Source organism: Lygodium microphyllum, chromosome 15 (assembly GCF_053477565.2).
Source record: "Lygodium microphyllum isolate KBCC chromosome 15, Lygodium_microphyllum_v1.1.10, whole genome shotgun sequence".
In the NCBI taxonomy this organism is placed as follows: domain Eukaryota; kingdom Viridiplantae; phylum Streptophyta; class Polypodiopsida; order Schizaeales; family Lygodiaceae; genus Lygodium; species Lygodium microphyllum.
In genome coordinates, this window is record NC_141149.1 from 115937016 (window position 1) to 116009104 (window position 72089).

Sequence of the window (72089 nt, forward strand, 5' to 3'; positions counted from 1 at the left end):
GGTTTTTTTTCTTTCATAAAGGAAAAATACATTAAAAATGCTCCCTAAACCTACCACCAAATGCACAATCTTAAGCAATAGTAGGGAGAAGGGGGGGTGCTAAGTGCTTATAATATATTGAATTTTGATATTTTTCTGATTCATGGCATATAGGATACATGTGGTTTAAAATTAAGAGGGTCCAATAGCACAAGAATGCTCGGTGCTGGTCCCAAGCAAAGCACCAATCTCGAGTTAGAGAAAAGGTATGAAAACATGTGTTTTTGCATCTTCAAAATGTTGGTTGCCAATAATGAAATTATTTGAGCACTAAGAATCACACACAATTGCATTACACGCAAAACATGGTATCATCTTGGATGCACAACAATTGTTTTCATGAATGATGACCTACGTTGAGTGTGAAAGGTAACCTAAGCTGTAGGGTTAGTGGTTCATTCTTTGGGGAATATTCAGTGAGAACTATCTATTATTTCTTGGATCAATCAATTAAAAGAGTAGATAATGTTTTGTACATGCTTTATGTGTTCACGATGCATCTTGGGGCCAATCCCCAAGGTGTAGAAGAGCCGTAGTGGGGCCACGGCAATTAGTCAAGAGGAACTCCCTTTGTCTGTGCTTACATGGTGTATTACACTGATATATGTAGGGACTCCCTCTCTGAGGAGTGTGGGAAGGGTTAGCCATTGGAATACTATCCATAAAAATGCAAAGTTCTACATTAGAGGTTAGGGTAGTCTACCCCTTAGACGCTCCTGGCCGCAAGGCTATGATGAGGGGTAGTTTGGGTGTGTAGTGGGCCCAGCTAGTGCCTTAGAGCCAGTGCCCATTTTAGGTCCCAATAGGTGGTGCGTTTGCCAGGAGAGCCGCTAACAAGGGGCAGTATCTAAACCTTTGCCAAAAAGGGACTAAAAATTCATAACCTTGTCTATTAAGGCTACACTAAAGTACTTGTAAAATGGTGCTTACCCAGGGTCTTAAACACTTGGCTTGCTCTATTCAAGATCTCCTTATGGATCTAATCACTTACGTAGAGATTGAATCCTCGACACGAGATTATTTATATAACATGGATAGTAAGCACCTAGTTTTCAGCCTATCCTCTAGTATGATGGCATGGGTCGAGGTTCGCCTCAGTGCAGTCTCTATTCAAGAACCACTATGTGCATCCATCCATCAACCTAGAGGATATGCATCAAGCATGTTGGAACCAGTGGCAATCATGGCATCGACCAATGATCATGCTAAAGCCGTAATGTTGTGGAAAAGAGCAGATATACAATGGAATTTAGTTGTGGCTGAAATGTCCCATGTGGTGGGTCACCATGCTAAAATATTAGACCTCACATGGATGTTGGAACCCTTGGTTGTTAAGGGAAAGCCGTTTCTCAAAAGACCTGATCCTCAATCTCTAAATAATGTTGATATATCTGCTTTAGATGAAGGGCAAAAGCTCTTGCATAAATCCATTACGGAATGGCCTTTGAATGGGCAAGGTATGGAAGATCCTCTGAGGAAGGATCCGAATGATATGCTAAAGGTCATAAGACTCCATAGACCACTCTGTGAGTTTGCAGACATGGAATTCCATGGAGCAAGTAACCTTCCTACACCAATAAAGGTGGAAACAGAAGAGATTAGGGGCCCTGAGATGCTGGAACTAGGTCAAGATGAATATGAAGACCTTGATGGCACAGTGTTGATCCCAAAGAAGAGGACTAAGTGCCCTCGTCTTTATAGGGATCTCCCAATTTTTTATGGGCTACTGGATGAGGATCCAATGCTATACTTGAAAGAATATGGCCTAATTTTCCTTGCAAATGGGTTCGATGATCTACATCGAATGCCTGTGTTCTCGAGCACCCTAAAGGTAGGGGCTAGGAAATGGTATTGGAACCTCCCAAGAGGGCTAGTCAAATCATTTAAAGAATTATGTGATAGAATTTTGGATGAATATGAAAAGACGGTTCCCATGACTTAGGACTTGGGGCAGCTTATGTAGGTTTGGTAAGAGTTATATACCTCCGTCAAAGAGTACAAAAGAGCCTTTGATGGCATTTTAAAGCTTTGGCCAAGGGAAGTCAGTCAATTACCAAAAGATGTGCTTGGTGAACTCTTTGTCAGCAGCTTGGAAATCAATACACAATTCCAAGTTAGGATGAGAAACCCTAAGTCATTGAAGGCGGCGAAGGTTCAAGTCAATGATTATGAGAGATATGTTCAAAAGTGTTGGGAGAGCTATTGGACTTTTCCCCACACCCTTGAAATTCATAAGGATTGGCAACATTTACTGAATGTTAGTCATGTTGGAGGTGTAAATGATAAGTACATTAGGGAGCTTGACATTAACTATAAAGATTTGAAGGACCCTGAACCCTAGCTTCCTAGTGCAGTCAATCCCATGTTCCAAAGCCATGAGCTAGATGGAAATTGATGTAGACCTAATGGGGGAAGCAGGGTGGTTAAGAAAACCCTCAATGGTCTAAGTTTGAAACGAAGTCATGTCAATGAGATGACACCCCACAACATAGTTGATATATGCTACTATGTGAAGGCTATCTCAACTACTAAGAGCCAAGGTGATAGGAAATCTAGGGTTTACAGTGATAAAGATCCACCTAGAGTTGAATCTAGTAAAAGGATCCAATTTGGAGAAAGTGAGAGATAGTAAGCCAGCCGAGATCGAGATAGATTGGTCATCATGAAAGAATGTAAAAATAGAAGGAGCGATGGCGAGTCATGCAAAGATTAAAAGGAGATGGGTTTGAAGGCCCAAAATCTCTAAATGTGTGGCTGGTGTGCTAGACAAGAGGCCAAGAATTCCATGCGGATATCCTATGGTCAATTCCCAAGTGGATGAGACTAGAGGCTATAATGATATATCCAACAATATGCACCGCTCTAGGATGCATTGATGTGATGGGCCTAGGATTGAAGCCCTACCTAGTTTGGGTAGTAACAATGACACATTCAATATTCCAAATAGGGAAGGGTCAAATGAGCCGAAATCCAAGGATCTCTCTGTAGGAGAGGTCTTTGGGAAGCTGGAATGACCAGTCTATTTGGATGATAAGACACTCGAGCCCAAGGAGGTCATTCATTTAGCTAATAGCACACAAAAAAGAATAGCCCATCTTGATATTATATTAGTGGAAAGGCTTGGACTTATGGATATACAAAAAGTCCAAGTTTAAAACTCAATGATGGAATTATAGTGAGTTAGCATGCATATCTGGTATGAGGCTAGCCCTCACATCTTGTGTCACTTTGGTTTAGCTCAGTTAGTCTAATAAAATGCAATTTACATGCCAAGTAGACCATATTTGGCTAGAGCAAAATTATCTATGTTTTTAAGGCCAACATGACCATTTCTTTTGTCGCAATATCATTTATTTTGTTAGGCCAAGAGGACAAGTTATTTGTAGTGAAATGTCCCATTTTGTTAGGCCAAGAGGACCATGTGTCTATTTAGTGCGGTGTCATGATGCTGCGCATCCACTACTGTGAAACCTGAGGGCAGAGTTTTTTGTCGAGAATTTGATCTCATTAGTAAGAGTCATTAGGAATTTGTTTTTCGTTGTGTGTGTCTTTTTGTTTGCATTTTGCATGACGCATGAGCACATGTAGTTAGGCTAGGCACATTTTCTTCAGTGTATTCATAATTTTTGTGGAAGCATCATTTGATTGATTACATTGCATGGATTTTAATTTTCATTTTTCAAATCACATGAATGATTGGGCACACGAAGTTTTGTTTCATAGCATATTCTTGCTAGGGCACATTGTATGATAAACAAGTTCATATGAAGAGAATTTGAAGACTCCAAGGGTGTGTACTTCACAATGGAATTTATGGAAGAAGGTATATGAAGGATTATGGATAAGTGAGAATATACAAGGGATGGCGAGATTCAATAATGGCATAAAATATGAATTAGAGATACTCAGGATGTCAAAATACTATTTGGATCAGAAATTTGAATACATTGAGGAACTTGTGATTAAACTTAATTGGATTTTGAATAATGTTTGTCATTATTCTAGAGGTACCAAACTAGAAAGCATCAACTGGAGCTTCTCCAAAGCTAAAAGATGACATCAGCATTGAGGCATATTTACATGCAGTCTTCTCTGAAGGACTGCAAATGCAATCAAGCAAATACTAAATACACATGCACTGGTGGTAGATTTGAAGCTTTCTGTAATAACTATGCTTCAATCAATGCATGGAACTCTTCAAGAATTGCTTCAAAAGTATTACAAATGGACAGAAAAATTGAACTATCCTGAAACTAAAGAGACAGACTAGCAAAAGTATCAAACCTCATCAACGAATGACAAAAAATTGGAGCATGATGGCAACAAGAGCTCCCAACTACATGATTGGACTTCTTGTGGGGAAGCAAGTGTGGCACATCTCCTATTCAAGTGGTATATCATGATAACTATGGTGTGTACCCAATTGAAGGACCTCGGTTCAAGTCTATGCAAGTCTATGAAGATGCACAACTATTTTTTGTACCTTCCTATGTGAAGTGTGTGCGAATGAGTGGAGGGTTGAATGACAAAGATATCAACCATACAATTGTTCATGTTAGTAGATCTTGCAGTAGATGCCATACTTTAGGTGCTCTGTTGGATGCGATCATATATTTGTTTTTCCAAGTGGAGCTGGTGCTCATTTGTTTAAAGATTGGGCGGTATATACTTGAATCGGTCCATTTTTCTTACACATGAGGGAGACCGAACAGACAAGCGAGGAGCAAGTGCTTTTAATACTATGAAAGATATCATTATCCCTGGAAATGCTGATGAGACAATATCCTTAGTTATATCTGCATCAGATGTTTTGGTCCAACCATCGACTGATTGCAGTGTTATCTAACTGAAGAAGATCGGGAAGAAGAACGCGACGTACAAGAGGAGCATTAGATGAATGCCAAATGGGGTATGTACAAGATAGACCTCGTCAGCTAAGAAGACAACGGTTCATTACTGCATTAAAGCTCTCTGAACCAGCTCAAAGTGCTAATGCTGCTGATGACAGACTCTTGGTCCGAGAAGCTGTCATTGCGCTTGCTGGAGCTTTTGCATGCATGGTCAAAGGACACACTACCAGCACAAGTTGATGCTACGAAGGGAGATATAACAAGAAAACCTGAAAGAGACAACAACATCAGCAAGGTGGTTGTGTGGATTTTCGAGCAAAGCTCAATTAGTCTTTTGGATCCTGTGAATTGTCCCAGCAAGAAGCAGGTCATTGATGATGAACATGGTGGCGATAAAACTATGGAAGAACGTCTTCAACTGAAGAAGAGACATAGATGTCACTACAGTGCCCGAGAGTTGACGTAGGAAATGATGATGGCAATTTGACAGCAAACGCTGTGGTGATGGGTCTGGCACGTAGAAGGGCAACTAATTTTTATGAGGACGACATGACAAAGCACAATGATGATGACTGCTGCTAAGGGTGGCAGGTCGATAATGGCTGATTTGGCAGTTGCTATGGCATAATTCAAGAAAGTAAAATAGCTTTTCTGGAATGCATGATGGCAATTATTGCAGGACTTTCAAAAGGTGCAGTAAAAGGCCTTAAGGGCTTTTATGTTTTGGCCTTAACGACTTAGGCTTTTTCAACCTTAGAGAAAAGCTGAAACTCAAAAATCTTTATGCTTTTTGGAAAGTATGAATATCTTGAAAAATCTTCATTTTTTTATCGATGAGATGAAGACATTATTACAAACTCTTTCTTCAACCATTATGATGCAAAATCAGCAAATACAGTTATCTGTGCAGTAGTAGCAGCAGTTACATCAGTAGCAATTGGATCAACAATGGTTGTTGCATCAAGAACAAGAGCATACGCATGGTGGGACCAAGGCGATTGAGGCTATGGTTAGTGAGCAAAAATTATTTGATGGTCAGAATTTTTCAGACTATATTAAAGCCTTTGAAAGCTAGATGTGCTTCTTTGGAGTTTCGACCAATTGGAGCAATTATTTATTACCACTTGTCACACCTGTTTTGCAAGTTAGAGTGATAGATTTGTTTATGCATGACTCTAACTAGAATGTTTTCAAGAAAGCGCTTAAAGATAAATATTTTTTGGAGGATTATGGTATTGCTACGTGAAAGACATTTAGAGAGTGGGTTTATTAGCCCAACAAAGGACTCGTTGCTTCTGAGGAGTTTGAAGAGCGATATAACCAGTTGAATGCACTAGAGCAAAGAGCTCTAAACTCAGAGAAAGTGGAGTTATTCTTGTAGGCTACTGATCCTGCACTTCACGATGAGTTGAGAGAATTGCAAGAGGACCGTACGTAGCCTATGGGATTGAAGATGCATTGGTAGGATGCTGTCGATGCAGTTTCTAAACTGATAAAGAGGCAGAGATGGAAGGCTTGCTTGCAGAACAGAATGTAGTCACCATCAACGATGTCTTCTCCTACCACGACCTCTCCTACTTCTCTTGTTGCACCATCCACTACTTTTCCTATTTCTCATTTGTGTCTATGTCTATGCCTATTCCTGCTGCAACTATCAAACCATTAGCAAAACCGACTGTCGAAGATATGGTGGAGGAGATTTCAAATAACTTAAAAGACCTGCAAATTAGGATGACTAGAATGGAGCAACATCCACTTAGTCCAGCTCCAATTTCAGCCCCAACTTCTTCTACTCCAGCAAATTCTTCCAGAAATGATCGTGTTCATCATTGCATGTGGTGTGATAGTCTAGACCATGAGCAGAAGGACTGCCAAGATTTTGAAGAGGCAAGAAGACTGAAGTTGGTAATATGGAAGGACAATATGATATGTTTTGGAGATATAGTGCAATCGATTAAACCAAATTTCGGTAAGGATGGTATGAAGAAATTGTTAGAGGAGTCTCTTTTGCGCTCTTCTTATGTGATGTGAGAGGTGGCAAGAGAAGCCGCTACCTATGGCCTTCAGTTAGAGTAGTTGCCGAAGGACAAATCTCCTTTATGGTCTTATGCACTACATGCAGAGAAAAATGGAAAAGCTTCATCATTTGAACTTTCAGCCATAGGTGATGCGATCAGGAAAGGGATTGGATGGGATGGTCGAGTTGATGTCTTTTCCATCTATGCTTATTTGGAAAAATCTCAAGGATTTGAAGCGCTTATTGAGGAGAAGCAAAAAAGAGATAATGATCAGCCTGAAGGTATGAAGAGGATGACTAGGAGGAGTGATCCAATTTCTCAGCCTTCTTCTTGAAGATTGAAGAAGAGTATGGCTGATGTTCAGAAGCTGAAAGTACTAGAAGATCAAAAAGTCCCGAAGACAAAGGATTCGAAGCCAAAAAAGCAATCTAGATTCAAGCTGCTTTCAAACATTGAGACAACTATGGACTTGAAAAAGGTACTTGAGGATCAAATTCTTAAACAGCAAAATTGAATTTACTCTTGGAGAAGTCTTGGGGATTTCCAAAAGAGAATTTTATGATGTTATCATTGACGTCATTAAAAGAAAATGATAGGTTATTGAAGAGCCGACACAAGATATAATCCATTGAGAGGCTTTAGCAGTCTGTTTACTGCAGAATAGAGAAAGTGGAAAAAGAGGCATCAAGAGGAAAAGGTGCCTCACAAGAGAACGGGCTCAAAAAAAAATCTAAAAGCATGGGAACAACCACCAGGAGTCCAAGGTGCAACCATGGAAGCTGCAAAAAAGCCAAAAGCAAGAAGGCGCACCTTTAAATATAAAGGCACAACCAAAATCTTTGTAACCATGGACAGGTAGTAGGACTAAGCTCCCTCCTATTCAATTTGTAACCATGGACATGTAGTAGGACTAAGTTAGAAAGTTAGGGCAAGGGAAAAAGGGCCTAGCCAGCCATGTACAAAGGGGATGGCTGCCCAAGGGAAAGAAGGCATGTATATAAGCCAAAAAGTTAATGGAAACTCTCATTTTTGGCATGTGGCAAAAAGGCTTTTTCTTCTTCGTCTCTTCTCTTGTCTTCTTGCTTGTGCTTGAGTAAGGGAGTGAGGGAGAGAGAGAGAGAGAGAGTGAGGGAGTGAGTGTGTGAGAGTGAGGGATCGAGGAGAAAAATCTTCCCATCTCCTCTCTTCATCTTCTTCTCTTCTCTTCTCTTCTCTTGTCTCACGCGGCTATGGAGGATGGAGCTTGACGGAGAGGGATTGAGGTTGCTTGAGCTTGCCTCAAGGATCGTGGAGCTACCGATGTGTAAGAAAGAGGAGGGTACTCGATCAAGCATCAACATAAGCTCACTACACCCCATAGGTAGGGAGAGTGCGTCAACTATGTGAGAGGTAGCCATGGCCTCTCGGCTTGAAACGCTTGACCAATAAGTGGTCCATAGGTGTCTCGGGAGTTGAGTGAGAGAGCTCCCTTCATTTTGGTTCCATTTCTAAGACCAACAAATTCGAGCCTTGAGCACCGCGCGCTTTGAATCAAGCATGGAAGTAGGGTTTCATCCCTGAATCAGTACTTGAGGTAGATAGGAGATTTAGGAGTGTTAATCTTCGAAACAAGTAAGTATTTTGGGTTTCTAATGTGTAGATGAGTAGGTTGATTCAGCACAAGCTTTGTCTTGTGATTTTTGTTTGCATTAAGGTAGGATAGGACCAAAATATTGTGAGAAAATAGTAGGGTTTTGCTGCTGTAAATAGGGCACAACTAGGAAAAGAGGTGGAAAAAGATAGGCTTGCAGACCTAATAACTAAAGAGGGTGAGTTGGAAGGTAAGGACTGAGTAAGGCAAGACACTAGAACTCCAAGGATAGGGGAAAAGAGCTCATTTTTGCACACTAAGAGTGAAAGAGAGAGAGCTTGAGAGAGAGAGAGAGAGAGAGAGAGAGAGAGAGAGAGAGAGAGAGAGAGAATTGTAGGTCAAAGAACAAATCATGCTCGTTAATTCGGAGTTTTCCGGTCAACCCAGGTATACACAAACTTTTCTTGCTGTGTATTTGCTTGATCTGGAAAGTCTTGTAGGCAGCTGCAACCACTGTGTGGAAAAATCGGCCAAAAAGAATCAACACACCGTCAGGCTCGTAGTCGCGGACCACTGTGTCTTGGTTCGACTCCCAAAATCGGGACCATCCGACTATCGGAGTCGGACCATTCGACTGGTCCAATTGGACCACCCATCAATCAAACCACATGGTCCGATTGGACCCAGACCCCGCGACCAATTAGACATCCACCTCAATCGAACCACCTATCCAGTCAAACACCCAATTTCCAGCCCACCAATCGGACTACACAAAAAATTGGACCAGACTTTGAGTTGGACCCCAACCCGATCTGATTGAATGCTCCAGTCAGACCATTCGACTCTCAGAATCGGACAGGGAATCGGACCAGTTGGGCAAAATACAAAAAACTGGGAATAGGACCACCTCCTAGGTTGGGACCAATTGGGATACACTCCCGAACATCCTTAGATGCCCAATCCGACTCGCCGAAGCCGAAAACTAGAGAAGACCACAACTATATAGTCTAGAAGCGACCTCTAGCAGCCTACTGGCCTGACCTAACTTAGAGCCAAAAATCGACCTTTATATGGTAATCCATCCTTGATAGATGTAGAGGGAGCAGTATAGATCTCTGAAAATCCTTAGGAGTGACTAGAGACCACGCTTAGAGCCATACTAGGTCATAGGGGGTAGCCATACCTATATGATTGTTTTGTTTTGCTTGCACACCCCACAGTGATTTATTTCACACGAGTGTACCAAGACTCACGGAAAGCTTGATTTTGCACCATGCACAATAGAGCACCCAACACTGAGTGTACATAAGTTGAGGATTGTTTTCAATAACAAGGAATACATTCAAACTTAATAACTCAAAGGAACCCACCAATAGGAGGAGATCCCAAAACATAGTTGGGTGCTTCTCAGAGCCCCATTGATAGGACCTTCTTAATGTGAAGACTCGGATCTAGGACATGTCTATGACAAAAGTTACAGAGGATGAAATATGAAGAATGAACTCATGAAGACATTGGCACTGACAAGTCAAATTGTCACACAAGTGAATTAGGTTCCAAGATTGAGACTTGGACTCACAAACACAATCTTGTGTATTGACAGTGACAAGGACACTTTACTAGAAAGAAAAGAGTACTATCATTTTATTAGAAAAGAGTGCAAGTACAATGCTTTATAGGAATTGAATGGTAGCACTTCTCCTATTGTGGATATGGGATTCTGGTCCTGAGCCCTCACTGCTCCTTATAAAGGGATTGAAGTAGGTGTGATTGCAAATATCTCAATACTTAGATGGCAGCAGGACTGAAAGGACATCAAGATTGAGGGCAAAGCACTACCAGAGCTACTCGAACTGATCGCCAACCTCCTGGAGCGAGAAGCAAGAATGATGTCACGAGCAAACGTAGACTAGGGAAACAATTAGCTGGACTTGGGTGAATTCCCCAGTCGCGGTCCAAGACATGGTCAATGAATATGACCTACTAACCAGAACAGTAATCCATGGTTGAGAGCGGAATTTTGATGTCGAGAAGTGCTTAAAAATAGCTAAAAATTACGAATATCAAGGGAAAAATATTCAACGTCGAAGGCGGTGGCTCGATCTAGGACGATTTTAAGCATCAAAGTGCTTTAAAGGCGCCCGAGCGACACTTGGAGATTTTTGATAATTTTTCAGATTGCCGTGCGGGTTGTCAAGAGTTACCGGCCAATGCGGGATGCCAAGTCGAACGCCCAGGATTTTTCAGAGCTCAATTCGAAGTCCAAACGGGGAAATGGCCAAGAAACCGAGCAAGATACGAAAAGGTGGACCAAACTTTGGTCAAGTGGTCATGACCTTTGGGGGGGACATGTAGCATTTTAATCTAGCACAAAGCATGGCATCTTTGAGGAGGCAAAAACCGTGAGGAGGAGGGCGCCATATCTATGCCGAAAAATGCGCTCCATGGCTTGATCATGGATCTCCAGCCTCAATGCAACCTACCCAATGGACATTGGGCAGTGAATCCCCTCTGTCTGCTAGTCATTTCGCCGCCCTTCGCTCGCGCAATGGTGGCCTCAATGGAAATCTCAGAAATCAGTCTTTCTCTCTCCTCCCTCTCTCTCTTCTAGAGGCAGATTCATGTGGGAAGAAGAAGGATCGACGGATGCTTGTCCAACCGAGATGGGATTGCTCCGTGATGCAAGAGGAGGGTAGATTGCTGATTCCGGACTGTCATGGACATTAATGGCTGTTGGAAATCAGTCCCGAAGCATGGCAAATAAAAACCCGCAACCCGCAAAGAACAGTAATTTTATTTTTACAAAGGGAATTGATGTTTTATGCAATTTGCTTCATGAATACTTTGTTCCCATGGGCTGATTATGCATTATGATGTTGTTTGCTATGAGTTTGATCAGTTTATACTCAGAAAATCAGAAAATCATAAGTGTTATTGAAATTAATGGTATAAAACCAGTAAAACATGCATTTTAGAGACAAAATGGGGGGTTTTTTGCAAAATAAAGGGGAAACATGAGATATAACATCAATAAAACCTGAAATTTTGCTGTTAAAGAACCTAAGGGCCACAGCCCATAATCAATTTCAATTTATAGTCATTTTTTATTGAAAATAATACAGGAAAAAAACCAAAAAATGGTGAAAAATGGGTTTTAAATGGGAGAAAATTAGGAAACGATAAAAAGAAAATTCCAGAAAATCACATAAGTGTTTGTGCAATGTATAATGAAGATAGAGCACAAGGTTAGCCTCGGTTTACCCTCATTTCTATGTTTTTGTCTGTATTTATTGCTTTCTCTACAAAGAAATACACATAAAATGACTCTTACACCTATCAACGATTGCAAAACATTAAATGGTAGGTTGGGGGGAAGTTTGAGCATTAAAGTACAATCTTAAATCTAATTTATGTATTGCATCATGGCTATAGAACGTTGTTTTAAAATAAAGGAAAAGGCAGCATGAGCGTAAGGCTCGGTGTCTCTCCTCGTTTCAATACATGAACGTTAGCATGGAAATCATGAAAAGATTGGTTTCGCACGATGCACAATGCTGATTTTCTTTTGTTTGTACACTAAACCATTCACATTATGCACTATGCATGGTTCATGGTATCGAAAGAAAAATCTCCTGGACTGCATAGCAATTGTTTTCTTAGGACTTTGACCCACGATTGAGAGTGTGAGGTTATCCCTTGCCATAGGGTAGAGGGTCGATTTCCTAAGGGACTGTGAAGTGAGGAAGCATGGTATATCTCCTGGAAATACGAGAAATATAAAAGAGAGGAGTTTGTGCTCGTTTGTGTTATATGTTTAGCAGCGCATCAAAGGGCCAATCCCTGCGATGTAGGAGAGCTACAGTGGGGCTCCGACTATTAGTCGGTGGAGTGCCTCCTATATATGTGTAATCGAGGCTTTATGCCTAAGTACTTTGGTATCTCCCTCTGAGGAGTTTAAGGGAAACGTTGGACTATGAACTATAAACACATGAATTAAGCTTTAGGGCAGTTTGTCCTTCAGCATTAGATTGACGCTCCTGGTCCGCGAGGCCATGAGGGTGTTTGTGTGTCATGAGCATGAGGTCCGGCTAGTGCTATAGCCAGTGCCGGCCCATTTCAGGTCCCATCAGTGGTGCGTCTGCCGGGAGCCACTTATAAGTGGTGGTTTTCAGATCTAGGGTTTCTAGGGACCAAAAGTAAGTTGGTTTATGTCCTCTGACAAGGATCGTCAAGCCGAAATCCAGAAAGTAGAACGTGCTGAGAGGGCTAGGCGGCGGTTAGAGATCGTAAGCCGTTATTCTCCTCAAAGGAGTAGCCCAGTACGTATACGAAGCAGTGGTCTTAGTCATTTAACTACTCCACCTATTCCATTAGGTGCAGGAGGAAGTGTAAGATCTTCCTCTCCTCCACCAAGTTTACCCACTTCAAGTGGGGGTGTGAATCCGTCACTTCAAGCTCCTATTGCTAATCCGATTATCACCATGGCACAGCCTATTGCGATTCCTGCAGGGACGCCGGATTTACCAGCCTTAGGAGTTCCCTTGCCCATTTTTAATGGGTTAGTGGAAGAGGATGCAGAATTTCACATTTGTGAATTTCAGAGATTGATGTTCAATTATTGCATCCAAGATGAGGGACATCTCATGATGTTCTTCAATATGACGTTAAAAGGAAGGGCTGCGGTATGGTATAACAGCATAGAGTCTGGAACCATAACCACCATTGATCAATTCTATGCAGCTTTCCAAGCGGAATATGCCCCTGAAAGAGGTGGCCAATATTGGCTGCGGGTCTTGAATGTAACACGTCAAGATCCTCACGAGAATGTGAAAGCATATACTAAGAAGTTGAAGGAAGTATTTCGTAAGTTGCAAACTTACATTCCCATTCCACCAGCTGCCCAATTGCAATATTTTTTGAATGGGTTGGATTTTAATATCCAAGTACAATTGAGCAGTGTGCCCTTGGCAGATATAGACATCGCTATTACGCGGGCAGAGGGAGTAGAAGCACGATTACAAACGGCCTATTCCTCTCCAATGAATGTTAATGGGGGTTTAGTACCTAGTGGCAATCCATCATTGACGAATGGAAGTCAAGGGATGCCTATGACTAACCCTATTGGGAGAGGGAGTACGGTTCAAAATGTACCTTTATTGCCAACTCCTCCCAGTGTGACTATGCTTATGGCAAGTCAATTGGCTCCACCAAATGTTGGAGGCCAAGTTTCAAATTCGAATGTTGTTCCTGTGGGTCAACAGCCAATACCAAATCAGATTGTTAGGCCAATGGAATGACGGGTCGACGATCGAGGCTACGAGTCGAGTGCATCTAATGTCCTTGGCAAAGTTAAGGACATGATGAAGCATTATACCGATATGATCTCCGAGCAATATCGACAAATAGCTGTCGACGTTAATTTCTTGAAGAAGCAACAAAATTTGATAGGGAGTCGACGCCCTGAAGAGGGTGGACCCTCTAGATTCAGTTGTAAATGGTGTGGTGGACAGCACTTCCCAAGAAACTGTCCAAATGTGGAATGTGACATTTGTGGGAAGTCGGGTCATTTAGCCGCTTCCTGTTGGAGTAAGATTAGTTCTCTCCAACAAGGGAGTAAACAACCGGGCCCAGTGAATCATAGAGCGCAAGGAAATAACTTGCAGCAGAATGATGCACCTAGGCAAATATTGTAGAGGGGAAAAACAAATATAGAAGAGTTGCCACAAGGCAACGGAGTCAGCCTTATTGAGGCTGTACGAGTCCATGATGCTGAAACCTCTAACTTAAGAGCTGTGACAAGAGGCTAAAAGGCTAAAGAGATTGACAAAGATAAGGAAAAACTGGTTGAGGCAAACCCTAAACAAGGGGATAAGGGGATGCAAGTCCAGAGTCCTAGCATAGAAGGGGGACCGCTAAAGCCGGTTGACAGAAAAGGCGACCCTAAGAAGCATGAGGAAGTGCCCAGAAAGAAGGCAAGAGGCAAGAAAGAAGCACCAAAATCGGTCCTAAGACCAAAAGAGAGGATGGTTTGGCGAGAAAAGAGAGCTTTGGCTACTTATCATGACTTTGATTTAGCGAGTTCTCTTTGTGAAGTTAAACCAGATGTGAACCTCTTGCAATTGATTAAATTATCTCCAGGAGTACGCAAGGAATTTAAGAAGATCCTGTGTATCGAGTATATTGTAGAACCCTTGGGCATAGCACGAGTAGGGGAAGATTGGTTTGACCATGCTGAAAAGAATTGCCCTAGGGTTCTAGCTTATGTAGATGGAATATTAGTGGAACATGCCATTGTAGACACTGGATCCTCCGTCAATATCATGAGTTCAGAATTGATGGAGAGGTTGGGCCTAGGCATCCAGAAAGACAGCTCCACCCTTCTGAGAATGGCTGATGATAGTCTAAGATAACCAGAAGGTTGCGTTACCAAGGTCCATATTACAGTTGCAAGTGTAGAATGTTTCTTGGACTTTAGGGTGATAAGATTTGCAGGACGTCCTAGCTATCGAGTCTTGCTAGGTAGAACTTGGATCTTACGAACAGACTGTCAAGTCGATATACCCGCTGGTCGAGTGGTTCTAGGTAGAGGTGCTAATCGAGTAATAGTTGATGCTTATCCTGAGTCTCCTCAAAGTGAGAGAGCTCCTTTATCTTCTACTAAATTAGAGACAGCAGATGATCCATCTGGTAGTGAGACATCATCCAGTGATGAATCTAAAGAGGGGTCCACTACAGAGGATATCTATCAGATAACTCTAAATGAGCCGATAGAGCCACAAGATAGGATAAGAGATGCAGATGTGATTGAGTTAGACCTTGGCACGCCGAATGATTCGCAGCCAATTAAATTAGGTTCCATGCTCAGTTCAGCAGAAAGGGAGGACTATGTGTCCTTGATTCAAGAATTCCGCGATATCTTTTCTTGGAGTTATGATGAGCTGAGAGGTATCCCTCCCAGCCTGGCTGTTCATACTATTCCTGTAAAAGAAGGTAGTCGTCTTGTGCGTCAGAAGGTAAGGCGTATGCCTTTTGAATTGAGGGACGGGCTGTTTAAGGAGTTACAGAAGTTAAGGAAAGCCGGTTTGATCTTCCCTGTTCAGCACACAGAATGGTATTCACCCACTGTTGTCAGGAAGAAGAAAAACAACCAGATCCGCTTATGTGTGGATTTTAGAGAGCTGAATAAGCAGACAGTTAAGGATTACTACCCATTGCCATTTATTGACCAGTTTTTGGATCAATTAGCGGGTAGGGAGATATATTCGTTCATGGATTACTTTGTGAGATATAACCAGATGGCAATTGCAGAAGAGGACAAGTTGAAAACAACTTTTATTACTATCTTTGGTACTTTCGCATACCATGTGATGGCCTTTGGTTTATGCAATGCACCTGGATCGTGGCAGCGAACAGCAAACAAGACCTTTGGTGACATTTCCCCAGATGAGTTGAAAGTATTTATTGATGACCTAGGGGCAGCCACTGTAAGGGAAAGGATGTTGATTATTTTAAGAAAATGCTTTGAGCGCTGCAGATAATTTTGTATCGCTCTTAACCCACGGAAGTGTGTTTTTGGAGTACCTTATGGGCTATTGCTAGGCCATGTGGTCAGTTCAGTAGGGATAGCAACTGACCCTAAAAAGATCAAGGTCATAGTTGCTATGAGTCCACCGCGGATTCCGAAAGAGGTTCTTAGCTTTCTGACATCGATAGGGTACTATCGGAGGTTTATAAATGCCTTGGCAGAAAGAACGTTGCCATTAACGAATTTATTATCCTTTAGCTGTTCATTTGAATGGAGCGACCCTTGTAAGGTAGCTTTTGAGGATGTGAAACAGGAGCTAGTAAAAGCACCCGTTTTAAAAGCACCTAAAAGGGGCGAGGTGTTCTATATATTTTCAGCAGCTACCATGTATAGTATTAGCTGCTGTTTAGCCCAGATTTGGGAGGAAAAGTGGTATCATCCGATAGCTTTTGCTAGTCAGAAATTGGGCATTTCAGAGATTAATTATACCTACATGGAGAAGTTGTGTCTTGCGATGGTCTTTGGGACTAAGAAATTCAGGCACTACATTCTCTATGAAAAGGTAGTGTTCTATACGAAGGCGGAAGGGCTTAGATTGCTTATGAACAAGGTGTAGCCGCCTGATCGTTTGGCAAAGTGGTTAATCACTTTGCAGGAGTTCAATTATGAGATTAAGAGTAAGCCACCGAGGTTGCAGGGTATTGTGGAATGCCTTGTGGATTTCGGGGAGCCGAAAGAGGTTTTGGCTGAAGGAAGTGATATTGAAGAAATGTTTAAAATTGATACAGCTTCTATCCCATCTTGGTATGCCTGACGAGGTTCCTTTCATCTTGGAAGAGTGTCATGACTCTGCATGTGGAGGGCACTTTGCTGGACGGTTGACGGCACATAAAGCATTACGAGCTGGATATTGGTGGCCGTCTATCTTCCAAGATTCTTTTGAATATGTAAAGAGATGTGATACCTGTCAAAGACATGATAGTAGAGAGAATAGGAAACGCTCACTTACGCCTATTATGGCTATTCTTCCATTTGAGAAGTGGGGCATTGATTTTGTGGGTCCTATTACTCCGTCGTCTACTACCCAGAAGAGGTACATTATAGTAGCCACTGATTATTTTACAAAATGGTCAGAAGCGTGGGCGACGAGGCAGGACAATGCAAAAGAGACTGCAAGTTTCTTGTTAGAGCAAATAATCTGCCGTTTTGGTCCATTGAAGGAATTAGTATCGGACCGTGGAACCCATTTTTTGAATAAAGTTATCAAAAGCTTGTGACTGAAGCTTGGCAAATCAAGCATAATAAAATGACTCCTTATAATCCGCAAGCAAACGGACAAGTCGAAAGTACTAATAAGTAGCTTGTGGGGATCTTGTCTAAGATCTATTAGCTGATCTACAGGGAGTAGAGTTTAAAAATAAGGTTAATCTTAATAAGATTAAACCTTATTATTTCTGAGTATGCTAATATCGAGAAATGCATTGCAAGTCCATGCTGGGGATAATTTGAGACCTGCAAAAGAGCTTACAAGCTGGTTGATGGGGCGGTTAATCCCTTATTTGGAGCACCCATATTTGGAGCAAAGATACCATCAGGGGAAACTTATCTGGTGGAGCAAAGGATACAAAGTGATTGAGCAAGAAGACAGAACCTTTGTGTGGGAGATCAAAGTTTTCTGCCATCACTGTTTACGACTGTTGACAAGTATCCCTGTTGAGTTCAATGAAGGTGGGATGGAGCCGTCAGTTCATCCTCTCAATATGCTAAACTTTGATTACCATAATTACGAGTAGAGGAGTTCGTGATGGCAGGCTGTGTAAACCCATTGTGGACATATATATTATATTTTGACGGAGCATCCAGGGGCCCTAATAAAAAGGGAGTGTTGGAGTAGTAATCCGAGATCCCCGACATAGAGTTACGATGAAGTTAGCTGCTTATCTCGAGGTAGGATTCACTAACAATATGGCGGAGTATAAAGCCTTGATTATGGGACTGCATATTGCCAAACAAGGTGGTATTCGTTGGTTGTTAGTAAAAGGGGATTCCCAGTTGATCCTGAATTAGCTAGATGGGACATACACAGTGCGGAATCCCATTCTCTGTATGTATCATCGGACTGCGATGACCCTATTAGAGGAGTTTGAGAGAGTGTCTTTTCAGCTGATTCCACGTTATTGGAATCAGTTTGGCAAATCTTGCTTATGAAAAAGACATTTTCTTTAACTGTGGTCCTAGTTTGGATATTGTTATCAATGATGAAACAGGACCCGGTCGCTTGTGGGGAATGTTATCAGAGCATGCAATATATGGCAGACGATGGTTGATATGGGTGATGCAAAGAGTAGCCGAGACCAATCTACCGTTATTATCCTGGACCCATAGGTTAATTAGACAACATGTTATACGTACGCCTCTTGCTATATATGCAGGAGGGATGGGTCATAACCTTATGCATTTAGTTTAGGGCTACAAGCCTGTTTTTCCTCCTTGGGAGGGAGCCTATTATTGTATATCTGTGCTATTCCAGGGAGGGATGTGTAGTGTTATTCTGTTTGATTTCATTAGGCCAAGAGGGCCGATTAAGTGTCGTAGTGAAGTGTTGTATTTCATTAGGCCAAGAGGGCCAGTTTTCTGTTTAGTGCAGGTGCGGTTAATGGTTTTTGTTTTAGTTCTGTGCTAGACAGGTTCGGAAGAAGAGCTTGGAAGGAGCCTTTTGTTGCGCGGAAGCTTCTCGTGGCCCTATCTAGGTGATATCTTTCATTTATGAGTATTGTGGTTTTTATACTATACATGTCTGTGTACTTGTTAAGGGGGTTTTTTGTTTCTTGTTGGGGACCGGCGTCCAAGGCATGAAGTCCCAGGTTTAGGTTAAGTATGTTTGAGGGAGGTCTGAGTGGTCATTGCCTCTTGTAAAGACATTGTCAAGCATTGAAAGACCTGTTTTAGATGGAAGTCCTAGTGACCCTGTTCTGCTAGCCTGCTAGGCAGCTCTTTTAGGAGTTCTTGCTCAGTTGTGAGGCAATTAGAGAAGCCTGCCAAAGAAGGAAAATGATGATGATAAAGGAAAAGAAACCCTGAATATCTTAAAGAAAATAAATATATACAGAGGTGTGTAAAAAGGGGTTCTAACCCCTATCAAAGAAAAGAAAAGAAAGGAAAATTTATAAGCAGTTGATCATTGCCTAGTGAAGGCCTGGTAGGTTCCTGGGGACGAGTCAGACCTGGGGCAGATGCCTTGTCTTCCTAGGGGTGGCATCTTGCTAGAAACGACGAAATTGAGGAAGGTTGGAGCGAAAATAAAAGTGAGCGTCAAAAAAGGATTAAGTGTCACCTTGCGAGGGCTTGGTAGGTTCTTGGGTACTGAGACAGGACCTGAGGCCGATGCCCTGTTCTCCTTGGGTCACTACGCTCAGCTCCCTCCTTTTTACATACCCGAGTATGAAATTTAAAAAAAACCCTAAAAGAAGAAATGTGTTGAAAGAAAATACTTCTTGATCAGGCTATAGGAGTCCTCGCCTAGTAGGAGCTCCTGGTTATGTTGTCCTTAGTCAGGTAGGTAGTTCAGACCACCACTTAGGGCAACCTCTTTGATAGTTCTTTTTAGTTTGGCCGTGTTGGAGCAGTCGGTTAGTGACTAGCTTCGGATCTTCTATCAAATTATGCCAGGCCTACTCCTTGTGGATGTCATGCCTTGGTTCTGTCCGGGGGTAGGGTGAGCATTGTGGTGTGTTTAGTATGTATTTCTTTTGTATCAGCTTGATGCTTCCTTTGGTTGTTTTGTGCAGATCTATTGTGGGATTCGACGGGCTGAATCGCCCTATCCCATGGTCACCAATGAGAGCGGAATTTTGATGTCGAGAAGTGCTTAAAAATAGCTAAAAATTACGAATATCAAGGGAAAAATATTCAACGTCGAAGGCGGCGGCTCGATCTAGGACGATTTTAAGCGTCAAAGTGCTTTAAAGGCGCCCGAGCGACACTTGGAGATTTTTGATAATTTTTCAGAATGCCGTGCGGGTTGTCAAGAGTTACCGGCCAATGTGGGATGCCAAGCCGGACGCCCAGGATTTTTCAGAGCTCAATTCGAAGTTCAAACGGGGAAATGGCCAAGAAACCGAGCAAGATACGAAAAGGTGGACCAAACTTTGGTCAAGTGGTCATGACCTTTGCGGGGGGACATGTAGCATTTTAATCTAGCACAAAGCGTGGCATCTTTGAGGAGGCAAAAAACATGAGGAGGAGGGCACCATATCTGCGCCGAAAAATGCACTCCATGGCTTGATCATGGATCTCCAGCCTCAATGCAACCTACCCAATGGACATTGGTCAGTGAATCCCCTCTATCTACTGGTCATTTTGCCGCCCTTCGCTCGGACAATGGTGGCCTCAATGGAAATCTCAAAAATCAGTCTTTCTCTCTCCTCCCTCTCTTTCTTCTAGAGGCAGATTCATGTGGGAAGAAGAAGGATCAACGGATGCTTGTCCAACCGAGATGGGATTGCTCCGTGATGCAAGAGGAGGGTAGATTACTGATTCGGGACTGTCATGGACATTAATGGCTGTTGGAAATCAGTCCCGAAGCATGGCAAATAAAAACCCGCAACCCGTAAAGAACGGTAATTTTATTTTTACAAAGGGAATTGATGTTTTATGCCATTTGCTTCATGAATACTTGTTCCCATGGGCTGATTATGCGTTATGATGTTGTTTGCTATGAGTTTTATTATTTTATGCTCAGAAAATTAGAAAATCATAAGTGTTATGATTGAAATTAATGGTATAAAACCCGTAAAACATGCATTTTAGAGGCAAAATGGGGGTTTTTTGCAAAATAAAGGGGAGACATGAGATATAACATCAATAAAACCTGAAAATTTGCTGTTAAAGAACCTAAGGGAGACAGCCCATAATCAATTTCAATTTCTAGTCATTTTTTATTGAAAATAATAGAGGAAAAATACCAAAAAATGGTGGAAAATGGGTTTTAAATGGAAGAAAATTAGGAAACGATAAAAAGAAAATTCCAAAAAATTACATAAGTGTTTGTGCAATGTATAATGAAGGTAGAGCACGAGGTTAGCCTTGGTTTACCCTCATTTCTATGTTTTTGTCTATATTTATTGCTTTCTCTACAAAGAAATACACATAAAATGACTCTTACACCTATCAACGATTGTAAAACATTAAACGGTAGGTTGGGGGAAAGTTTGAGCGTTAAAGTACAATCTTAAATCTGATTTATGTATTGCATCATGGCTATAGGACGTTGTTTTAAAATAAAGGAAAAGGCAGCATGAGCGTAAGGCTCGGTGTCTCTCCTCGTTTCAATACATGAACGTTAGCATGGAAATCATGAAAAGATTGGTTTCGCACGATGCACAATGCTGATTTTCTTTTGTTTGTGTACTAAACCATTCACATTATGCACTATGCATGGTTCATGGTATCGAAGGAAAAATCTCGTGGACTGCATAGCAGTTGTTTTCTTAGGACTTTGACCCACGATTGAGAGTGTGAGGTTATCCCTTGCCGTAGGGTAGAGGGTCGGTTTCCTAAGGGATTGTGAAGTGAGGAAGCATGGTATATCTCCTGGAAATACGAGAAATATAAAAGAGAGGAGTTTGTGCTCGTTTGTGTTATATGTTTAGCAGCGCATCAAAGGGCCAAACCCTGCGATGTAGGAGAGCTGCAGTGGGGCTCCGACTATTAGTCGGTGGAGTGCCTCCTATATATGTGTAATCGAGGCTTTATGCCTAAGTACTTTGGTATCTCCCTTTGAGGAGTTTAAGGGAAACGTTGGACTATGAACTATAAACGCATGAATTAAGCTTTAGGGCAGTTTGTCCTTCAGCATTAGATTGACGCTCCTGGTCCGCGAGGCCATGAGGGTGTTTGTGTGTCATGAGCATGAGGTCCGGCTAGTGCTATAGCTAGTGCCGGGCCATTTCAGGTCCCATCAATGGTAGGCCAATAGAGGAGGTAGTGGCAAGCCTAGAGGAAGAGAGGAAAGCAGTTAGGAAAGCGTTGCAAGGCATAGCCACCTACAACCACAAACAGAGAGCTAGGAAGCTGTTACAATACATAGATGTGCATAAAGCTCAACGCATGCTAGCCTTAGCTGGCAAAAGCAAGGTATCGCAACCACATGTCGAACATGCATGGTACCACTTGGGATTTCCATTTATCAACCTGACTCCCGCTACGGGTAACTATTAGAAAGATTAAAAAAAGATATTTGCATGTGTTACCCCATTTGACTTCATGAAGAATCATGTCCCTGGTCGCTCATTTTCACTCACCAATGTGCACAAACAAAATATCAAACTTTGCATCATTTTTAGCACTTAAATGCTTCCACAACCCCTCTTTTCCCCCTACCATTTATGTATTGCATCGTTGCATAGGTGTAGGTTTTGTTTTTTTATTATTTTCAATGTATAAAGCAATAAAAATGCACTATAACATAAAGACAAGGCTGAATTGAGGTTATACCTCATGCTTCAGCCTTATCACACATGCACACACATTAACCATATTTTTTTGCATTTTTTCTATCTCGAAAACCTAATTTTTCTCATTTTTTGCTATTTTTCACAATTTATTTATCCAAAAATTATGGAAATTCAGATTCCTTAGTTTCTTCTAATCAAAACTACTCAGCTCCACTTCCATACCAATTTTTATTTAATGACAAACTCAAAACACCCAACAAAATTCCAAATTTCATCATTTTTTCATGAAAATCGCAGTTTGCAGGTTTTGCGTGTGTTGCTGGAAATTTATGTCATTAAAAATTCTAATTTTCATTATGATTTTAGAGGATATGCAGCATAAGAAACCATGAACAAACATTATCAAGCATTTCACTCAAGCATTTTTCATAAAAACAAAGAGAACGCATACCTACACATAAAAAACCCCTGGATTTGGACCGTAAGCCATGCTCATGAGGCCCCTGATGCTTTTCTTTTGCCATTGATGCACTCCTTTGCTTTAATCTGCGACCTCTACCACTCCATCAGCATCATTGCATCCAATTCATCATCAAAACCCACCCCCTTCCTCTCTTGAATTCATACGCATGAACAAGCATTAAGAGAAGAGAGGAGAGAGGAGAGAGGGGAGAGAAAGACTAATTTTCATTCTTTCTACATAGTACATCATTTCTTGATCAGATTTCGGCAATGGAGAGGGAAGATTAGGTGCATCTCAGGGCCCTCTCCATATCCCTCATCTTTGTCGGGGCTAAGAAACGCCCCAAATCTCCCCAAAAATCAATCGCGCGAAAAAATGCGCCCCCTCCATGTCATTTCATTTTTGAGAGCCAAGCCAATCAAGCTTTAAATCTTAAACTTGAAAATAACTAGTTCATGCTTGTGGTTTCACACTACCGACAAATGGCTATTTTAATTTTGAGGGGGCAAATCAACTCCCAATTGAAATCTGTCTAGAGGGACAAGCGTCTTCATGAGATCGAAATCCATCATCTTGACCTTTGTCGTGCTCTTCCCGGCTCCTAGATCCAATAGCTACTTTATAATGCTAAACCTTGAGGGGATTAAATGGGGGGTCAAATGACCTTTGATCAAAAAACCGAGACTTGTGTTGGATTCCTGACATCAAAATGCATCTAGGAAAACTCCAACTCAACCATCCACTACCATTTAATTTTCCATTAAATTTGGCTCTTTGACATGTCTTGGCCATGTTTTCGCTTCAAAACGGGCTCGAACCGCTTCCAAATTGGCTCAAAAACCGCTCCTAAAATGCATCTCTCATTGGCAACCACAAGACAAGGCGACAGCCCATTAAATCCCACAAACAAATCTACACAAACATAACCACAAAGAGCATCAAGCTAATACAAACATTACACAACAAAACACATCACAGCTCTCACCCTACCCCTTGACAAAACCAAGGCATGAAATCCACAAGGAGGAGGCCTAGCATAATCTCATAGAAAGCCCAAAGCTAGTCACTAACCAAGTGCTCCAATATGGCCAAGCTAAAAATAACTATTAGAGAGGTCATCCTAAGTGGTGGTCTGAACTACCTACCTAACTAAGGACAACTCAACCAAGAGCTCCTACTAATAAGCAAGGACTTCGATAGCCTGATCAATGAATATTATCTTTTAGCACACTCTTCTTTAGCTTTAATTGTTCCATACTCGGGCATGTAAAAAGGAGGGAGCTAAGCGTAGTGACCTAATGAGAACAGGGCATCGGTCTCAAGTCTTGTCTCGGTACCCAAGAACTACCAAGCCCTCGCAAGGCGATACTTAATCCTTTTCTAATGCTCACTTTTATTTTCTCTCCAACCTTCTCTTATTCTTATTTTTTCAGCTAGATGCCACCCCTAGGAAGACAAGGCATCGGCCTCGAGTCTTGTCACGTCCCCAAGAACCTACCAAGCCTTCGCAAGGCAATGCACAACTGCTCAAGGATTTTTCTTTCTCTTTTTATTTCATTTTATATTTTTGTAGGGGTTAGAACCCCTTTTTACACACCTTTGTATATTTTTATTCTTCAACTATTCAAGATTTTACTTCTTTGAATATACTTGTTCGAGTAGGCTTTTCTAATTACCTCACAACTAACAAAAACTCCTAGAACGGCCGCCTAGCAGGTCAGTAGAACAAGGTCACTAGGATTTCCAATGCCTTTATATGAGGCAACAACTACTTAGACCTCCCTCAAACATACCTAACCTAAACCTAGAACTTCATGCCTTGATTGCCGATCCCCAACAAACGAAAAAAAAGTAACCCCTACATACACATATATCATTATCTACTTAAGGGAAAACTCAGAAGGGGGATGAAACCACCTGGAATAGGCACAAGAAGCTCCTCCGCACGGCAAAGGCCCCCTCCAGTGACTTTGTCAATCTATATGATACAATTACTAAAATAGAAAACCATTAAACGTACCCGAACTAAACAGTCATATTGCCCTCTTGGCCTAAAGAAATAACATAGTTCACTCCTAACAAAAGTGGCCTCATGGTCTAAAGAAATAAAACATTAAAATCTAACAAGAATCGGCCCTCTTGGCATAAGGATATCAAACAAAACAGCTCGTATATATTTCCCTTGAAAAATCTTATTAATATACAACAAGATGTTCCATCCTAAGAAGGAAATAGGGCTCTTGTCCTAAACTAGATGCATCAAATTGTGACCCATACCTCTTGCATAAATAGCAAGAGATGTATGCATAACATATCGTCTAACCAACCTATGGGTCCAAGATAACAAAGGCAAATGGGTCTTGGCCACTCTTTGCATCACCCATACTAACCATCGCTTGCCATATAGGGCATGTTTTGATAAAAGCCCCCATATTCGACCGAGTCCTATCTCATCGTCTATAGAGATATCCAAACCAGGACCACAATTGAAGAAAATGTCTTCTTCATAAGCAAAGTTTGCTAATGAATCCGCAAACTGATTCCAATAACGTGGAACCAGCTGAAGGAGACATGCTCTCAAACTCATCGAGCATGGTCATAGCAGTGCAATAATACATAGAGAGAATAGGATTTCGAACTGTGTATGTCCCATTTAGTTGGTTTAATACTACCAACTAGGAATCCCCCTTTACTAACAACTGACAGATACTGCCTTTCTTAGCAATATTTAATCCCATGATTAAAGCTTTGTATTTTGCCATGTTATTGGCAAATCCAACCCCCAAATAAACAACCAATTTCATTACGACTCTATATCGGGGGTCTTTAATAACTACCCTTATACTCCCTATCTTGTTGGGACCCCTGGATGCTCCATCAAAGTACATTGTATACATCCACAATGGATTCACATAGCTATCCATCGTCAACTCCTCTACTCGTAATTATGATAGTCAAACTTTAGCATATTCAAAGGATGTACTGAAGGCTCCATACCACCCTCTTCATTAAATGTAACAGGGATGCTTGTCAAAATTCGTAAGCAGTGATGATAGAAGACTTTGATTTCCCAGACGAATGATCCGTCCTCTTGCTCAATCACTTTATACCCTTTACTCCACCAGATAAGCTACCCCCTAATGATATCTCTGCTCCAAATATGGGTGTTCCAAATAAGGAATCAACCGCCCCATCAACCTCTTTCGTCTCTTGCAGGTTCCTGGATCAGCCCAGTATTGACCTACAAGGCATTGATTTTGTTAGTGCATTTAGAGATAATAAGGTTTAATCTTATTAAGATTAGTCTTATTTTTAAATTCCACTCCCTCAAGATCAGTCAATAATGTCATGGATTTATTCTTCCCTATTCTTACGATCTTGTAGGGACCGTCCCATTTGGGCTTAAGTTTTCTTGGAAATAGCTCTCTCCATGCATCACAATAAAGAACTAATTGCCCCTTCTTAAAGATATACTTCTTTGCTTTTAAATCATGCAGTTGCTTCATCTAATGCTTAGCCACTTCCTAGTGCAACAAATTCTGCAATTTGAGCTCATCCAAGTGGGTCAAAGTCGTAAAACATTTGAAGAGGGCATCCTCATCACCCAAAGAATGATTGATTGGGAATCTTATGGTCAGCAACTCAATCTCTAAGGGCAGGATACACTCCTCCCCATAAACTAATTTGAATGGGGTGCAACCAGTGGATCATTTAAATGTCATGTTATATGCCCACACCACCACATATAGTTTTTTATTCCAGTCATGTTTCTTCTCAGACACTATTTTTGATAGAATACCCACAAGCTGCTTGTTAGTACTTTCAACTTTCCCATTTGCCTACGGGTTATAATGAGTCATATTGTTGTGCTTAATTTGCCATGCCTCAGTCAAGCTTTTAATCACCTTGTTTAGGAAATGGGTTCCACGGTCCGATACTAATTCTTTTGCGGACCAAATCATATTGTTATAAAGAGTCATATTGTTGTGCTTTTAATTTGCCACGCCTCAGTCAAGCTTTTAATCACCTTGTTTAGGAAATGGGTTCCACGATCCGATACTAATTCTTTTGCGGACCAAATCGGCATATAATCTACTCTAATAGGAAACTGGTTGTCTCTTTTGCATTGTCCTTCCTCATTGCTCGTCCTTCTGACCACTTTGTAAAGTAGTCAGTTGCCACAATAATATATCACTTTTGCGCAGTGGTGAATGACAGAGTAATAAAACCCACAAAGTTGATGCCCCACTTTTCAAATGAAATTATAGCCATAATCAAAGTAAGTGGTCACTTCCTATTCTCCCTACTGTCATGCCATTGACAAGTATCACATCTCTTAACATACTCAAATGCATCTTGGAAAATGGACGGCCACCAGTATCTGGCTCTTAAAGCTTTTTGGGTTGCCAGTCGTCTAGCAAAATGCCCTCTACAAGCGGAGTCATGGCACTCTTCCAAAATGAATGGAACCTCGTCAGGCATCACACATTGACGATAGATGTCATCAACCCCCTGCCAATATAATGTTCCTACGACCAAAGAAAACTTCAATGCCTACTATCTGATTTTTCTCTTTTTTGATTTTGATAAATCAGCTCTAGCCTCTCGTGTCGAGAGGTAATACATTATAGCAGCATACCAAGAGGGAATAGACACCATATCAATTTTAAACATTTCCTCGATATCACTTCCTCTAACTAAAGTCTCTTATGGCTCCCCTAAATCCACAAGGCATTCCACAATACCATGCAATTGTGATGGCTTACTCCTGATCTTGTTATCAAACTCTTGCAAAAGATTAATCACTTTCCTAACCGATCAAGTGGCTGTAGCCTTTTCATCAGCAATCTAAGCCCTTCCACCTTCGTATAAAATACAACCTTCTCATAGAGAATGTAGTGCCTGAATTTTTTAGTCACAAATACCATCGCAAGGCACCACTTCTCCATGTAGGTGTAGTTGATTTCTGATATGCCCAACTTTGACTAGCAAAAGCAATCGGATGGTACCATTTTTCCTCCCATATTTGGGATAAGCAGCAGTAAGTAATACTATGCATGGTGGCTCTTGAAAATATATAGAATACTTCACCCATTTTAAGTGCTTTTAAAATTGATGCTTTTACTAGCTCCTGTTTCACATCATTAAAACATACCTTACAAGGGTCACTCCATTCAAATAGACAGCTAAAGGACAATAGATTTGTTAATGGAAACGTTCTTTCTACCAGGGCATTTATGAACCTCTTGCAATACCCTACTGATGACAAAAAGCTATACACTTCTTTCAAAGTGCACGATGGACTCATAGCAACTATGACCTTGATCTTTTCAAGGTCAATCGCAATCCCTACTGAACTGACTACATGACCTAACAATATCCCATAAGGCACCCCAAAGACGCACTTATGTGGGCTAAGAGCTATGCAAAATTGTTTGCACCGCTCAAAACACTTCCACAAAATAATCAATTGCCTTTGTCTTATGGTGGCTGCCCCCAGGTCATCAATGAATACTTTCAACTCCTCTGGGGAAATGTCACCAAAGTTCTTATCTGATATTCGTTACCATGAACGAGGTGCATACTTTGATTATGGCTATACTTCCATTTGAAAAGTGGGGCATCAAATGCCATCACATGGTACACAAATCTACCAAAGACAGTAATAAACGTTGTTTTAAGCTTGTCTTCTTCTGCAAGTTCCATCTAGTTAACCCGCAAAACAATCTATAAACGAATATATTTCCCTACCCACTAGTTGATCCAAAATTTGGTCAATAAAGGGCAACGGGTAGTAATCTTTAACAGTCTACTTATTCAACTCTTCAAAATCTACACAAAGACGGATTTGACTATTCTTCTTCTTCTTGATCACAACTGGTGAACACCATTCAATATGCTAAACACGGAAGATCAAACCCGCTTTTCGTAACTTATGTAGCTCCTCAAATAGCCCGTTCCTTAGTTCAAAAGGCATACACCTTACTTTCTAATGTACTGGACGGCTTTCTTCCTTTAGAGGGATTGTATGCACAGCCAAGCTAGGAGGAATGCCTCTAAGTTTATCATAACTCCAAGCAAAGATATCACAAAACTCTTGAATCAGGGACACATAGTCCTCTCGTTCTTCTAAATTGAGCATGGAACCTAATTTGATTGGCCGCGAATCATTTGGCATACCAAGGTCCATCTCAATAACATATGCATCTCTTATTCGACCTTGCACCTCTATTAGCTCATTTAATGTTATTTGATAGATGTCTTCTGTAGTGGATCCTTCTTTGGATTCATCACTCGATGATGTCTCACTAGCAGATACATCTTCCAATGTCTCTAATTCTATAGAGGATAAAGGAGCTCTCTTTCTTTGAGGAGACTCAAGATAAGCATCAACTACTACGTGTCGAGCACCTCTACCAAATATCAGTCGACCGGCGGGTATATCCACTTGACAGTTTGCTTGCAAGATCCAAGGTCTACCTAGCAACACTTGATAGCTAGGACTCCCTATGAATCTAATCACCCCAAAGTCCAAAAGGCATTCTACATTTGCAATAGTGACATGGACTTTAGTGATGCAACCTTCACGCTGCCTAAGACTATCATCAACCATTCTAAGAATCGTGGAGGTGTCCTTTTGAATTGCGAGACCCAGCCTCTCCATCAATTCTGAACTCATGATGTTTATAGAGGATCCCGTATCTACGATAGCATGATCCACTAGTATTCCATCAATGTAGGTTGCAACCCTTGGGAAATGCTTTTCAGCATGCTCAAATCAATCTTAGATTTTTCCTTCCTCCTTGGCAACTCCCTATCCTTCTTGGCGTTGGCTTTACTTTTTATGGGTTTTAAAGGTCCGCCCTCCCTGTCAAGGTTGACTTGCGTCCCTTTATCATCTTGCTTAGGTTTTTCGTCGTTAGATTGTCCTTGTCATCTTCTCTACCCTTTTGACCTCTTGTGATAGCTCCTAGACTAGAGGCTTTAGTCCCATTGACCCGCACAGCCTCAATAAGGCTGACTCCACTACCACCAAGTAGCTCCTCTACAGTAGCCTTACCTCTTTGAAGGATTTGTTTCAGCTCATCATCTTGCTGAAGATTGTTCCCTTGCACGCGATGGTTAACAAGACCTAGCTATCTGCTACCTTGTTGGAGAGAGCTAATCTTACTCCAACAGGTGGTAGCCAAATGGCCAAACTTCCCTCTAATATCACATTTGACGTTGGGATAATTCCGAGGGTTATGTTGGCCACCACACCATTTACAACTAAATCTCGATGGGCCACCCTCTTCAGGACTCCCTATCAAATTCTGTTGTTTTTTAAGAAAACTAACATCAACGCCTATTTTTCTATATTTCTTAGAAATTGGGTCAGTGTAGTGCTTCATCATGTTCTTAACTTTGCTAAGGACATTCGAGGCACTTGACTCATAGCCTTGATCATCTATCCGTTGCTCCATTGGCCTAACAATTTGATTGGGCATTGGTTGTTGCTGACTCATGAAACAACGTTAGAGCTCGATACTTGGCCTCCAACACTTGATAGAGCCATCGGCATAGTCACACTGGGAGGGGCTGGCAATAAAGGCACACTTTGAACCATGCTTCCTCTCATATTCGGGTTAGTCGTAATTATCCATTGATTTCCATTGCCATATAATTTGGCCAATGCCAAATTATTTCTCGGAACCGAACCCATATAAAGATTGGTTTGAGAGGCATAAGCCACTTGTAGTTGGGATTCTACTTTTTGTGCTCATCTAATGGCAGTGTCTACATCTGGCAAAGTGACACTACTCAATTGCACCCAAATGTTGAAATCTAGACCATGCAAGAAATATTGCAGTTGGGCACCTACCGGGATAGGGATAGAGGGTTGTAATTTGCAAAAGACCTCTTTTAACTTCTTGGCATATGCTCGGATATCCTCATGTGGCTCTTGATATGTCACATTTAATACATGCAGCCAATATTGACCACCCATTTCAAGGGCAAACTCCCTTCAAAAAACTTCAAAAAATAAATCAATGGTAGTTATGGTTCCCGCCTCTAGGCCGTGATACCATATGGTAGCCCTTCCCTTGAGAGTCATATTAAAGAACATCATTAGATGTCCTTCATCCTAGATGCGACAGTTGAACATCAACTTTTGGAACTCGTTAATGTGCAGTTCCGCATCCTCCTCCACTAACCCATTAAAAATGGGTAGGGGAAAACCTAAAGCTGGAAAATCTACTATTCCAGCAGGTATGGCAATAGGTTGTGCTGCCATGGTAACAACCGGATTCACTACTACTATAGTGCTTCAAAGAACCAAAACTAGAGATCCACTTGAAGTGGAGAAACTGATTGGGGGGGGAGCAATAGAGCTTCCTCCCCCTAATGGACTATGTGCCGAGCTAGGGTTATTAAAATCCCGCCCTTGCAAAGTTATCGGGTCGCTCCTTTGCAGAGAGTATCTTTTGTTTATCTCAGCCCATCGTCTAGCTCGTTTAGCCCTCTCTTGCTTTTGGAGCTCCACTTGACAGTCTTGTGAGTCTAGCTCACTAATTTCATGCATACACTAGAGAATAGGTCTCAATCGACCAAGGCACAGAAACCACCACTTGTAGGCAACTCTCAACAAATGCACCACCTGTCAGGACCTAAACCGGGCCCGACACTAGCTCTCTAGCACTATCCGGACCTCTAAGACACAGAAGACACCCCACACGGCCTCACGGCTAGGAGCATCTAAGGGATATACTATACTAAGTTCAAATATCAATCTTGCATTTGTAATAGGACACAATCCAATGTTTGCCTTCCCCTACTCCTCGAAGGGAGATCCCATACACATTGGCATAATATACCACATATCACATACACAGGAGGCAACCTCCCGGCTGAAACACCGCGGCCTCACTACAACTCCCCTACATCTCGGGGATTGGCCCCTCAATGCACTGCTCCAACATAAAGAACAAACGTAAAAGCTCCACTCTTTGATTTATCGAACAATCCAAGAGTTGATATTTCCTCACTAGACTTACCCCAAGGAACTGCTTGTCTATCCTTCAGTAAGGGCTTCCTCACACTTTCAGTGTTGGTCATTTATTTAGGCAATCAAGTGCTATGCATCCAAGTTTTGTACCATGTGGCATGCATGAAGAAGTGTATGACCATTGTGCACAAACATTTTTATTCTAAAAATCAGCAAAGTGGAGTGTAAAATCATCTCTTCAATGATTTTCAATCTATACGTTGTTACTGCGTTGTTATAGACTAGCACCGAACTTAATCATGGTACAAATCTTTTTAACTTAAGTAATCAATCATCCTACATGACGTGCACAAACAAAAGATCAAACTTTGCATCATTTTTAGTACTTAAACTCTTCCATAACCCCACTTTTCCCCCTACCGTTTATGTATTGCTCGTTGCATAGGTTTAGGGTTTTTTTTTTGTCATTTTCAATGTATAAAGCAATAAAAATGCACTATAACATAAAGACAAGGGCTGAACTGAGGTTATACGTCATGCTTCATCCTTGCCACACATGCACACACATTAACTATATTTTTTCACATTTTTTCTATCTCAAAAACCTTTTTTTTTTTCATTTTTGCTATTTTTTGCTATTTATTTGCTCAAAATATTATGGAAATTCAGATTTCTCAGTTTTTACTGATCAAAACTACTCGGCTCTATTTCCATACCAATTTTTGTTTAATGCGAACTCAAAACACCCAACAAAACCCCAAATTTCATCATTTTTCCATGAAAACCGCAATTTGTGGGTTTTGAGTGTGTTGAGAAATTTATGTCATTAAAATTTTTTATTTTCATTATAATTTCAAAGGATATGCAGCATAAGAAACCATGAACAAACATTATCAAGCATTTCACTCAAGCATTTTTCATAAAACAAAGAGAACGCATACCTTCGCATAAAAACACTCGGATTTGGACCGTAAGCTGCGCTCCTGAGGCCCCTGACACTTCTCTTTTGCCGTTGACACACTCTCTTACTCCAATTTATGACCTTACCTCTCCATCAGCATCATTGCATCCAATTCGTCATCAAACTCCACCCCCTTCCTCTCTTGAATTCATACACATGAATGAACAAGCATTAAGAGGAGAGAGGAGAGAGGAGAGAGAAAGACTAGTTTTCATTCTTTCTGCATAGTACATCATTCCCTGATCAAATTTTGGTGATGGAGAGTAAAGATTAGGTGCATCTCAAGACCCTCTCCATATCCCTCATCTCTGTCGATTGAGAAATGCCCCAAATCTCCCCAAAAATCAGTCGCACAAAAAAATGCACCCCCCCTGTCATTTCATTTTTGAGAGATTAGCCAAGCTAATCAAGCTTTAAAGCTCAAACTTGAAAATAACTAAATGATACTTGTGGTTTCACACTGTCAACAAATGGATATTCCAGTTTTAAGGGGGCAAATCAACTCTAAATTGAAATCCGTCTAGATAGGCATCTTCATGAGATCGAAGTTCATCATCTTGACCTCCATCGTGCTCTTCCCGCCTCTTGGATCCAGTAGCTGCTTTATAACGCCAAACCTTGCGGGGATTAAATGGGGGATCAAATGACCTCCGATCGACAAAGCGAGACTTGCGTTGGATTCCTGACATCAAAAAGTATCTAGAAAAACTCCAGCTCAACCATCTGCCACCGTTTAATTTTCCATAAAAATTGTCTCTTTGACATGTCTCGACCATGTTTCCGCTTCAAAACGAGCTCAAATTACTTCCATAATTGGCTCAAAAATTGATTCTAAAATGCAGCTCTCATCATGGCTCTGAGATTAATGTCATAGTGCGTGGATTGTATGATACTGGTAGATGGCAAGTGGATGTGGATCATGGTTGCCGCATGTGTTCTTTTCTTTGTGCAAAATTCTTGTTCATATCCTATTATTTTGGGACAGCCATTCATTGCTGAGTCTCAGATGGAATCTAAGGTTCTAGACAATGGGTCTGTGTAGAATTCTTGTTCATATCCTATTATTTGGGACAGTCATTCATTGCTTAGTCTCGGATGGAGACTAAGGTTCTAGACAATAGGTCTGATGCACAGATCTGAAGCAAGAATGGAAAGAGGGCTATCCAGTTCATGACTGTTTGTGTCAACCATGAGCAATATAAGGATTCTTTGAGGGATTCCCCTCTCCCAGCAGGAGAGCCGGATTTTTGTTAGGTACCACTATCTTGCAAGATGGTGGTGGTATGAGACAGGGAAAGCTCTCGTCTCCTACTGGGACACAGCGACAGTTTTTCCTCATGTGTTTAATGGGACACTCAGATTCATAGAGGACTTACAGCCGAAAAACAGGGTCACTATATGGAATGTTGGTGCAGGACCTATTCTGGATGAGTTTGCAGAGGCCTTTGCTGGACTTGCTATCTATTCACTTGGAGATCTTTATTTCGGCTATGATCTGTTACAGCTTGCCCTTGAGAGTAGAGATTTGACTACGATGAAGACACCTTTAGGCCTTTTCTGGATGTGTACTCCTCCGTAGGGAGCTACTAATTTGATTGCTCATATGATGAATGGGATGAACAAAGTCTTATGGGATTTTATTCCAAAGCTTACCATGCCTTCCATTGATTATCTGCCTATTAAGGGTTGTCTGGAGAAAGAAAAGGATGAGACTTTAGATGATTATGGATGCAAGTACTTTGTGGCCACACATATCAGAGATGTTGAGAGGATTCTTTGCAGGCTAGAGAAAGTGAATTTGACCTTGTCAGGGTTAAAGTCTATTTTTGGTGCCAAAGAGGTTTTGATTGTTGGACATATGTGTGGTTATTATGGCAGGAGGCCTTCTCCTGCGAAGGTTGATGCCATAGAGAAGATCAGAGAGACTTGCTCTTCTACTTTGGAGATTCACAGGTTTCTTGGAGCTTGTGTACTTTATCTTATTTGGATTCCTCATTTTGTTCATATTGCATATGATCTCTACCAACTCTTGAGAAAAGGGCAGCATTTTTCTTAGGACATGAGACACACGCTAAAGCTAAAGAGATTATTTAGAGCTGCTCTGACTCTTTGGAAAGCAGATTATGAGTGTGGGAGACCTATTGTACTTACTATTGATACTAGTCCTATTGGCATTGGATGGGCTGTTGGCCAAGATGATGTAGATGGGAATAGGTATGCTATTCGGTTTGGGGTAAAAGTCCTAAATGAGCAACAGTGCAAGTATCCACAGATTAAAAGGGAGCTCTTGGGAGTTGTCATGGCTCTCAAGAATGATAAAGAGTACTTCATTGGTGCTGCTGTGGTGGTCGAGGACTGACTGCTTGCCTCTTCTAGGTATGATCATGAGTTGTTCTACTCCAAATATTGCCATGCTTAAGTGGATTGGATACATAAAATCCATGAATCCTAAGTTCATGCACATAGCAGGTAAAGACAACCCAGTAGCCGATATGCTTTCACCAGCGAGGTATGATGACATGGATTTTTCTTGCATTGATGATGTTGATGATGGGGCTGATCTTTCAGCCATGCATGCTAATCATATTTGTCATGTATCTGCTTTGGAAAGCTTTGATGAGTCTTTGTATACAGGAGAGTATTTACACATTGTTCATTATTTGAGTACCATGTCTAGATGACAAGATGGATGGACTGATGCGGACTTCAAGAAGATCAAAAGAAAAGCTTATGGTTTCTTCTTGCGAAGTGGACTACTTTGGAAGCATCCACGGAAGTGAGGAGGACAGCCACTGAGAGTTCTATGTGACAAAGCTTCACGTGTGAATCATGAAAGAGTTTCATGAAAGTCTTTAGACTGGACATAGAGCTGTTTGGGCAACCTATGAGAAAATTAAAGAGCGCTACTAGTGGAGAGGCATGTACAGAGATATCTCACAGTTTGTTGAGACATGTACTGATTGTCAATTGTTTTCTTCAGTGAGGCATAGAGATGAGCTTCACCCTACTTACCTGCTATGTATTCACTACAAGTGGGTTCTTGATTTGATTACTATTCATGTTGGATTGTGGTAGATGTGTTACATTCTTTTGGCATGAGAAGATCTCATGAATCAGGTAGAAGGAAGAGCATTGAGGATGAAGACTACTTCAATGGTTTGTACGTTTCTATTGAAGGATATTATTTGCAAGTATGGATGCATTGGGAAAATTATTGTAGATAGAGGTGAGTTAGATGATGATGAGGCTAGGGAGTTTTTCTCTCGCCTTGGCATTAAACTTAATTGACTTCAACATATAATCTTGAAGGCAACAGGAAGAGCAAAAGAAGCCATCTCTCGATTGTGAAAGCCTTGCCAAAGCATGTGGTGGGGACGGGTCACAAAGTGGCCCAGATTGTTGCCTTACGCCTTATGGGCTAATCGCACTACTCATAGTGTGACTACAGGATATATACCAGCTGAGTTGATGTATGGGCAGAAACCAGTCATGCCTACAGAGACTTGCACACTCACTTGGAGTGTTTTACCATGGCAGCAAGATGAGATGACTAGAGAGGATCTTTGGCTCTTCATATTTGTCAGTTGAGGAGATCAGAAGATATTGAGAGAGCTATTCATAAGCTCAAAGAGGCCAAAATTTGTAGCAAAGACCGATTTGATAGCAAATATACAATTTGAGACCTAGAAAGATTGAGGAGGGAGATTGGTGTTGGTCTATGACAGTAGTCTAGACAACCAATATTGTGCTATCCGCAAGGTTTTGAGACAATGGTTTGGGCCTTATTTGGTGCAGCATGTCCATGGCAATGCTATGTATTCCTTAGCAGAGCTTGATGGTATGGCTTTGTGGATTCCAATTGTAGGGAAGAGAATCAAATTTTTCAAGAGAAGAGACTATACAGCCTATGCTGTTGAGGAGTTGGCTGATGAGTTTTATGATGGACTTGAGCCAGGAGATGATGATGATGATGATGTGGATATTGTAGATGATGAGGAGATTGCGTTTACCATTGTTCTTGGCGGTAATGAGGATGGTTAGCTGTGGCCCATCCAGAGGATGTGCAGGTTTGGAGGGGACGGATGTCATGACACTATACATCCACTACTGCAAACCTGAGGGTGGAGTTTTTTGCCAGGAATTTAATCTCATTAGTCAGTGTCATTAGGAATTTATTTTTCGTTTGTTTGCATTTTGCATGATGCACAAGCACATGTAGTTAGGCTATGCACATTTTCTTCAGTGCATTCATAATTTTGTGAAAGCATCATTTAATTGATTGCATTGCATGGATTTTAATTTGCATTTTTCAAATCACATGAATGATTAGGCACGAAGTTCTGTTTCATAGCATATTCTTGCTAGGGCACATTGCATGATAAATAGGTTCATATGAGAGAATTTGAAGACTCCATAATGGAATTTATGGAAGAAGGTATACGAAGGATTATGGATAAGTGAGAATATACAAGGGATGGCGAGATTCAGTAATGGCACAACATAGTGAAGCGGAGATACTCGAGATGTCAGAATACTATTTGGATCAGAAGTTTGAAGACATTAAGGAACTTGTGATTAAACTAAATTGAACTTTGAATAATGTTTGTCATTATTCTAGAGGTACTAAACTAGAAAGCATCCGGAGAGTCTTGGTTGTCGATCGATGTCCGTTTGACCCCCCATTTAATCCCCGCATGGTTTCATTTAGTAAAGCCAGAAAATGTATGATGGAGGAAAATTTTATAGGTTTCAATGCCACAAAGTTGGCTGGCCAATCGGATGTTGAATCCAAGTTTGTTTGCCTTGCCAAAATGCAAAAATCCACTTGTCGGCATAGTGTGAAAACTCAAGCATTGAACTGGTTATTTTGAGTTTTAAGCCTTAAGCCTTGCTTAAGGCTTGGAAAAGTAAAAAACATGAATCATGGGGGGGAGGGGCGGTACCGTTTTTTTCAACGCCCCTTCTTGAATAAAGAAATGGCAATTTATGCTTGTTGGCATTAGGCTGAGGGAACATGGCAGTAATATGAAGAATTTTGATGCTCTCCAATGCTTCAATCCATGCAGGAAATGACTGAGTAAATGAAAAGATCAGTGTTTATTCTTTCTCTCTCCTCTCTCCTCTTGTGTGTTTCCATGGATTAACGTATGAGAGAAGGGGGTGGGCTAAGATGAGAGATTTTGATTGTGGGATGATGCTGGAGCATAAAGGAGCATCGATTGAGGTTGCAAGGATCATCAACGACTATTGGGAAGCATCAGTAGGCCTCCAATCACGAGATATGTAAGACATAAGGCGTGGTTTTATGAGTAAGTGGTAGATTTTATTGTTTTATGATGAATTTTGGTTGGAAATGGTTGAAAATTGTTGCATTTGGTTGTCAATGTTGTGACTGATCAGAAATGTTAGAGAAATCAAGAAAAATTAGTCATTTAACAATTTCCTTATAAACACGTAAAACTCACAATATTGAGGTTTTAAGAGAAATCATGCGGTTTTTTGGGTTTTGTCGTGCATATAGTGTTGTGTTTGTATGGAATGGAATATGCTAGAAAAATAATTCTTAGTAAGATCAAGTAGACTAAATTATTAAATCAAAAAATATTAGTATTTATTAATAAATCAATAGAAAAAATAAAGAAAATTATGTTTTTTGAATCTAAAAAATAGAGAAGGCTGAGACATGAGGTTTAGCCTCAATTCAGTCCTATCTCTATGTTAACGTGTATTTTTACTACTTTCATGAAGAAAAAATACATTAAAAATTCTCTCTAAACCTGCCACGAAATGCACAATCTTAAGCGGTAGGGAGAAGGGGGGTGTTAAGAGCTTATAATACACTAAATTTTGATGTTTTTTGATACATGGCATATAGGATACCTATGGTTTAAAATTAAGATAGTCTAGTAGCACGAGAATGCTTGGTGCTGGCCCCAAGCAATGCAGCAATCTCGGATTAGAGAAAAGGCATGAAAAGACATGTTTTTACACCTTCACAATGCTGGTTACCATAAGAAAATTGTTTGAGCACTAAGAATCACACACAATTGCATTGCACACAAAACATGGTATCATCCTAGATGCACAGCAATTGTTTTCATGAATGATGACCTACATTGAGTGTGAGGTACCCTAAGCTATAGGGTGAGTAGTTCGTTCTTTAGAGAATATTCAGTGAGGACTATCTGTTATCTCTTGGATCAATCAATTTTAAGAGTAGAGAATGTTTCATACGTCCTTTATGTGTTCACGGCACATCTTGGGGCCAATCCTCAAAGTATAGAAGAGCCATAGTAGGGCTATGGCAATCAGCCAAGGGAGACTCCCTTTGTGTGTGCTTATGTGGTGTATTACACCGATATGTGTAGAGACTCTCTCTGAGGAGTGTGGGAAGGGTTAGCTATTGGATTACAATCCATACAAACACAAAGTTCTACATCAAAGGCTAGGATAGTATACCCCTTAGAGGCTCCTGGCCACGAGGGTGTGAGGGGTAGTTTGCGTGTGTAGTAGAGGCCTGGCTAGTGCTTTAGAGCCAATGTAGGGCCCGTTTTAGGTCTCAATAGGTATTATAGTACATATAGATAGATTAGGCTAGTAGCAAGTCAAATAGAAGATCTACTAGAGCATATTCATGTTTTTCTTTAGTAGTACAATAATTATTTGGAGCGACAAAACAATACCAATGATTCCTTTGTCGAGTACAAAATTTGATTGTATAGGTATTGTAATGGTAGCATGTGAGGTGGTATGGCTACGAAAGTTAGTGGATGATTTGGATGTGTAGGAAGATGGCACACTTGTCATTCACTATGACAACATGAGCAATATACAATTAGCTAGGAAACTAGTATCCCATGCCAGGACAAAACACATTGAGGTGTGTTACCATTTTGTGAGAGAGAAGATACTTGCAGGAGAGGTTGACTTGCAACACATAGGATCAAATAGTAGACTTTTTCACAAAGGCATTGGATATAGAGAAGCTTCAAAATTTTTGAAGCTTACATGGAGTTGTAGAGATGCAGTTGAGCTTGATGGGACTATTGAAATGTCAAGCTCAATACACGTAGACATTTATAATGGACCACCTAGTTGGATAGGCCTATACATATAGACTTAGTAGTGAGTGGTCGTTATGATTCTCACATGGCCATTGACTTATCACTTATTATATTTTGTTAGTTACACCTATCTACAACTAGCTTACTTATAACACCAATCAATTAGTATAGTGAGTCATGCAATGTTTGACTTAGTAGGTCACGTTTCTTTATGTTGTATCTTATCTATGCTTTGTGCACATTGCATTGTGTGAGGAAGAAGGAAGAAAAACCAACAAGAAAATGTTTTTAGCCTCCATCTCTCTTCTTGTGTTCTTAAGTGAGCTTTCTCTTATGATTAGTGTGTGTGTTCAACATAGTAGCTAAAGCAAGTCCCCCCACCACACAATTCATGATACTCCATCCATCCTACCTACAATATGTAAATACAAGGAGCAAACCATCAACTTCACTTGCCATTCCCAAGTGATGTTTCGGTATATATATAGGTTTCCTTTTTGGATTTCTATAAGATATTGAGGTATGCTGATGTCAGTGCTTTGCTCCCCACTTTCTCCCCATTGATCAACATCAATATCACTAATGTTCTCATACAAAACTCAACTTAATATCTTGGGGTCTTCACATGATTCAATGTGTTGTAGATGTCTCTCAATATAATTTGTTCAACTCTTTTAACTTACTCTACATAGTATGAAAGCAAGGACGTTGAAGAACAACATCAAACATTTTCTTCCTATAGCATGGAAGCAAGGATACTAAAGAATTTTGTCGAAGATTTTCTCCCAACAAATGGATCCATTCTAATAGTTACTTTCTCAAAGTGCTCTACCATGGATTAACATATCCATTTTCCTTTTGCTCATTCAGCCGCATATTACTACATTCTATCCCAAAGTTGGTCATTGCCTCTCATTGCTTTCGCTTTTGAGAAGCCTAATATTCCCTCTTTGATTTATTGTACTAAAGTTCAACCTCTCTATTCAGTGGAGAGCTCGTGGAGCATTGCAAGGGATTTGCCTACAACATCAATAAGATATATGATTAGTAAACGCTCACTTTTCATCAAAACGTGAAAACATCTTACACTAATTTGCAACAATATTATCTATGCATATAGAAGGCACTTGTATCCATGAAAGAACGTAGAAAAGGAGCCGAGAGAGTGTACCCTAGGGCTACATGAGAGAGAGAGAGAGAGAGAGAGAGAGGGGGGGGGGGGGAAGGGAGGGAGGGAGGGAGGGAGGGAGATGGTAAACTCACATAAGACAAAATTCTAGTAAAGAGAATGCTCAGAGAGAGGAGGAGACCACTTCAACTTGGACACCTATCAGCACAAAGACAAAGAGAAGAAAGGATGAGTGAATGAATGAATGAATGAATGAATGAATGAATGAATGAGAGAGAGAGAGAAAGAGAAAGAATTAATGAAGAAGAGAGTGTGTGTGTGAGCCGATTTTTAGAGCCCGTTTTTTAAGTAAAAAGGTGCTCGAGAAGCATAAAATACCAATTTTTTATGGAAAATAATGAGCTAGAGTTTTCCTAGATAGAGTTTGGTACTAGGAATGCAACACAAGTCTCGATTCATCAATTGAAGTCTGGTTTAACGTCCCATTTAATCCCTACAAGCTTTGGCGCTCTAAAGCAGCTATGTGATCTGGGAGCCGGAAAGTGCACAAAGGGGGCCAGCTTTATAGATTTTAACACCACTGAACCAACTGGCTAATCGGATCTTGAATCTAAGTTCATTTGCCCCGCCAAAATGCACACAAAAAACCACTTGATGCAGTGTGAAAACTCGAAGATGAACTAGTTATTTTAAAAGTTTAAAGCGTTAATGACTTGCTTAAGGCTTAAAAAGGCAAAAAACTGATCAAGGGAGGGGGGGGGGGCTTTTTTTTTGTGCCCCCTTGATTTAAAAAATCATTTTTGGTGGCTCTATTGGCATTAGGGAGAGGCAAGAGGACAGCAAGATGAAGAATTTTGACGCCATCCCAACGCAAAAATCAGATCAAAAAATGATACATTCTATGAAAATATCACTTTTTAGTATTTCTCTCTCCTCTCTCCTCTTATTGTGCATTCCCATGGTTGATTCTATGAGTGAAAACGGTGCGGTGAGATGAGAGATTTTCATCGTGTCGGAGCATAAAGAAGTGTAGATCAAGGTTGGAAGGATCATCAACAGCAGCTGTTGGAAAGTGACAGTGGGCCTCCAACCACGAGAAATATACGTCATAAGATGTGGTTTTACGAATAAGTGGTAGATTTTATTGTTTTATGATAAATTTTGATTGGAAATAGTTGTATTTGGTGTCAATGTTGTGATTCACTAGAAGAGTTAAAGAAATCAAGAAAAATCATTCATCTAATAATTTATTTATAAACATGCAAAACCTGAAATATTACGGTTTTAGGAGAAATCATGCGATTTTTTGGGGTTTTGTTGTGCGTATGATGTTCTGTGAGGTGTCCGCTAGTCTCAATTCACGGTACACCTTTTAGTAGTCCATTAGTAGGTTTTTCGAAAATGATGCCGCCCAGTGCTCCCTTGGAACATCACGAGGTTTGTCACTTAAGCCCTATTGAGTCTACTTCGCAATGAGAGAGTTCTGGCGGATGTAATATTTCCGGGCAATAAAAGTTAGTTGGTTAGTTCAAAAGTTAGTTGGTTAGTTCAAAAGTTAGTTGGTCGATTAATAAGTTAGTAGGGTTACTAACTAAAGTAAAAAAATTAACTAATGTTAATAACTAACTAATATTAAAAATAAATAATATAATAAAATCGAGAGTGGTAACTCGATATTTTTATGAAATAACAAGAACCGTAGCCACCCTTCATGGATTTTACAACGTGAACAAGAGAGATGAGCTATATTAATCACTAATGTTAATGTGTATAGTAAGGATGGTCTAAAAATATTAGAGTTTTGGACAAGACTAGAATATTTTAAATATTTTAGATATTATCATTATTTTTAAAAAAAAGATATGGAGATTTCTAGAAGTGGATGTCATTTAAAAGAAAAGACAAGTGATGTGTTAGTTAGTTTGAAGATTTTATTTTATTTTTTAAGAAAAAAAAAAAGAGAGAGATTGGCGAAATCGCACGCGCCGCAATCGCAGTCTATAGATAGAAAACAACACTTCGAACAAAGAAAAGAAGGAGTGAACTGAGAGCTTTCTAATCAAGTGTCTTGGGGTTTTACCCCCCTTTCGGAGCCAATGGAACCATCAGATTTATAATCTGAACATCAGATCATTGGTCTTTCCAAGATCCCCCTCCACAAAGAGCTCCTCTTCTCAGCCACAACTCTTCTTCTCCAATTCACTATAAATAAGAGGCATGGGGGGCAGTTAGGGAGACATAAGGAGACCCCGAGATACTGTGAGAGAGAGATAGAGAAAGGGAGGTAGAAGGATTTCCCTTCAAGAGGCTGCGAGAAAAAGCTTGAGAGAGAGAGAGAGAGAGAGGAATAGAGGAAGAGAATTAGCTCAATTCCCTTGTCTCAATCTTCAACTAAGCCATATTCTCTTACACTCTCTCATCTCAAATCTATTCCACCTTCCCTATCTCTCCAACCACTCATGGATGATGGCTTCAAAGCAACGAAGTGGAAAAACCATGGGGATCAATGTAATTGGTCAAGCAACGGGTATTGCCAATGATACAGGAGTGCCCGAGGTTGCCGGAGTTGCCACTACCAATGGAACATCGGGTGTGGCTAATGCAAGCGCGAGTAAAGACGAAATTCCTAATGTCATCATGCTGCCAAACTAGGTTATTCATTACTAGATTATTATTTTGCTATATAAGATAATTACATAAGATATTATCTCCCATATTCTTCACTTACACAAATTGATAACTCATCTAGAAAAACATATTAGTACAAGCATAAACAATTAATCGCTCTGATTTGTAGCTAGATTAATTGAGATTCTCAGTCATAGAATCATGTTAGAATTAATTGCCAAATGTTATTGTACATATGTCTTTATGCGCATTCGATATAGCTATGGTCAAATGCGACAAGGTTAAGAGTTGACTAGAGATGGTTATAGAAACTGATTATCTATTTAAGAGTCCTATAGGTCATCTAATTGAGTTATCGGCACAATATATTTCTTTAAGGAATTTCGCTTATGTTGGATAAGTGAGCCCAAATGGGAAATTCATGCCATGCTTAACATGTTATAAGAGATGTACTCAACACTTCTTTATGGGGAGGAATCCTCATTAGAATGTAAGGTTACCTTAGGATATCTACCTTGACTATGTGAAGCTGTGAATTGCATGATGGGGTGATTGTCATTGCATCATTTGATATACATTTGAAAGGATTGTTTGTGTTTGCTAGAATCTAGATCTCTGATTGAAATTATTGTCAAACAGAATAAAAGGAAGGATCGCGCTAGGTGACCCCCAAGCTAGCGGTGAGACCCTACTCCAAGGGGGTCATGATTATCGCTACGAGAGGCCTGGACTGGCTCCGTAGGCGAAAGGTCTATCAGTAGGGATAGTCTCAGACAATAGGAAATGTAGGTGCTAGAGGGGGCTCTAGCTGTAAATCCTACATTGTTTCCAGAATCTGATGAGCCCCTTCATGACCCAAGATGGGATCCTGGAACCCTAAATACTAGTTATGAGGGTGGAATCTTGGTGGACAGAATATCCTTATGGAATTCTATGTATCTTCCGGTGGGACGGAAAGATGGAAATTGTAATAAGCTTCCAATATAATAAAGAAGTTTACTTTACTATTCGAATTGTATGCTTGTCGGTGAGATAAATTATGTGAAGAAACGTGTGACTTAATGGACTAATTAAGGAAGCTGGTTGTATATGTTCCAATAAATGTGTTGTAGCATAGGGTGGTCCCGGTTAGCTGGGAGCTTTTCTAAAGCGGCAATAGAAATAGGAAGACGGTAAATTGACTGGTAAATTGACCAACTAGTCATTAGGTAGAACCGACTTGCATTGTTTTAGGGGGCCGGAGTGGGATTTTGCCTTATGGGCAGGAGGGTTGATGTACTACTGCACTCCCCACCATCTCCCATTCTCTTTGAACCAAGTGCAATGACAAGTCCACTTCAGACCAAGTAATTTTGTAAAAGTGGGACTCAAAATTACTGACGCTAGCTGGTTGCTAGGAGACCCATCCGATTTTAGGAACCCAAAACTTCAGGTCGATCCTAGTGGGTTCAGCCAGAACTCTCCCGTTGCGAAGTAGACTCAGTAAGGCCTAAGTGACAAACCCCGTGATGTTCCAAGGGAGCATCGGGTGGCATCATTTTCGGAAAACCTATTAATGGACTACTAAAAGGTGTGCCGTGGATTGAGACTAGCGGACATCTCACATGTTCGTATGGAATGGAATATGATAAAAAAATAATTCTTAGTGAGATCAATCAGTCTAAATCAGTAAATCAAAAAATAATGGTATTATCAATAATTAATTAATTAAAATAAGGAGAAAATTAAAAAATAGATTTTTTGTATCCATAAAAATATATACATTAGTGTCTGTGAATGTATGATAAGACTAAGGCATAAGGTCATCCCTATCTCTATGTTAAAGTGGATTTTTATTGCTTTTATAAAGGAAAGATACATAAAAATCGCTCTCTAAACCTACCACTGAATGCACAACCTTAAGTTGTAGGGAGAAGGGGAATGTTAAGTGCTTATAATACATTGAATTCTGATATTTTTTTAATGCTTGGCATATAGGATATGTGTGGTTTAAAATTAAGAGGATCTGGTAGCATGAGCATGCTTGATACTAGCCTTAGGTAACGTAGCAACCTTGTTTTAATAAAGGCATGAAAACACATATTTTTGCACCTTCACAATGTTGGTTGTTAATAAGAAAAATATTTGAGCACTATAAATCATACACAATTGCATTGCACGGAAAACGTGGTATCATCCTGGATGCAAAGCAATTGTTTTCATGAAGGATGACCTACGTTGAGGGGATGAGATACCCTAAGCTACAGGGTTAGTGGTTCGTTCTTTGGGAAATATTCAGTGAAGACCATTTATTATCTCCTCGAAGGATCAACAGATTAAAAGAGTTGAGTGTGTGTCATACGTGTGGTTTATGTGTTCCGGTACATCTTGGGGTCAATCCCCAAGGTGTAGCAGAGCCATAGTGAGGCTGCAGCAACAATCAACCGAGGAGGGGTGCTCCCTTTGTCTGTGCTTACGTGGTGTATCACACCGATATGTGTAGGGACTCCCTCTAAGGTGTATGAGAAGGGTTAGCTGTTGGATTACAATCCTTACAAACATTGTAATGTGCCTACCTATCGGTTGTCGAGGCACGTTTTTAGCAGTCCAAAATCTAAGTGACGTTGCCCAGTACTCCCATGGAATGTTATTGGGTTTATCGTGCCTAGGGTTTCTCAAGTCCGCCTCGCAATGGAACATTCGTGGCCCCACTAGGATAGACCTAAAATTTGGATCCCTAGTGATCAAGGTTCCTGAGAGCATTCTAGCATCGAGTCTTGGATATCCTACTTTACGCAGAGATACCCAAGCCGAACTAGATCCATGTTGCACTTGGTTCAAAGAGAATGGAAAATGAGAAGGATGCGTTGCTCAACCTCTATACCCATAGGCCATAGTCCCATTCCAGTCCCCTAAAATGGCATGAATCAGGATTCTAACCTAACAATTTCTAAGAGTCAAAAAACCTTATGAGAAGCCTCCAAGTTCTCTGGGACCACCCTCCCGTAAGGTGAACTCGTTAAGGGTTCCACCCACCCCCTTCCCTCAATAGTCGTTCTCTAGTTATTTAATTAGGTCCTACCACAATTATGTGTGATATTTAAAAATCAGCTTCCTTAATTGAGCCTTTTAGGGAACAAGGTTTGTTCCCATAATTTATAGCATAGACACGAATACAAAGCAAGCAATCATTTTGATAAACAAGTTCAAACCAATTCCTTAACTTATATTCAAGTTAATCTTTGTCTCCTGCCCATATAGGAGAAATTATATGTCCCTTCTACCCTGCAGAAGTAACCGGTCCAAATCTCATGGCACCACAATTTCCATCCTTTATCTAGAATAGGATCTTCCAATGTCACAAATGTTGGGGCCACGGAGGTCTTCAACTCCATTCTAGACTTGGCAAGGGGTGTCCAGAGCTCCCCTAACCCGCAAGCTACCTAGGAGTGAAGCATTAGTCCCGTGGTTGGCCTTTTCACCACTCGACCTTCGGCACGTGAATCGAGTAGTGCCCTTTTCGAGTTAATATGCAGTGCAATCATGGAGGTGATCCACCTATGCAAAATATCCTTCCTTAATTAATCCAGCTAAGAATCAAGCACAATCAAGGCAGTCAATCCTAATATCAACTTCCAAGAAAACATTCTTTTATCCTCATGGCAATTGTCATCACAAACCCCTACAATACATTTCCCTTCAATCGCAAGCATTTAGAATAATCATCCAAATGACAATCCGATAATCAGATGAATGTAAAAGCATTTAGGATATTGTTTGATCAACCAACAAAAACCAATTGCATTTTTCCAAACAATGCAAGAATAGACATGATAACATTTTCATCCGCATGTTCGCTTCATATCTTGATCTAAATCTATCAAGTCTCTAAGTAAGTTTCTGGAATTTATTGTCTCCTGATTTCATGACGGAAATCGTTATGCAATCCTCTTGCCCAACAAGAGCAACTCTATCGAAAATTAGATAAATGTGAAGAATCATGACTTATGCAATGGTGGACATCCATTTCCTATAGGTAATTGCATGTTTTTCTAGGAAGCGATCTTGGAGATTTTCATCTCGATGACCTTTCTAATTTATCATGAAGGTTAAAACCAATGTTCTTATGGAAATTGATCATAGATAATATTTTGATTATCTTAATAGCAACTTTACAACTATCTTCTAGGGTTTATTGTGCCACTTGAGGATGCTTACAATAACCTAGGTGAAATAACCCCATTAACTTAAATTAACCTATCCATCCCATCAAGTACACATGATTCTAATTAATCACATCCAAGTATAAATTTTGCATCACTAATTACACTTAGGTGTAGATGCGTTTATCATACATGGATGAGTGCAAAAAAAAAAATTATAGTTTTAACTCTTGCACTTGAATAGACATCCTACAATTATAAAGATGGAATTATCCCTTTCAATGACCTATTCTCATGCGGCATAGTACGGGACCTAATGTATCTCATGCGAGAATCAAAGCAAGTATCTAAAAATTTGGAAATGTATTACTTATATCTGATACCGTAGTTGGATTAACAGTGATACCCTCGCCCGAAGCTTCGTTGCCAGTTGTGGGATTGCCATCCGCATGTGACATTCTTTGCTTGGGGGCCATTCTCAGTCTTCTTCTCTTTTAGGTGCAACCCTCACTAGAACTTCAGTAGCCTTTTGCTCAAATAGAGGGGGCAAATGGGTAGAAATAAGCTTGTGGGATAGAAGAAAAGGGAAGGTGCATGTGGTCTCCCTCTAAGGAGGGGAAGAACAAAGTTACCTCTCTCTCTCTCTCTCTCTCTCTCTCTCTCTCTCTCTCTCTCTCTCTCTCTCTCTCTCTCTCTCTCTCTCTCTCTCTCTCTCTCTCTCTCTCTCTCTCTCTCTCTCTCTCTCTCTCTCTCTCTCTCTCTCTCTCTCTCTCTCTCTCTCTCTCTCTCTCTCTCTCTCTCTTGTGCAGCTGTCGAGGCATCCTCCTCTCTTTCGATAGGGGGGAAAGGAAGGTGGTTTTATAATGGGGGAGGTGGGGAATGATGGGACCTAAAATGGGCTGGCACTAGCTGGACCTCATGCATATGACAGACAACCCCACCACACGGCCTCGCTGGCCAGTAGCGTCTAAAACTCACTTTGCACTAAATGCTTATGACGATTTTTCGTTTGTATCCAATATATAGTCCAACTTTCACCTTCCCTTCTCCTCAGAGGGAAATCCCATAACATATACGCATAATGCCTGGTAATACACACATAGGGAAGCACCTCTCCGCGGATTGCCGCGGCTCCACTACGACTCTCCTACACCTCGAGGATTAGCCCCAAGATGCGTCGCTAACACATGTAACATTCGCACAAACTCTACTCTTTTATAATTCAACATTCCAGGAGATTTTTATTTGCCTCACAAAACTTTCCCCAACGGAAGCACCCGTCTAAACCTACAGCTTGGGTTTCCTATCCTCTTAGCATTGGTCAAAGTTTATCAATCAATTGCAATGCATTCCAGGAGATACCACATGTCATGCTTGATGCAAGGTGTATGACGATTGTGCACAACCATTTTATGATTAAAAAACCAGCCATGTGAGCTGCGGAAAATAGCCCTTTCATAAATTTTAACTAAGCGTTACGTGTTGCGCGCTTTAGGGACTAGCACCGGAACTTCCGTGCTATTAATCGCCTATATTTAATTATGAAACGATCCCTAAATGCTATGCACAAAGAGAAAAATCAGAATTTGTATATTTTCAACAATTAGATCGTCGTACAAACTTCCTCCCCCCTCACCATTTAGGTGTTGCTACAGTGCATAGGTGTAAATGGTTGTTTTCTATCATTTTTGTATGTAAAAAGCAATAAACACGGACTATAACACAAAGGACAAGGCCAAACTGAGGCCTGACCTCATTCTTTAACCTTTCCAAGCATTCATGCACATAAATCTTATTTTTCCATATTTTTTTGAGCGTGAAAATCCCAATTTCCTCTATTTTTTGCTATTTTTATCTATTTATTATTCATGAAAAATAGGTATTTTCTGATTTATTTGTATTGGCTTATTATTTTGACTGAAACTTAACATTTTCTCTAATTTTATCCCATTTCTATCATTTTTCTCCAACTCAAAATCGGAAAAAAAACCACTAATTTCCCTTAAAAATGATATTTCACGGGTTTTAAAGAATTAATAACGGCTCTAAATCATTACGAGTTCTATATTTATGTAGTTATAGCCCTCAAAAATGATGCAAACAAGGTTCAAACAAAAATTCATCACATATGAACAATATTTGGACCATGAAACAACAAAAACAATCAAATTTCTTTGTAAAATTGGAGCATACCGCGTGTCTTGCGTGTTGCCGATTTTTTAACAATTATTCTGAGCAGCCCACAGACTGACCAGCAACCATTCTTTAGTGTTGAACCTCTTTCCTCAGCCTCCTCTTCATCTTGAAGCAATCCGATCACAGCCGGACAAGCATTCTTCAGCCCCTCTTCTTCTTGATTTCTTGCACATGAATTGCCTCTATGCAAGAGAGAGAGGGAGGAGAGAGAAAGACTGGTTTTTTATCTCCACAACCAAGCGGCCAATTGAGGAGCGGTCTAGAGCGATGGAGAGTGAAGATTGAATGTAGATCAAGCATGTACTTAGTTGGGGGGTTGTTCACAGGCCCCATCTTCCATCTCTCCTCCATTTCGTGGATATGGCGCCCTCTTTCTGATCAGGCAAAAAAAACGCAAACCCCCCCCCCCCCCCCCATGATTTTCAATTTTTGGGCTCCCCAAAGGGTCACACCCTTTGGGGCTCTCCTAAAGTCCATTTCCACCTTTGGCCTTTTGGGCTTGGCCTCCCTGGCACTCCCTTTTCCACATTTGGTGTCCGATTCTTGGTCTGAAAAATCCTGGGCTTCCATCTTGAAATCTTCCATTGCCGGGCATCTCCCAGGATCTCATCTGTCATGCCAAAAAATTATGAAAATTCTCCAACCACCGTCTAGTGGCTCTTTCAAGCATTTGCCGCTTAAAATCGTACTGATTGCCACCGCCACCTTCGATGAAGTTTTTTTTCCTCGGATATTTGTAATTTTTGGCTATTTTTAAGCACTTTTTGACATCAAAAATCATCTATCAAAACCAAGGCATGAAATCCACGAGGAGGCCCGAAACTAGTCACGAACCAACTACTGCAACACAGCCAAGCTAAAAAGAACGATTAAAGAGGTCGCCCTAAGTGGTGGTCTGAACTACCTACCTAACTAAGGACAACTCAACCAGGAGCTCCTCCTAGGTGAGGACTCCTATAGAGTCTGATCAAGAAATATTTTCTTTTAGCACATTTCTTCTTCTTTTAGGTTTTTATTTTTTCCATACTCGGGCGTGTAAAAAGGAGGGAGCTGAGCGTAGTGACCCAAGGAGAACATGGCATCGGCCTCAGGTCCTGTCTTGGTACCCAAGAACCTACCAAGCCCTCGCAAGGCGACACTTAATCTTTTTCTAATGCTCACTTTTATTTTCACTCCAACCTTCTTTTATTTTCTTTAGTTTATGGCAAGATGTCACCCCAAGGAAGGGCAAGGCTTCGGCCCTGGGTCTTACTCATCCCCAGGAACTTACCAAGCCTTCGCAAGGCAATAAACAACAGCTCAAGGATTTTGCTTTCTTTCCTTTTCTATTTTTATAGGGGTCAAACCCCTTTTTACACGCCTCCATATATATATACTTTCTTTGAGATATTCTGGGTTTTTCCATCGTTTTAGCATTATCATTTTCCTGGCAGGCTTCTCTAACTATCTCACAACTAAGCAAGAACTCCTAGAACAGCTGCCTAGCATGTCAACAGAACATGGCCACTAGAACTCCGATTTAAAACAAGTCTTTCAATGCTTGACAATGCCTTGCAGGAGGCAATGACTACTCAGACCTCCCCCAGACATACAGAACCTAAACCTGGGACTTCATGCCTCAAGTGCCAGTCCCCAACAAACAAAAGAAAGTAACCCTCGCTTGCACATATATCATTAATTGCTTAAGGGAAAAACTAGAAAAGGGGACGAAACCACCTGGAATGGCCACAAGAAGCTTCTTCGAAGCAAAGGCTCCCTCCAGCAACTTCATCAACCTATATGGTGCAATCATTAAAACAACAAAGCATTAAACGTACCTGTATCAAATAGAGATAGGGCCCTCTTGGCCTAAAGAAATAGCACATTTCACTACAAACTAACTGGCCCTCTTGGCCTAAAGCGATAGATTATTAAAACCTGAAAACAATTGGCCCTCTTGGCCTAAAGAAATCAAACATTAACTACTTAAAGCAATTGGCCCTCTTGGCCTAACAGAATCAAACAAAATAGCTCATAGATATCCCTCCTTGGAAGAAGGTAGATATACTCAAATACGCTCCATTCCAAGGGGAAAAATAGGGCTCTCAGCCCTAAACTAAATGCATCAAATTATGGCCCATGCCTCCTGCATATATAGCAAGAGGCGTATGTATAACATGTCGTCGGATCAACCTATGGGTCCAAGATAACAACGGTAGATGGGTCTTGGATACTCTTTGCATTATCCATATCAACCATCACCTTCCATATAACACATGGTCTGATAACATCCCCCACAAGCGACCAGGTCCTGTCTCATTATCAATAACAACATCCGGACTAGGACCACAGTTGAAAAAGAGATCCTCTTCACAAGCAAAATTAGCTAAGGAATCCGCAAACTGATTCCAATAACGTGGAATCAACTAAAGAGATATGCTCTCAAATTCATCAAGTAGGGTTATAGCAATTCGATGATACATATGAAGGAGAGAATTCTGGACTGTATATGTCCCATTGAGTTGATTTAAGATCAGCTGGGAATCCCCTTTTATTAACAACTACCTAATGCCACCTTTCTTAGCAATATTCAATCCCATAATTAGGGCTTTATACTCAGCCATGTTGTTAGTAAATCCTACCCTGAGATAAGAAGCTAATTTCATTGTAACTCTACGTCGGGGATCTCGGATAACTACTCCAACACTTCCTTTCCTATTAGGGCCCCTGGACGCTCCATCAAAATATAATGTATACATCCATAATGGGTTTACACAGCCAACCATCAAGAACTCCCCTATTCGTAATTGTGATAGTCAAAGTTCAACATATTTAGAGGATGAACTGACGGCTCCATTGCACCTTCTTCATTAAACTCAACAGGGATACTTGTCAAGATTTGTAAGCAGTGATGGCAGAAAACTTTAATTTTCCACACAAAGGTACCGTCTTCTTGCTCAATCACTTTATATCCCTTGCTCCACCAAATAAGCCTCCCCTGATGATATCTTTGCTCGAGATATGGGTGCTCCAATTAAGGAATTAACCGCCCCATCAACCAATTTAAGCTCTCCTGTAAGTCTCAAATCAACCCCAGCATAAACCTGCAATGCATTTAGTGCGTTAGCATATTTAGAAATAATAAGGTTTAATTTTATTAAGATTAACCTTATTCGTAAATTCCACTCCTTGTAGATCAACTAATAGAATTGTGGACTTATTTTTACCTATCCGAAATATCTTGCAAGGGCCATCCCATCGAGGTTCCAACTTTCCTGGAAACAGCTCCCTACGCGCATCGTAATATAGAACTAATTGCCCCTTTTTAACAGTATATTTCTTCACTTTCAGATCATGCAACCCTTTCATCCGATGTTTAGCTACCTCCTGGTGCAACAAACTCTGCAATTTGAGCTCTTCTAAGTGGGCTATAGTCGTAAACCGCTCAAATAGGGCATCTTCATCACCCAAAGAATGATTGATTGCGAATCTAATGGTCGGCAACTCAATTTCTAAGGGCAAGACACACTCCTTCCCATAAACTAATTTGAATGGGGTGTGGCCAGTGGCTCGTTTAAACGTCGTATTATACGCCCAAACCGCCACATATAATTTTGTATCCTAGTCCCGCTTCCTTTCGGAGACTATCTTGGATAGGATACCCACAAGCTGCCTATTGGTACTTTTGACTTTTCCATTTGCTTGCGGATTATAAGGGGTCATCTTGTTATGCTTGATTTTCCAAGCTTCAGTCAAACTTTTAATCACTTTATTTAAAAAATGTGTTCCACGGTCCGATACTATTTCCTTTGGCGGACCAAAACGGCAGATAATTTGCTCAAGTAGGAAACTGGCAGTCTCTTTTGCATTGTACTGCCTCGTTGCCTGTGCTTCTGACCACTTTGTAAAGTAATCAGTTGCTACCATAATGTACATTTTCTGAGTAGTAGACGACGGGGTAATAGGACCCACAAAGTCAATGCCCCACTTCTCAAGTGGAAGGATAGCCACGATAGGCGTAAGTGGACGGTTCCTATTCTCTCGACTATCATGTCTTTGACATGTATCACATCTCTTAACATACTCAAAGGAATCTTGGAAGATGGATGGCCACCAATATCCAGCTCTTAAAGCTTTCTATGCCGTTAACTGCCCAGCAAAGTGCCCTCTACAAGCGGAGTCATGGCACTCTTCCAAAATAAATGGAACCTCGTCAGGCATCACACATTAGCAATAGATATCATCAACACCCTGCCGATATAATGTGCCTGTGATCAAGGAAAATTTCAATGCCTGCTGTTTAATTTTCCTCTTCTTCGATTTTGATAAAGTAGCTCCAGTCTCTCCCGTAGAAAGATAGTGTGTTATAGCAGCATACCAGGAGGGAATAGTTGCCGTATCAATCTTGAACAAAGCCTCCATGTCACTTCCTTCAGCCAAGACCTCTTTTGGTTCTCTGAAATCCACAAGACACTCTACAATGCCCTGAAGCGTTGGCGGCTTGCTCTTAATCTCATAATCAAATTCCTACAAAGTGATTAACCACTTTGCTAAATGGTCAGGTGGTTGTAACTTATTCAACAACAATCGAATCCCTTCCGCCTTGGTATAAAAAACCACCCTCTTATAAAGAATGTAGTGCCTAAACTTCTTGGTCGCAAATATCATCGCAAGACACAACTTCTCCATATAGGTGTAGTTAATTTCCGATATGCCCAACTTCCGACTAGCAAAAGCTATCGGATGGTACCACTTTTCCTCCCAAATTTGGGCTAAACAGCAGTTGACACTATACATGGTTGCTACTGAAAATATATAGAACATTTCGCCCCTTTTTGGTGCTTTTAAAATAGGTGCTTTAGCAAGCTCCTGCTTCACATCATCAAAAGACACTTTGCAAGCATCACTCCACATAAACTGACAGTTAAAGGACAATAGGTTTGTCAACGGCAACGTTCTTTCTGCCAAGGCATTGATAAACCTCCGATAATACCCTACTAATGACAGTAAGCTATGCACTTCCTTTGGAGTATGTGTCAGACTCATGGCGATTATGTCCTTGATCTTTTCAGGATTAGTCGCAATCCCTATAGAACTGACCACATGGCCTAACAAGAGCCCATAAGGGACTCCAAAAACTCACTTCCGTGGGTTAAGAGCTATGCAAAATTGTCTGCAATGCTCAAAGCACTTGCATAAAATGATCAACTATCTATCCCTTATGATGGCTGCCCCCAAATCGTCAATGAATACTTTCAGCTCCTCTGGGGAGATGCTCAAAGCACTTGCGTAAAATGATCAACTATCTATCCCTTACGATGGCTGCTCCCAAATCGTCAATGAATACTTTCAGCTCCTCTGGGGAGATGTCACCAAAGGTCTTGTCAGCTATTCATTGCTATAAACCAGGTGCATTACGCAACCCAAATGCCATCACATGGTACGCAAAGGTACCGAAGACTGTAATAAACGTCATTTTTAGCTTGTCTTGCTCAGCAATCGCCATTTGGTTATACCCTACAAAGCAGTCCATAAACAAATAGATTTTCCTACCCGCTAGTTGATCCAAATTTTGGTCGATAAATGGCAATGGGTAGTAATCTTTAACAGTTTGCTTATTCAACTCTCTAAAATCTACACAAAGACGGATTTTATTATTCTTCTTCTTCTTGATCACAACTAGTAAGCACCATTTAGAATGCTGAACAGGGAAGATCAAACCCGCTTTTTGCAATTTCTATAGTTCCTCGTACAACCCGTCCCTTAATTCAAAAGACATACGCCTTACTTTTTGACGTACAGGGCGAATACCTTCCTTTACAGGAATAGTATGCACAGCTAGACTAGGAGGAATACCCTAAAGTTCGTCATAGCTCCAAGCAAAGATATCGCGGAATTGTTGAATCAGGGACACATAGTCCTCTCTCTCTTTCGAACTGAGCATGGACCCTAATTTAGTTGGCCGCGAATCATTTAGCGTACCAAGGTCCAGCTCAATAACGTCCGCGTCTCTTATTTGATCATGAGGCTCTATCGGCTCATTCAAGTTTATCTGATAAATATCCTCTGTAGTGGACCCTTCCTTAGATCCATCGCTCGATGACGTCTCACTACTAGATGGATCATCTATTGTTTCTAGTTCAGTGGAGGATAGTGGAGCTCTCTCACTCTGAGAAGACTTAAGGTAAGCATCCACTATTACACGATGGGCACATCGACCTAGAATCACTCGACCAGCGGGTATATTGACTTGACAGTCTGTCAGTAGAATCCATGGCCTGCCTAGCAAAACTTGATAGCTAGGACGTCCTGCAAACCTTATCACCCTAAAGTCCAGATAGCATTTCACGCTCGCAACTATAACATGGACCTTAGTAATGCAACCTTCCTGTTGTCTTAGACTATCATCAGCCATCCTAAGAAGTGTGGAGCCATCTTTTTGGAACTCTAGACCTAACCTCTCCATCAAGTCTGAACTTATGATATTGACAGAGGATCCAATGTCCACGATAGCGTGCTCCACTAATATTCCATCCACATATGCTGGAACCCTAGGGCAATGCTTTTCAGCATGATCGAACCAATCTTCCCCCACTCTAGCTATGCCCAAAGGTTCTACTATATACCCTATACGCATGATTTTCTTGAATTCCTTGCGTACTCCTAGAGAAAGTTTAATCAATTGCAGGAGATTATCGTCTGGTTTGACTTTGCAAAGGGAAATTGCTAGATCAAAGTCGTGATAATTAGCCAAAGTTCTCTTCTCACGCCAAACCATTCTCTCCTTTGGTACTACCAACAGGTCTTAATGGTCCTCCTTCCACATCAGGATTCAAGACTCGCTTTTCCCTAGCATCTTGCTTAGGGCTTTCCTCGACAGGTTTTACAATTTCTTTGTCACCCTCTTTAATCTTTTGACCTCTTGTTACGGCTCGTAGATTAGGAGTTTCAGCATCATTGACACGTACAGCCTCAATAAGGCTGACTCCACTGCCATGAGGTAACTTCTCTACAACAACCTTTCCTCTTTGCAGTATTTGCCTTGGTCCATCATCTTGCTGGAGATTATTCCCTTGTGCGCAATGGTTAACTGGACATGGTTGTTTACTCCCTTGTTAGAGAGAACTGATCTTACTCCAACAAGTAGGGGCTAAGTGGCCAGACTTCCCACAAATATGACATTTGACATTCGGGCAATTCCTAGGGAAATGTTGGCCCCCACACCACTTACAGCTGAAGAGGGGCCACCCTCTTCAGGGCATCGGCTCCCTATCAAATTATATTGCTTCTTAAGAAAATTGACATCTATAGCTATTTGTCGATACTGTTCAGAGATCATATTGGTGTAGTGCTTCACCATATCCTTAACTTCACCAAGGACATTAGAAGCACTCGACTTATAGCTACGATCATCAGTCTGTCGTCCCGTGGGCCTAACCACTTGATTAGGAATCAGCCCGCTGACCAACTAGGACAACATTAGGATTCATTGTTTGGTTTATACCACTATTTAGTGAGGCCGCCTGACTAGCCATAGGCATAGTCATAGTAGGAGGAGCTTGTAACATAGGCAGATTTGACATAATATTCCCTCTGCCACTCGTATTTAACATGGGGTCCCCTTGACTCCCATTGGTCAAGGCCAAATTATTACCATTCCAATTTATCATTGCTGCATAAGCCACTTGCAAGCACGACTCTACTCCTTCTGCTTGGGTAATGGTAGTGTCAATATCGTCCAAAGCAACACTACTCATCTGCACCTAGATATTAAAATCCAATCCATGTAGGAAATATTGCAACTGTGCAGCCACTAGAATGGGAATATAAGCATTAAGTTTGTGAAGAACTTGCTTTAGTTTCTTGGCATATGCTTAGACATTCTCATTTGACTCTTGGCGTGTTACATTCAGAACACACAACCAATATTGTCCACCCTTCTTAGGGGCAAACTCCCTACGAAAAGCGTAAAGAATTGGGCACTGCTAGTTATGGTTCCGGCTTCTAGACCGTAATACCACACTGCCGCTCTTCCTTTTAATGTCATGTTGAAGAACATCATTAGGTGTCCTTCGTCTTGGATTCGATAGTTGAACATGAGCATTTGAAACTCCTTAATGTGGAGTTCTCCATCTTCTTCTTCTAATCCATGGAAAATGGGCAATGGTGCTCCTAATGCCGGTAAATCTAGTGTACTTGCTAGAATTGCGATAGATTGTGCCATGGCCACAACCGGATTGACAACATGAGTTTGTGTAGGAAACACTACACCCCCACTTGTTGTGGGTTGATTAACTGGAAATACGGAAGTACCAAGACTTCCACTTGCACTCAAAGAGCTACTCGTAACACCTAGGTTACTAGAATCACTGCCACTTATGCATAGCGGGCTGCTCCTTTGAGGAGAATAGCATCTTACAATCTCCAACTGCCGTCTAGCCCTCTCAGCATGTTCTTTTTTTTGTATTTCGGCTTGGCAGTCCTTGTCAGAGGACATAAACCAACTATTTGGTCCCTAAAAACCCTAGATTCGAGAACCACCACTTATTGGCGGCTCCCTGTAGATGCACCACTGATGGGACCTAAAATGGACCGGCACTAGCTATGGCACTAACCGGACATCATGCATACGATAGACAACCCCACCACACGGCCTCGCGGGCCAAGAGCGTCTAAAACTCACTTTGCACTAAATGCTTATGACAATTTTGCGTTTGTATCCAATATGTAGTCCAACGTTCACCTTCCCTTCTCTTCAGAGGGAGATCCCATAACATATAGGCATAATGCCTCATAATACATACATAGGGAAGCACCTCTCGGCGGATTGCCGCGGCTCCACTGCGACTCTCCTACACCTCAAGGCTTAGCCCCAAGATGCGTCGCTAACACATGTAACATTCGCACAAAATCCAGTCTTTCATAATTCAGTGTTCTAGGAGATTTTGATTTGCCTCACAAAACTTTCCCCAACGGAAGCACCCGTCTAAATCTACAGCTTGGGTTTCCTATCCTCTCAGCGTTGGTCAAAGTTTATCAATCAATTGCAATGCATTCGAGGAGATACCACGTGTCATGCTTGATGCAAGGTGTATGACAATTTTGCACAACCATTTTATGATTAAAAAACCAGCCATGTGAGCTGCGGAAAACAGCCCTTTCATAAATTTCAACTAAGTGTTACGTACTGCGCTACTTTAGGGACTAGCACCGAAACTTTCGTGCTACTAGTCGCCTATATTTAATTATGAAACGATCCCTAAATGCTATACACAAAGAAGGAAATCCCACAGACCGACCAACAACCATTCTTCGGTGCTAAACCTCTTTCCTCAGCCTCCTCTTCACCTTGAAGCAATCCGATCACAGCCAGACAAGCATTCTTCAGCCCCTCTTCTTCTTGATTTCTTGCACATGAATTGCCTCTATACAAGAGAGAGAGGGAGGAGAGAGAAAGACTGGTTTTTTATCTCCACAACCAGGCAGCCAATTGAGGAGCGGTCTGGAGCAATGGAGATCGAACTTTGAATGTAGATCAAGCATGTAACTAGTTGGGGGCGTTGTTCACAGGCCCCATCTTCCATCTATCCTCCATTTTGTGGATATGGCGTCCTCTTTCTGATCAGGTGAAAAAAACGCAACCCCCCCTCCCCCACGATTTTCAATTTTTGGGCTCCCAAAGGGAGTCCCAAAGGGTCACACCCTTTGGGCTCTCCTAAAGTCCATTTCCACCTTTGGCCTTTTGGGCTTGGCCTCTCGGGCACTCCCTTTTCCACGTCCGGTGTCCAATTCTTGGTCTGAAAAATCTTGGGCGTCCATCTTGAAGTCTTTCACTACCGGGCATCTCCCAGGGTCTCGTTTATCATGCCAAAAAACTATGAAAATTCTTCGACCGCCGTCCAGTGGCTCTTTTAAGCATTTCTAGGGCATTGCCACTTAAAATCGTACTAATTGCCACCGCCGCCTTCGACAAAGTCTATTTTTCCCCAGATATTCGCAATTTTTGGCTATTTTTAAACACTTTTCAGCATCAAAAATCATCTGTCAGGATAGGTGGTATGGGGTGGTGGTGGTAGTGTCTCATTCCACCCACCACCCATCAACGTGTAGGCATGGCGGCGAGGAGTCCTCAGCCCCCTAGGTGGCCCCTGGACTACTGGATGAGATGGCCAAGGGGGTGGTAGGTCATGTGGCCTCCCCCCTCATCATTATCTTCTCTTCTCTTCCCCCCCCCCCACCCTGGCCACCTGTTCGACATCGACAGGGGGGAGGAAATTTAAAAAAATTTGCCTTCTTATTAACATAAAAATTTGTATCCCCACCTTAGCATAAAATGTTAAATGGCCTATAGAGTGGGTTCATGCAAAGGAAGAAAAAAGAGTACTTTCCTCTTGATTTTTGGGGTGCGTACGCAGGGGTGATGAAGACACCATTGATCATAAGTGCAGAGATAATATATCCTCATGTTTGTTTGAGTCCAATTGCAAATTAGTAAAGACGTGTGGAACCGTAACGGGGTGGCAATTAATGTTTAATATCGGAGACATTACAAAGGTGAAGTTCTACATTAGAGCTTAGGGTAGTATACCCCTTAAACACTACTAGTTGTGAGGCCATGAGGGGTGGTTTGGGTGCGTAATAGAGGCTTAATAGAGCCCTAGAGCCAGTGTTGGACCCGTTTTAGGTCCTAATAGGTGGTGTGTTTGCCAAGAGCCGCTAATAAGTGTGGCGGTTTTTGAATCTCGGTCGATAGGGACCAATTGTTTAGTGTATGCCAAAAAGCAGTGAGATAGATTCAAAAGACCATCAAGTCGAGCTTCAAAAGCAAAAAAGAGTTGAATGGGCTTGATAGCAAGCTGAAATTATTAGGAGATATTCTCCACAAAGGAGTAGTCCAATATCTCTACAAGGGAGGGATCTTAGTAACCCTAATTCTATGCATAGTCCATTAGGAGGAGGAGAAAGTTCTAGTACTTCCCCTCTTCCAATTAGTCAGCCTACTTCAAGTAGGATAGTTGTGCCATTTGTTCAAACTCCTTTAGCAAACCCAGTTGTCATGACACAACCCTCTGCAATCCCAGCAGGAATGCTAGCCTTAGGATTTCCTCTACCCATTTTAAATGGGTTAGCAACTGAAGATGCAGAACTTCATATCAATGAATTCCAAAAGTTAATGTTTAATTGTTGAATCCAAGATGAAGAACACTTGATGATGTTCTTTAATATGACTCTCAAAGGACAAGCTGCAATATGGTATCACAACCTAGATGCTAGAACCATAACTACAATTGATTTATTCTTTGCGGAATTCCAAAGAGAGTTTTCCCCTGAAAGGGGAAGTCAATATACTTGACTACATGTTCTCAATGTAATATGTCAAGAACCTCATGAGAACATTCGAGGCTATGCCAAGAAACTGAAGGAAGTATTTCGTAAGTTGCAAACATATATTCCTATTTCACCTTCTACTCAATTGCAATACTTTTTACATAGGCTAGACTTTAGCATTCAAGTGCAGTTAAGAAATGTTTCTCTTGCTGACATTGATATAGCTATTACACAAGCAAAGAAGGTAGAATCACAATTGCAAGAGGCCTATACCTCTAGGACAATAGAGTCTAGGTGTTGAAAATACTTTAGCACTGATGAATGGAGGTCAAGGGATGCCCATGAGTACTTCTAATGGGAGAGGAAGCATGATTCAAAATGTGCCCATGTTGCCAACTCCTCCCAATGTGACCATGCGTATGGCTAGTCAAATGGCTCCACCTAGTGTTGGAGGCCAAACAATAAACCCTAATGTTATTCCAAGGAACGAACAACAAATTCCCAATCAAGTGGTTAGGCCAATGGAATGACAGGTAGACAATTGTGGCTATGAGTCAAGTGCCTCGAATATCCTTGGTAAAGTCAAGGATATGATGAAGCACTATACTGACATGATCGCCGAACAATATAGGCAAATATCTATTGATGTCAATTTCCTTAAGTAGCAGAATTTATAGGGAGTCGACGCCCTGAAGAGGGTGTCCCCTTAAGATTCAGTTGTAAGTGGTGGGGCGGCCAACATTTCCACTTAACTAGTACATGTTGGAGCAAGATTACCTCTCTCCAACAAGAAAGTAAATAGCTAGGTCCAGTCAACTATCAACCACAAGAAAATAATCTCCAGCAAGATGAGGGACCGAAACAAATACTACAAAGAGGGAAGGCTCTTGTAGAGGAGTTTCCTAGTAGCAATGGAGTGAGCCTTATTGAAGTTGTTTGTGTCAATAGCACTGAAGCTTCTAATCTACGTAGAGTCATTACAAGAGGTCAAAAGGGTAAAGACATTGACAAAGACAAGGTATAACCTATCAAGGAAAATCCTAAGCAAGATGATAAGGGGATACAAGTCCTTAATCCTGACATGGAATGCGGACCTCTAAAAGCCATTGTTGGTAAAGCTGATGCCAAGAAGGATAAGGAATTGCCAAAGAAGAAGGAAAAAGCCAAGAGAGAACCACCAAAATCTGTTCAAAGACCAAAGGAGAGAATGGTCTAACGGGAAAATAGAACCCTTGCTAGCTACCATGAATTTGATTTAGCGAGTTATCTTTGCAGAGTTAAGTCGGATGTAAATCGCCTATAGTTGATTAATTTATTCCTAGGAGTGGATAAGGAATTTAAAAAGATTTTGTGCATGGGGTATATTGTGGAGCCCTTGGGCATAGCACGGGTAGGAGATGATTGGTTTGAGCATGCTGAAAAGCATTGTCCAAGGGTAGTAGCATATGTTGATGGCATATTAGTGGATCATGCTATCGTGGACACGTGATCTTCCGTTAGCATTATGAGTTCGGAATTCATGGAGAGGCTAGGTTTAGAAATCAAAAAATATGCCTCCACAATTATCCGAATGGATGATGGCAATTTAAGACAACTTGAAGGGTGCATTACTAAAGTCCATGTGAATGTTTCCAATGCGGAATGCATTTTGGACTTTAGGGTTATCAGGTTTGCAAGTGACCTAGCTATCAAGTATTGCTAGGCACGCCATGGATCTTACAAGCAAATTGTCAAGTAGATATACATGCTGGTCAATTGATCTTTGGTAGAAGTGCTAGACCTGTAGTAGTACATGCCTACCCTAAATTTCCGCAAGGTGAGAGAGTTCCTTTATTCTCTACAGAGATAGATACATTGGAGGATGCAACTAGTACCAAATAACGAATCCAATGAGGGGTCCATAATAGAGGATATCTATCAAGTAACTTTGAATGAGCCAATAGAGACATATGAGAGGATAAGAAATGCGGACATAATTGAGTTGGATCTTGGTATGCTGAATGATTCACAACCAATTAAATTAGGATCCATGCTCAGTTTTTGGAAGAAAGGAAGGATTATGTGTCCTTGATTTAGGAATTCCCCAATATCTTCACTTGGAGTTATGATGATGAGCTGAAAGGTATTCCATTCATACCATTCCCCTAAAGGAAGGTAGCCATCCTGTGCAATGAAATGTTGAGATTCAGCAATCACACTCACTAAACAGCCTCTTTGTATGGAGCTTCAGGGCCAAGGACATGCAGGCTAACCTATCCCATATGCACAGTGGTGCCTACTGCAGTTTCCTACTTTCCTATAAAGCATTGTACTTGCTTCCTTTTCTTAATGCAATGATAGTACTCTTTTCTTTTCAGTGAAGTGTCAATGTCATTGTCTACATACACAAGATTGTGTTTATGAGTCCAAGTCTCAATCTTGGAACCTAATTCACTTGTGTAATAAACAGTGTCTTTGTCTTCTCCATCATGAGTCCACACTTCTCCTTCCATCCACCATAACTCACTGCCATGCTCTAGATCCCGCATGTTTCTCAACATGCTATCAGAGCCCAGTCGAGCATGGCTCAGCTCGGCTTAGCTCTCCTCTGCCCTCTCTCAACTCATGCTAATCTCTGGTCAGCTTAGTTTCATCCCATGACTTCATCTCCCAACTCTACCTTCACTTAAGCTTCCATGGCAGCCATAGCCAGCAGTACCCTGTCAGATTGAGCCGCTTATATCTCACTCCACAGGTCAAATCTCTTGGAGCTTCCTTCTGGAAAAGTGTTCTCCAACTCACAAAGCTTCCCTGTATCACATCAATCCATGACATTTGGCTATCTTAAGCTCAGCATTGTGAAAATTCCCAGTCACTGCCATAGTCTTCAACTGTGACCTGCAGGACATACCCTCCATGGAGCCTTCATATCTCTCTCTGTAGAGCATATCTTCATGAATTCTCTTCTAGACATATCTTCCTCTACTTAGGGCACTCCCTCCTGGCACAAAAATCGACCACATTGAGGATCAACCAGCACGGCATTGTAGAAATTCGTGGCTGCTGACGAAATCTGTGCCTGATCTGTTCGTCCGCTCTGCGCGCGCCATACATGCTATGATCTTGATGAGGACGATAGGGCTTTTGAAGAGCTTGAAGTAAGCTTCATTTCTATAAAAAACGTTTTCAAAATGATCAACTACAGCTCCTGCAATCTACAAAAAACCAGGCCCCTGTCTGAAACCCTAAACTGTCAGCCATAGCCAGTTTCATCAAAGCTCAAAAATCTCATCATTTCCTCTCTCCTGCCACCTGGAGCAACCCACTGCCACTCTAATCTACTGTTCCAGCACCAAATCAAGGAGGGGAAGGATCTAGAAAGATTGAAGGACGACCAAACGACCCCGAACAAGAAGATTCAAGCTCAACATCAACACAGACATAGTGTGTTTTCACGCTGTCATTACCTGCGTCTCTTGACACATTGTAATCTGCTCTTCCACTGATAAAATCTCAGAATTCTGGAGTTGATTTGCTGCTTCAGCCATCCAACATGGGAAAAGACTCTCCAAATGCTCGGTTCAAGGGAGTCGGGTTTCACACTTGGCAAACCCGCATCAAGCTCATCCTGATGAAGAAGGGTCTTTGGGCCATCACAAATGGCAAAGAGAAGAAACCTCGAGATGCGGAGCTTGCAGTTACTTGGCAGAAGAATGATGACAAGGCACAAGCCATCATCAAACTGGAATTGGACGACAGCTACATCCATCATGTGGATGCCTGTGACACGTCCCATGACACTTGGGATAAATTGGATACCCTATTTGGTGCACAGTCAAAGTCGTCTAAGTATGGTCTATTAATTGAATTTTTCCGACTTGATATGAAGCCTCATACATCCCTGGCATCCCATCTGAACTACACGGAAAGCCTGCTTACTCAACTTGCAGGAATAAAGCTAAAAATGGATGAAGATGTTTGTATTGGTGTCTTATTAAAAAGTCTGCCTCCTGCTTATGATAATGTATCAACCACTCTAACCAACATGCCTGATCCTCAACTTGTTGATATTAAAGCCTCTCTGCTAGAGGAAGAAAAGAAACTCAAAAGCAAAGAAGAGCCCAGCACTTCAAAGGATGAACAAATGTTATATGTAAACAACAGATACAAAGGTAAAAAGAAACTGCTCTTCTGTGACTTCTGCAAAAGGACCGGACATACTGAGAAGTTATGTCATGCTAGGAAGAGGTCCCAAAAGTCCTATCTTGCAGTTGTGAAAGAAGAAGAAGACCATGGACCAAAAGATGAAGAAGAAGATGAAGATGAAGATCACCAGGATCGGAAGGACAAGACTCATCAGCCCCTCTACTCTCATTACTCTGATAGACTGTTTTAAAAGCCTTGTATTTCCTTGCCCTAATGCTTCTTGCCATAAGCTTTGTAAACTCCTCATGTAACTTGGCATTACAGTCCCTATACACTTTGTGAGGCCCCTGTTACAGCCTCTGGATATCCATCATGTTTTGGTGCCCACACTTAGCCTTTTCTGCGACAACCTCTGGTGTCTACCATGTTTGTGGTGTGCCCACACTTTGCAGGTGGTTCTCATTACAGCCTCTACACACTTTGTGCCTTTCTAGTTGTGATTGAGGAGGGGTGTTGAGATTCAGCAATCACACTCACTAAACAGCCTCTTTGTATGGAGCTTCAAGGCCAAGGACATGCAGGCTAACCTATCCCATATGCACAGTGGTGCCTACTGCAGTTTCCTACTTTCCTATAAAGCATTGTACTTGCTTCCTTTTCTTAATGCAATGATAGTACTCTTTTCTTTTCAGTGAAGTGTCAATGTCATTGTCCACATACACAAGATTGTGTTTATGAGTCCAAGTCTCAATCTTGGAACCTAATTCACTTGTGTAATAAACAGTGTCTTTGTCTTCTCCATCATGAGTCCACACTTCTCCTTCCATCCACCATAACTCACTGCCATGCTCTAGATCCCGCATGTTTCTCAACACAAAAAGTAAGGCATATGCCTTTTGAATTAAGGGACACGCTATTCAAAGAATTAACAAAACTATGAAAAGCTAGCCTAATATTTCTTATTCAACACACAGAGTGGTGTTCGTCAATAGTTATCAAGAATAATAATAATAATAATCAGATTAGGCTTTGTAGACTTCAAAGAGCTTAATAAGCAGACGATTAAGGATTACTATCCATTACCATTTATTGATCATATTTTAAATCAATTAGCGAGTAGGGAAATCTATTCGTTTATGGATTTCTTTGCACTATACAACCAAATGGCTATTGCATAGGAAGATCAACTGAAAATGACATTTATCATTGTCTTCCGTACCTTTGCATATCATGTGATGGCCTTTGGGTTATGCAATGCTCCTGGTTCTTGGCAACGTATAGCTAATAAGGCATTTGGTGACATCTCCCCAAAAGAGTTAAAAGTCTCCATCGATGATCTAGGAAAAGTGACCACAAGGGATAGAAAACTGATTATTCTAAGAAAATGCTTTGAGTGTTGCAGATAGTTCTGCATTGCTCTTAATCTACGAAAGTGTGTCTTTGGGGTGCCCTGTGAGTTGTTACTAGGCCATGTGGTTAGCTCGGCTGGTATCACAACACTGACCCTAAAAAGATAAATATTATAGTCGTTATGAGTCTGTCATGCACTCCAAAAGAGGTGCACAATTTTCTGCATCAGTGGGATATTATTGGAGATTTATCAATGCACTGGCAGAAAGAATGTTTCCATTGACGAACTTGTTATCTTTTAATTGTCTATTTAATTTGAGCAAAGCTTGTCAAATATCCTTTAAGGATGTGAAGCAAGAACTAGCGAAACCACCAATCCTAAAAGCACCCAAAAGAGGTGATGTCTTTTATATATTTTCAACAATAACAATGTATAGTATCAACTAATATTTAGCCTAAATTTGGGAGGAGAAGTGGCATCATCCAAGCCTTTGCTAGCCAAAAATTGGGGATATCTGAAGTCAACTATACTTATACGGAGAAATTGTGCCTTTGAATGGTCTTTGCGACAAAGAAATTTAGGCACTATATTCTCTTTGAGAAGGTGGTATTTTTCACGAAGACGTAAGGACTTAGATTGTTGATGAACAAGTTGCATCCGCCCGATCATTAAGCAAGGTGGTTAATTACTTTGTAGGAGTTTGACTATGAGATTAAGAGTAATCCACCGAAGCTGCAAGGCATTGTGGAATGTCTTGTGGATATTTTGGGGAGCCAAAGGAAATTCTAGGTGAATGAAGTAACATCAAAGGTTTATTCAAAATCGATATAGGTTCCATCCCTTCCTGGTATGCAACTATAATGCATTATCTATGTATAGGAGAGGTTGGGGATGCTCTATCAAAGTCTAAGAAGAGGGAGATTAAGCAGCAAGCACTATGTTTTTCGATTATAGCAGGTGTCTTATATCAGAAAGGAGTGGACAAGATTTATCATCGATGTGTAATACCTAAGGAGGTACCATTTATTCTTGAGGAATGCCATGATTCAGCATGTGGGAAACATTTTGTTGGATGGCTTACCACCCAAAAAGCTCTTCGTGCTGGATATTGGTGGCCATCAATCTTCCAAGTTGCTTTCAATTATGTTAAGCGCTATGATGTATGTCAAAGACATGATGCCAAGGAGAATCGTGAGTGGCTGTTGCATCCTATTTTAGTTATGTTACCCTTCAAAAAATGGGGTATTATTTTGTGGGACCAATATACCCTTCACCGACTATATGGAAGCATTATATTATTGTAGCAATGGGGACAACTTTACAAAGTGGTCTAAAGCTCGAGCAAGGATGAAGAATAATGCTAAGGAGATAGCGATTTGGAGCAGCAGATTGTTTGCCGTTTTGGTCCACCTAAGGTGATAGTGTCTGATTGAGGAACACACTTTTTGAATAAGATCATAGTAGCCTTGATGGAAGCTTTGAAGATTAAAAACAATAAAAATACCCCATATAATCCATAAGAAAATGGCCAAGTTAAGAGTACAAATAAATATCTTGTAGGGATCTTATCCAAGATAGTGTCTAAAAGTAAGCGAGATTGGGATAAGAAATTCTATGTGGCGGTTTGGGCTTACAAAACAACATTCAAGAGAGCTACATGCCACACCCCGTTCAAGCTGGTATATGGGGAAGAGTGTGTCTTACCATTGTAAATAGAGCTACCCATTGTGCCATTTGCTCTCGATCATCTGTTGGAAGAGGCAAAAGCATTGCAGGAAAGATTTATTTCTCTTGCGCATCTTTATGAAATTCGATTGCAGGCTTTATTACATCAAGATGTAGGGAAGAAGAGAATGAAAGCACTTCACAACCTTCAACCTAAGAAACACAAATTTACAAAGGGTTAGTTGGTCTTGTACTATGATGCTTGTCATGAGCTATTTCCTGGTAAACTAGAACCCAAATGGGATATGCCATATAAAATTGTACATATAGGAAAGAATGGCTCTATAGCCCTTTTAGAAAACTTGCAAGAGGTAGAGTTTAAAATTAAAGTTAACTTTAATAAGCTAAAGCCTTACTACGTGTAAGGATTTGGTGTTTATGCAAGTCCTTCAAGATTTAGCTTTAACTTACAATAGGTTCCAAGATTATCAAATAGGAAGAATCATTCATTATCTTGAGCATCTATATTTAGAGCAACATTACCACCAAGGTCGAGTAACTTAGCGAAGTAAAGGTTATCAGGTTACTAAGTGGCAAGATGGGTCTTTCACATGGGATATTGAGGTCTACTACCACCATTGTCAAATAATTCTGATGAGTACTTCTATCGAGTTCAGCAAGGAAGGAATACGGTTAATGATTTTGTTTTAATGCTATACTAGATAGATTTAGCTGAACCTAGAGGGAGCCTTTTACTGCTTAAAAGCTTCTTGTGGCCACATCCAGGTGATGTTCTTCTTTTTTTTAGTACTTTTCTTTTACGCTATATGTATTTATGTACTTGGGGAGAATTGTTCTTTTGTGGGGGACCGGTAATCAAGGCATGAAGTCCCAGGGTTAAGTTAGGTATATATGGGGGAGGTTCGAGTTCTTGTCTACCTCCTATCAAGACATTGTCAGGCATTGAAATTATCGAAGAGTTGTCTCTATACTAGATAATCTTGAGATGGCCATGCAACTCTTGCATTTAGCAACATTCCCCTAATGCTATCCATCTCCACATGCCCATGTTGTGGGAACCTACTATTGGGTGGCCTTGTTGATATTGACTAGTCTCTTGGGGATGCTAATACCTTGGTTATTTAGTAGTATGAGCTTTTCTTCAATTGCCTCAAGCAACATGGTGCCATGGTGATGTGTGGAACACCCATGGTTTCATGATCAATTAGTTCATTGACCCTATTGATTAATTTTGGAATTGAGGTATTCTTGATATCGGTGTTTCTATTAGTAGGCTAGGTTAACAGACTTGGTGTGTGGCCATGGTGATGTGTGGAACACCCGTGGTTTTGTGATCGACTAGTTCATTGACCCTATTTATTAATTTTGGAATTGGGGGGTTTCATGATTGACTAGTTCATTGAACCTATTGATTAATTTTGGAATTGGGGTATTCTTGATATTTGGTGTTTCTATTAGTAGGCTAGGTTAACAGACTTGGTGTGTGGCCATGGTGATGTGTGGAACACCCATGGTTTCATGATTGACTAGTTCATTGATCCTATTGATTACTTTTGGAATTGGGGTATTCTTGATATCCAGTGTTTCTATTGGTAGGCTAGGTTAACAAACTTGTATCCATCAAGCATCTAGGAGTGGCAGATGTTCTAGGTTTAGGTTCTTAGTTAACTAAATGGGTCATGATAGGTCCAAATACCCTTACTGTGCATTAAGTTTTTACTCAATTGTCATGATCAAATAGTTTCTCCTCTATATTTGTGATCCTTATGCTCAATCAACTTTTCTTCTTGAAGACAAAGATGTGCTCCATAATGCTTGAAGGTGTATTAGTGCAGCGATTCCTAGGTCATGACCTAATTTTGCCTACAATGGAGTGCTAAAGGTGGATTATCGTATGTGGCTGTGTGGTTACACACTTATTTGCAAATGGTTGGCCCTAGACAAGATGCTAGATGGCCAAGTTAGGATTGACACGGGTTGCCTAAGGCCAAGTTCCTAAGGTGAACCTATGCAAACGTGCCTAAATTTTTGCATGATTGTTGTCCCCCCAATGTTAGGGTTGTTCTAGGCTAATGTGGAGACTTAGCCTCTCCGTACTTATATGTGGCCGAATATATGCTATGTGCACCTACACTATGTGTATGTGGATGTGATTCCTTATGTATTTAGGATCCCTAATTCTTGCGTTCAAGTGGTTCATTATGCTTGAGTGCATGGTTCTTGTGCATATGCATTGACTTTCTTGTGTACCTAAGTGTCTAGTTTCGTATGTGTCCAAGTATGTAGGTATGTGCTCAGATAGTCCACCTATAAGAAACCATATGTATAATGTGTGTTCAAAGGATATTAATATGTGTTTTAGAAGGGAGTCCCCATCACGTTTTTTTTCATCCACATTTTTATGTGGCATAGAATTTGGGCCCCAAAGGTCCTTTGAAAAAACAAAGGGTATTTCTTAATGTGTGTTCAAAGGATATTAAGAAATACCCTCAGGAAGTATGTGTTTTAGAAGGGAGTCCCCATCACGTTTTTTTTCATCCACATTTTTATGTGGCATAGAATTTGGGCCCCAAAGGTCACTTGCCCACTTGACCAAAGTTTTGTCCACCTCTTCAAATCTTGACCGGTTTCTTGGCCATTTCCCCGTCCGGACTCCGAATTGAGCTTTGAAAAGTCCTGGGCGTCCAGCTCGGCATTTTTCATTGGCCAGTAACTCTTGTCAACCCGCACGACAGTCTGAAAAATTATGAAAAATCAACAAGTGTCGCTCGGGTGCCTTTAAAGCACTTTGGCGCTTAAAATCATCCTAGATCAAGCCATCGCCTTCAACGTTGAATATTTTTCCCTTGATATTCTTAATTTTTAGCTATTTTTAATCACTTCTCGGTGCCAAAATTCCGCTCTCATTGGCGACCACGGGATAGGGCGACTCAGCCCGTCGAATCCCACACCAGATCTGCAAAAAAAACAACCAAAGGAAGGATCAAGCTGATACAAAATAGATAGATACTAAACACAGCACAACGCTCACCCTACCCCCTGACAGAACCAAGACATGACATCCACATGGAGTAGGCCTAGCAGAATCTGATAAAAGGTCCGAAGCTAGTCACTAACCAACTGCTCCAACATGGCCAAACTAAAAAGAACTAGCAAAGAGGTTGCCCTAAGTGGTGGTCTGAACTACCTACCTAACCAAGGACAAGACAACTAGGAGCTCCTACTAGGTGAGGACTACTATAGCCTGATCAAGAAGTATTTTCCTGTAGCACATTTCTTCTTTTAGGGTTTTTATTTTTCCATACTTGGGCATCTAAAAAGGAGGGAGCTGAGCGTAGTGACCCAAGGAGAACAGGGCATCGGCCTCAGGTCCTGTCTCAGTACCCAAGAACCTACCAAGCCCTCGCAAGGCAACACTTAATTCTTTTCTAACGCTCACTTTTATTTTCGCTCCAACCTTCCTCTTTTTTTTCTTTTCCCCAGCAACATGCCACCCCTAGGAGGACAAGGCATCGGCCCCGGGTCTGACTCATCCCCAGGAACCTACCAAGCCCTCGCAAGGCGATGATCAATTGCTTATAAATTTTCCTTTCT